A 72,089-nucleotide genomic window follows, 5' to 3' on the forward strand; every position below is an offset into this window, starting at 1 on the left:
CCTCTGCATGCTACGAGGATTTTAGATATCGAGCACTTTTGAACATTGTATTAAGACAATTGTGACAACATATTCATGACTCTGGAATGAATTCAGAACTTTTAGGGGTCAATATAATGATTGATGAGAAAACTATTAAAGAATCAAGGGACTAAGCTATCATTAAGGGATTTTTCTATGTAACACCTGCATGTATGTGAATGATGGATTCTCAATACTTTTGATATGATAAAGAGAGTATTTCTCTTTTTACATAATTCGCTCATTTTCCTCTCTTCAAAACATGTAAGAATATCTATTTCCTAGGAAAACAGGCTGTTATATATCTGATATGTGACAGAGAATTAGGACTAATTTAAGGAACTAGGCCACAGAGTATGAATATATTTACTAATTTTTTTGCTTCCATTGTAGAAAATGTCTTCTGTAAATAGTAAGGTAGTTTTCAGGTTAGAGAAAATATAATACTAAAAGTAAACTGCGTGCCTCCTGTGACTAATTAATGAAACTATCATTAGTACTGTCTATAAAGCTGCAAGTAAGAAACAGGGGGGTGATTTTTTTTTTAAAATGACAAGACTAATAAAAGGCAATTTGGTTCTGACTTTCTTGCTTCTGTACTATCTAAAATAAAGCAGATAAAGAAGACATTTCTATTTTCTCCTCTTCTCTGAGGATTAGATAGACTCTGGGTATCTTGGGGAGAGCGTGGATAAAAGATTATCAGAAAAAGAAATAACTCTCTTGGAAACCCTAAATAGATTCCAATGTTTCATGTTTATTTCTTTACTAATTATTTTTATTACAGCTCACTATTAATTCATTGTGAATATTTAAAAGCTCATAAACAAGAAGGATACCTTCTGTTTGTATTCTTTAGAAGCTTCCTGTCTGCTTAGAGAAAGGAACTTTTTGTCTGGGAGTCTGTAAGGCTGGGTCAATATTTTAATCAAGAAGTGGATAGCAGCCACGCTGACTGCAAAGAAAAGGCTGATACAAGGTATTTTACAACGAATGGTTTCTAGCTGAAATTGAAAGGGTATGCAAAATTATTTCTACCTCCATAATTACTGAACATTAAGAGGGAGGGCAGAAATTTCTCTAGTAATATACAAAATAGTAACTAAATTGCTTGTATGTGTATTAGGCTGCCATGATGAAAAAAGTCTATATTGGGCGTTTAGAAATATTTTTTATGATATTGTGACATCCATACTAACATAATTAAAAATCAATTATTTTGTGTAAATAGTTTAATACAAATAAAAGCAGATATAAGTATGAAGATGTTATAAATCTTATCTAACTACTGAAATGTGGTGAAAGAAAATCATTACAGATATGTAATTAAGAAGTAATTGAATTTATTTCAACTAGATTTATTTCAAATTGGTAAGTAATTTACTTTTGAAGTCAGGTATGGATTTTAAAGTAAAAAAAGTTGAATTATGTTATTTGTATTAAAGGAAAATATTCATGAGAATTCCATTGACTGATGCTGTTGACAGATCAGCTGTACTGGCAAGGTTAATATATAACACTTAGATATTAACTATATGACTCAGTTATATGATTCATTCCTCTGATCAGAAACCTTTCAATTAGGAATAATCCCAAGTAAAGGAGTACAGGGTAATAGACAAAGTTGGAGTAGAATAATTAGGCCTAAGTATGAGTAGTAGGACTTAATAGTTTGACTCTCATTAACTGCTACTGAATCATAACCTTGACCAGGATTTGGCAGAGAGAGTGAACATCTCCCTCAGCGTGATGAATCAATGCATAGATAACAGTTTGGTATTTACAACAATGTTTTGTGAGTACTGGTCACATTCTAATTTTAGTGTTTAAATAGTATTTATAGGAATCATCCACTTATTAGCCACAGGGATCCTAGTTACAAACAAATGGGATTCCCGAGCTACACAATGGTTATTAATATGGATTGTCGCTATAGAATAGATATCAAGTTGATTCTCTGTGCTGTATTTTTACTAATATTTGTCACAGTAATTTCAAAGAGTTTTATTACAAACAAAATGTTGTAATGAGCACCCCTGTAGAGACAGTTGTCAATATTGCCTGTTACCATCACCTGCTAAAGAAATTCAGATACATAATTCAGAATTTGCTCTCCCATTGAAAAGCTCTTTAATAAGCTGGCATACTATCGTATGCTCTAAGACAAGAAGTAGAATAAACATTTAATAATTTCTCCCATGCTTTATCTGACTCAATATCTAAATTTAATAAAATGTAACTTTACACCTAATTACTCAAGCCATATGTATTTTTCCTTTTAAATCATTTATTATTTAATATGTTTCACATTTATCCACCTATTTCCACCTCTACAACGAGTTTTTTTGGTTTGAGCCACTATCAGCTGTCACCTTGATAAGTCCATATCACCTTTACTACTTGTCATCCTCTTCCTCCCAACCGCAGCATTCAGAATGACATTTAAAGTGGATACTAGATTATGTCACTTTGCTGTTAAAACTTTCCAAATGACACATTTGTCATCATACATTGAGTAGAGTTCAAATTCAATGTTGGCCTTTGAAGGTACACGAATTGGCTGAATAACTGATGTTTCCCTTGAACTTCAGCTGAATTTGGACTCATGGAATTTCTTCTTGTTCTTCAAAAATTACAAATTTTCTTAGATTGACTAAGATTCTATATTTGCCTATTCATATACAGCAACTTTATTCTGCACCCATTAGTTGGAATTGATTTTCCTAAAATATTATTTTACCAGCAGCAGGAAAAAACTATTAACACACATAAAACCGTATGATTATCATTATAGCAGCCCTTGTTTTTCTAAAGTTTTGCTTTTCATGGTGTCAGCTAACCAAGTCAATTACAGTAAAAAATTAAATCAAAAATTGCAGAAATAATCAATACTTTTTATTTATTTAAATTTTTAAAAATGCTTATTACCATGTAATAATAGCACACATTATGGTACACCATGTGATATTTCAACGCATGCTTTCAGCATGTCCTGATGGAAAAATGTTAACTAACATTTCTATTTTCTTTACATTTGGAAACTTTGGTTTCTTTCCTTCTAATTTTTATGATATATGTAATAGTGTACTGTGAACTGTATTCACCTCTCTGCATGACTTATTCCACTTCCAGCTTGGTCCCCAGATCCATCCATGCTGCTGCAAATGACAGGGCTTCATTCTTTTTAGCCACTGAATGATGTTTCACTTTGCATATATACAACAGTGTACGCATCCATTCACCCATCAGTGGATACCCAGTCGGTTACTCATCAATGATGGACAACTTGGTTGATTCCATAACATGGCTGTTGTGAATAATACTGCAATAAACATGAGGGTGCAGATATTTCTTGGAAAGGCTGATTTTATTTCTCATGAAAATATATAATCAGAAGTGAGATAATTGGATCACATGGTAGAATTCTTCTTAGCTTTTTGAGGAACTTCTATACTTTTCTCCATGATAATCTTACTATATTTTTGCATTCCCATCAACAGTGTGTAATTTTTTCTGCCATCTTCATTCTCAGTAGTGTTTGTTATTATTTGCTGTATTGAAAATAGCCATTCTGATTAGATAATATCTCATGACAAGTTTGATTTTTCATTTTCCTAATGGCTCATGATATTGAGTGTTTTTCATATATATATATTTACTGTCCAATTATATTTCTTATTTTGATAAATTTCTAGTCAGACTATCTATTTTAAAAATCATAGTTTTTTATGTTAAATTTTTTGTTTCTTCTAAATTCCAGACACTAGTCTTTTGTCAGATAAGTGGTTTGCAAATATTTTCTCCCATTCTGTGAATTGTCACTTATTTTATTGATTATTTGCTTTTCTGTACAGAAACTTCTTAGGTTGATATAATCTCATTGGTTTTGGCTATTCTGACTTGTGCTTTTAATGTCTTAAACAAGCAATCATTGCACTTACTAATGCCTTGAAATGTTTACCCCGTTTTCTTTATGTAGTTTCATCTCTTTTGTGTTGGCTTTTGTTTAGGGTGAAAGGAAGGGACTGTCTGGATGTCAATTTCTTTCCCATGGCTGGGGGAGTTTCTAGCTATTACTTCACTTAAAGGAATTTCTATGCTTTTCGTTCTTTGTTCATTTTCTTTACAACTTCTAACAGTTGATTTGTTTGTTTAATGGTGTTCTAAAGTTCTCAGATTTTGTCTCCATCTTATTGCTTCTTCTTTCCCCTCTCCTTCTTTGTCTTCTTTCATTTTGTCTGACTGGTGTGTTTCAAAAGACCTGCCTTCAACTTCAGTGTTGAGGCTTTCATCTATCTTTTTCCTTGTTCATTGACTCCTTTATTTCTAAGATTTCTGTTTGAAGACTTCTATCTTATTGCATTTTCCATTCACACCATGAGTTGCTTTCTGAGATTTCTTGAACTATCTTGTCTGTATTTTCTTCCATCTCATTGAATTTGTTATAATCATTCTTGTGAATTTTTTTATTCAGCATTTTTTATTTGTCAGTTGCTTTTGTCTGAGTTTTACTGCTTAAGAGTTATTGTGTCCATTTGAAGCATCACAATGCTTGGCTTTTTCATGCTTATTGTGTCACATCTGGCAGATCTGTTTTCTCTATCACTATTAAAGAGGGACTTCCATGGCTAAAAAATATTTATTCCTGAAGATATGCCAATGTATGTCAGCATTTGTCTACTTGGCATTGGTGCCAACCAGATGCTGTAGTGCAATCTCCCCATAGCTTTTACAAATATAATTTATGAAAGCAGAAGGATTGTGCAAAGATTTGTTCTTAGTTCCACTGGTGGTTGCAGGGTCAGGGCCAAGAATACTAACCTGCGGTACTGTGTTTGCACAACTCTGATGTTGGTGCATGCTGCCCTGGGTTGCAGGAGAAAAGGGCGTAGGGGAGGCAGGTGTGTTCTAATGTTGACAGTGTCAGCACTCCAATTTGCTAGATCCTGCGGGATGCAGCCCCTACCAAGCTGGACTACCTGTGTATTATTAGCAGGGCCCTGCATGAACTAGCGTGGTGGGACACAGATGAACTGTTGGGTGTAGCTGGGTTACGTTGAGTGCATGTGCACCATGAAACCACCCTCTTTCACCTACAGACCCATTCTTTCATATGGAGCTTGTGTGGCTGGGGAAGAGTGGGGGCAGACACTGCTACCCTTGTTTTCCCCTTTACCAACTGGATCCTGTTAGGCTTTGCCAGCGAGGTGTGGTATAGGGAGACTGGAAGTTCGAAGGAAGGGTCTTTTGATTGCTGTCAGCGTGTCTTTGGCAATAGTTTTTTTGCTCAGCAGCTGCAGCAGCAGCAATTGCAGTAGAAGCTATAGAATCCAGGCTACAGTTTCCCCTGAACCATCCCCATCAGAGACAGTTTCATTAGTGTCGTGAGTCCCAACTGCTTTGAGTCTCCACTTTGCATTGCTGAGGTTTTAGTGATATCCATGCAGCTCTTCTTGATTTCCCCAGGCCGTCTCTGTAATACTCTAAACTTCCATAGATCCAATCTTGTCTTCACATCCCCAGCATTGAGTTGGTATCTGCTTCCTGTGGTTACTCTTTGCTGTACCTCAACCTTCCTTTGCTCTTTTTCAGTTCTCTGACTTGCTCCTATAAAATTTTATCCATTAGCATACATTTTGTGGCTTCCATCTCCTGCCTGGATTCTGACTAACAGAGTACGACTGAGTCATTGGATAATTAAAATGTCTAAGGAAAAGACAAGGCTATATTTCAGCTCCCAAAGAAGCCCTCAGAGTTATTGAAGGAAAAAGCTAAGTAGCCTTCTGATGTTAGTCTCAAAGGCACAGATTTCAGCTCTTTATGGTGATCTCATTCTCACCACACATCCATATAACTTGGAATTGTCTGGTCAGCCTCTTCCTTGCAGAAGGAATGAGTGATATATATCATAGCAAGAATGCAGTGCAGAAAGAAAAGTGAAGAAAGCATTGTAGGATTGGCAAATGGATCAGTAGTGGTGGCTGGTTTTAACAATATTTCAAAAAGAGTAATTCAGCAATGTAGTTTTTCTTTCCCTTCTTACGTGATTGACAGAAATGTGGAATTATCCAACTAAAATATTAGGAAATATGAATTTCTATATCAATAAAATTATTTAGGTAGACCAGATTTTTTAAAAAGAATTTAAATTGTGTATTTAAGGAATTTAAATTGTGTAATATGGGTTTGGCATGTTAGTATTCTTTTTTGACTGTTAATTCTTTCTCACCTCAAATGTGAGAATTACACACATGATCTTAAAATTTCTTGCTATTCAAATATAGATGTAAATATAGATATTTATATTTTTGTTTTGATAAACTGAATCCAAAACTTAATAAACACAAACATTGAAATTAAAGTTGTTAGTATCTATTGTTATTAACATAGATTATTGTTATGTCTATTGTTATTAACATAGATTGAAGAAATATTTATCTGATGATGTGATAGTTTTCATTTTCTGTTAGTTTGGACAGGTACATGACAAACAGTGACATCTAAGAAGTTGACACTAAAATGCCAGCAGCCCAATCAGAATGCTATTCTCTTGCATCACTGACTTTCAAGGAAAAAAACCTATTTTTTTTCTTAAAGAGTCAATCAAGAACTATAAATTGTCAGATTGTTGTGTGATATCCTGAGAATTTGGGGCACGAAAATTCAGGACCTGGTTTTAGACATCATTTTACCAACTTTCTTCTGCGAGTTAGCTTTTGGTATCTGCAGTAGACAGCAAGTGTGGCTGAGCCGTGGTGACAAAGAAGGCTCCTGTGGAAATATGTAGCAGCTTTCCATTGAGGATGCAAATTCTACTGTTTTTGCCAGATTTTGTGCTAGAAAAAAATGTGAATGCAATCCTTATCTATTGCACAGCAAGCATAGCAGAGAACATTGTTTATTGTACTTGTGATAATCCTGGGCCTCTCCCCAAATCAACCTTTCTAACATGACACACAGACTTGGGTGAAGACCAGCACTTCCTATACAAGAGGTGTTGACAGCCGACCATGACTCCTGACATGCTCATTCATGCCAGGTGCAGCTAAAGCCTCGTTGTTGCTGTCCCCTTGTCTGCCTTACCTTCTGCCTCTACTCTGAACAGTCGCTGATTTCAGCAAGCCTCAGTTTTTCAGTAGTCTTGGCATGGAAACACAAATATTCTGTTCTCTGGCTCCTCACTCCGACTATTGGCAGACAGAGGATGAACAGGCTGCAGAATCAACCCCATTAGTGTCAACCTAATCCTCTGTAATGGGATTCACACTGGCCAAGACTAGGCACAAGTCCCTGTCCACATCCGCATGTATACTGTGTCTTAGCCTAGCACAAAATTGAACAGTTAATAGAAGGGATGATAGCATTGCTTTTACTGCCACCTTTTGAAGAAAACCAGAACAATGCCTTTGGGAGTTTGATGTTGCAAGTCAGATGACTGGGAAAATACATATTATTGCAATGAAAGGATATTACTGTGGTATATTTACTAATCTATTCCTATCTGTGCCTTTTTAAAGAACAATGCTGGGGCCAGTGATTAGCATGGCAAGTAAGACACTGCATGGGATACCTGCATCCCTTCTTGGAGTGCCTGGAATTGAGCCCCTGCTCCACTTCTAATTCTAGCTTCCTGCTATTGTGTGCCTTAGAAGGCAGCAGGTGATGTATTAAGTAGTTGACTGCCTGAGTTTGAGTCTCGGTTTCCTTCCCAATTACTGCTTCACTGTGAGAGGTAGCAGGTGATGGCTCAGGTACATAGGTCCCCACAACCCATATGGAAGACTCAGATTAGGTTCTAGGCTCCTGACTTTAGTCTGGCCTCGTCAAAGCATTTGGGGAAATTCGGAATGTGAACCAGTAGATGGAAGATCTCAGCCTCTCTGTTAGTCTGTCTCTGTCTCTCTTTCTGTGTGTCTCTCTGTGTTTCAAAAAAACTAAAAACAAAAAAATTAAAAATATCAATGCTGTGAAAACTAATGGTATCATGTATAGATGGTCCCTATTTACAATTTGATTATTCAACTTTCTAATGCTGCGAGCTTGAAACATGTTTAGTGGAAACCTACTTCAGATTTTGAATTTGATCTTTTCCCAGGCTAGGGCTATGCAGTTCTCTATCTGGCCAGTGGCAATAGCCATAGCTCCTAGATCGCTCCATGATCAGAAGGGAGATAGCTGACACCCTGCACTTTGCTGTGTTGCTGATCTAGGAGGCTTGCTATGCTACATGTACTAATTGCATTTTTCTACTAATAATATTTTCAACTCTTGAATTTGTTGAGATTGACTCCATTGTAAGATGTAAGATGAGAGATATCTGTATGGATATTCAAGAGCGCGAGCAAGCGAGTAAGTGAGCGAGAGACAGAGAGAGAGAGCTGGAGAAAGAGGATGAGAACAATGAGTCAATGAGCACTAATACACTTTTTCACCAGGAGAGGGACAAGGAGGAGGGGAAGGACAGAAACAATTTGAGTTGATGTTTGCTGAGGGTGGAGGATTGGAGTTTGCCATAGGACTTCTAATTATGGAAAGTTCTTTGATTCTTTCATTAGGTGAAAAGTGATGATTTCAGAAGACTAAATTCTGCTTCAAAAGAAGACGATCTTGGTGATCCTCTGTAGCCCCTTACTATGGAATTAAAATCACCTTAAGTAACTCATCTTTTCTACGTTTCTGTTTCAGGTCACCTTGGACCTCAGAATATGCAAAAAACCTCTGCTTTTGGAAATAACACATAATAGCAAAAGGAATAAATCATTTTGTATGTTGTTTACCATGACAATGACCTTGCACTCCCACAAAATCACTGCAATGAACCGTAGAGGGAGGCACATCAGAATATGAACAACTTGCCTCTGGGTCCCTCAGTGAAGACAACACAGTTTCTGACAGTGCTAAGCCCTGGGAATTTCTAAGTTGTCTTCATGGGGTTGTGAGGCTTTCAGATACCCTCCGGTCTACCCTGGAACCCTTCTGCTTCGGCTGTTTCTCGAGGCAGCACCTGTGCATGCACCTGTAGGCCTAAAAATAGTAAGAGCCAATAACTTAAGGAAATCAAAAACAAAACCCTGTTGTGTTCACAGTCTGTGTTTCCATTTGCTCCTTGTAAGGACACCTACTTAACATATTTTCCCAGAGTTTACAGTCAGCTGCAGCAGTGAGTTCTTATTTCTTTCTTTGCGATGTTATTCTTTAGCATTTTAAAGTTTTAATGAGCTGAGCCACATTTGCATAATTTGGCGGAATTATATAGGATTCATTTGGAGGCTTCGTAGAGTAAAGGTTTTTAATTGGAGGATACAGAAACTAGTGGACAAACCACAGTTGCTGGAATCAAAAGTAATTTATATCCTCAGTTGTAGACATTTTGGGCTACAGAAGGAAGATAACACAGACTATGCCTTAAATAATCTCTACTTACCACCCAAACCCTCCCCATCCATACTGACATCAGGCAGAATAAAAGAACGTGTGATTTTGGTGAGGCAAAGGCTTAGGCTTGAGCTGTAAGGAGAGTCCTCAAATTCCGTGTTGGCATTTGTCCCTGGAGTTTAGGGTCATTGACATAAATTCTGGCCCTACCCAATTGATATCATTGGTAGGATAGGCGTGGGGGCAAGGAAATGAGGAAAGTTTTAATTTCTAACGGAGATGCTCACTTCTAATGAAGATACATGAATACAGAAGGTCTGAACTTTAGTAAAACCTTAGTAAAGCTTTAGTAAAAACTTTTATTTCCAATTTCAGCAGACATTTCTTCTTATAAAATGTCACATTGTTCATCTAGAATTTTGTTTTTGTGATGAGAACTATGCCTAATAATTACATGCTTATGAACAAAAGCATATTACATCTTCTTCTGCCTTCTCTGAAACTCAAACCCAAACATGAGCTGTGGTGAAATGAATAAATAGTAATATTCACTTCAGCAAGGAAGAAAAAACTGCCTAAACTTAATACTGAGAGGGGTATTCAAGAAAGCCTGTTAGAAAAGTAGATTTAAAAGGCAAGTTCAAGGTTGGGTGTTTGATAGGGCAGTTAAATGCTGACTGAGACGATTGCATGTCCCATCAGAGTTCCTGGGTTTGATTCTCAACTCTGCTTCCAGTTCTAACTAGGTACCCTGTGAGGCAGTGGCGATGTATTAAGTGATAGGATTCCTGCTACCTGTATTGGAGACCTGGATTGAGTTCCTGTGTTGTGGCTTTGTCCTCGCCTAGCCTCGCCTCCACCATGGCAGGTGTTTGGGTAGGGAACTAGCAGATGGAAACTCTATTCATTTTGCTTTGCATCTTTCTCTCTCAAATAAACAAAATAAAAAATAAAATTTATTTTGCTACAAAAGGTTTTGAAGTCTATGCATAGTTTTTCTTAATATGTCTTTTCCGTAGGCTTGTTAAATTCCACTCAGAGTCTTGATTCCCTCTCAGGGCTTCATCTACCCCTCTTTGTATTTCCCTCCCGTACTCCCTGTGTTTACACCCAGAACCACAAAACAACATCGAGGTCCTCCAGGTCAAGCTCTCAGAGACATTCCAGAGGCACAGTTGATTTTAGACACAGTGAAAGCATTGTTATTCTGCGGGAAGACACTGAACTACATATAACCTCTGCCCTTTCTCTCGGGCAGCTTCAGGACTTGCTATGACATCACAATCGCCGAGATGAGAAGCACTGTGCTAAGCATAATGGAATCTGAAAGAGCGTTATGCAATGCTCCATAGCTGTCTTGTGCCTCCTTTGCAGAGGGATTGTCCTGATTGACCTGCAATCACGGACAATTCATGTCATAGGGTATTCTGAATTCTTTTTGTGTATATCGTTCAATCACAATGAAAGAACATTTCTTATTTTGTTGAACCTAGCATTTTAGAGATCCATGTTGATTGAGTCATAGTTGATGAATTGCTCAGTATCGCTATAATGCGCACATGCAACAGAATATGTTGTCCATTCACTTTTTGGACATTTGGGTTGTTTCCAGTTTGTGACTATTGCAAACAAAGTAGCTATGGCGATTTGCCCAACTTTTTTTTTTACATCATACCTTCTTTTTTTTAAAGATTTTATTTATTTATTTGACAGGTAGAGTTCAAAAAGTGAGAGAGAGAGAGACAGAGAGAAAGGCCTTTCTTCCCTTGATTCACTCCTCAAATGGCCACAACTGCTGGAGCTATGCCAATCCGAAGCCAGGAGCCAGGTGCTTCTCCTGGTCTCCCATGTGGGTGCAGGTGCCCAAGGACTTGGGCCATCCTCCACTGCCCTCCCAGGCCACAGCAGAGAGCTGGATTGGAAGTGGAATAGCTGGGACCAGAACTGGTGCCCATATGGGTTGCTGGCACCACATGCAGATTAACCGAATGCACCATGGTGCCAGTCCTGCCCAACTCTTTTTATGTAGATCTGTCTTCATCTAATTTGAGTAAACACATAAGAGGTGGAATTACTGGGGCCTAGAGTAGGTGTCACAAGAACAAATTTTCTGAAGTAGCACTATTTTATCATTTTTAACTTCAACAGATAGTCATTAAATTAATTAATTAATTAGTAAAGACAAACTTTTTATTTTTGATGAAGCTTAATTTATCTTTTTATGGTTTTTAATATTAACGTATTCTAAAGGGAATCATTGCCTATTCAAAGATCATAAAGATATTCTCATATGTATTTCAACAAAAGTTTATTCCTTCAGCTTTCATGTTTAGGTCTATGATAAAAAATTTATTTTTGTGTAGTTTATCTTATTTCACATCCATTCCATAGTTAGAAAATCATTTGTTGATTCCTTTGCCCATTGGACTGCAGTGAAACTTCCATGAAAATCAAATTTCTGTGAATTCTGTTTCTAAACTGTCTATTTGGGACTATTGAATTATGTTTCCTTATACCTATACTATGCCATGATATAACAGCTTTTTAGAATTTCTTAATATCAGGCAGTGACAATTGTCCCAATATATTGTTTTCTAAAAATAATTTTGTTTATGGTATGTCTCTATATTTCTAAATGCATTTTGAATCAGCTTCTAAATTGTTATCAAAAGCTTATTGTGTTTTTGATTGGGATTTTGAGCAAGATAAAACAAACCTCCCTGAGAACAAAGAGAACAGCATTTATTTGGGGCTCATTAGGATTGCAAACTGGGAGGCAGAAATTCAAGTAGCCTATACTGCTTTGAAATTTTGCAAAAGGATGGCTGATTTTATAGCCTAAACTTCAAGGGAGGGTGTTAATTGCACCTCCTTTTTGTCAGGAATTATGATCTGTGCAGTAAAGGTCAAACTGTCTTGTACGAAAGGGATTGGATAGAAAGCAAGGGGGATATTTCACAAACTGTCCCACATGTTTGTGAATCTTGTTTCAAGATTAATAGTTTGGTCCAGCTCACAAGCTCTGCATGCACACTAGTGAGCCTATGCAAAACAGCCCACTTTGAGTTCAGTTGCAGGTGTGTCTGAGGCCTGTTTTAGCAATAGTCTCTCCTACTCTCCTACCTGCTGCCTTGACGCTTTGAGCGCCCAGACTCAATGCTGCTCCACTTCATTTTTCTTCTTTGAGAATACATCAAATCATGCACATGTGGGGAACATTACATGCGAAGAGCATTAAATCTTTTAGTCAATGAATATGAGACATGTCTCCACTCTTAATCTCTCTTAGCCATGTACTTTTTATTTTTATTTGACAGGTTGAGTTATAGACAGTGAAAAAGAGAGAGAGAAAGGTCTTCCTTCCGTTAGTTCACTCCCCAAATGGCCACTACGGCTGGCGCTGCACCGATCCGAAGCCAGGAGCCAGGTGCTTTCTCCTGGTCTCCCATGCGGGTGCAGGGCCCAAGCACTTGGGCCATCCTCCACTGCCCTCCGGGCCACAGCAATGAGCTGGACAGGAAGAGGAGCAACTGGGACTAGAACCCGGCACCGATATGGGATGCCAGCACTGTAGACAGAGGATTAACCAAGTGAGCCACGGCACCGGCCCCAGCCATGTACTTTTTACTGTGGGGACCAGCTTTCCTTTCATGAACGTTATTACTTAGTGGTTTATGTGAGCTGTGACCTTTTATGTTCCAGTTTACCCCAAGAAACAGAACAACGTCTGAAGACAGTAGTCTCCTGTATTTGGACTTGTGTTTTCTTTGTGTATTTTCCAGGAGGGTCTGTCTGAGCCAGTTGTCTCCTCATGGCTGGAAGTGAAAACACTGCTGTAATCCTTCTATAAGAGAAAACATCGTATGTTACCCTCTGTTTAGAGCTTGCTGTGAGTCTCCATTTCAATTACAATAAAATGTCTTGAGTGTCCTACAGAGTTCACCTGCTGTCCCCCCACAACCACTCATTCCCGATCTCACCAATGCTTGCATCGCTCCAACCATAATGACACCTTTGTTCCTCCCAGTTTCTAGATAAAACCCAGTGTGTCCTTTGCTCTGGTACTCCCTCTGTAATAATCTTACCCAGACTCCTACTTGGCTGATTCCCCTCCTCCTTAATCTTTGCACAAATCTCTGCTCTGTGGAGTCCACCCCGATCTCCCTATTTAACACTGAAAACTAGCCTTTCCACTAACTAGAAATAACATCCCTTTACTTTTTTCCAATAACATTTTTTCATCTGCTAACACAGTTGCAACTTGCTTTTCTGCTAAGTTTGTTGGCTGTTGCTCCTGTTTCTAGGTGCAGCATCTCTGTCAGTCCCCTACTATGCCCCATTGACCTTGTACAGTACCTGCTCTCTCGCAGGTGTCGCTGCTACACCTCCCTGCTGTAGGGCTCTCTTCTGGAACAACAGACGGCTGCTCTGTGTGCGGCAGGCTGAATAGGTGGTGAAAGTAACACCCACGAATCAGTTCTCCTCCAAGACTCACATGAATTAGTCTGTAAATTTCCCAGCTCCTTCAATCCTGTGGTGAATAATTCTCAAGTCTGTGTTTTGAGCTCATTTCCACAGTTTCCATGCAAGACTGTGTGGTGATTTCCCACCATGGAAGATTTCTTAATAGTTCATCATTGCTTTGCTGTCTTTCTATCCCTGGATCAATTACCTGGTACCGCACCTTGCAAATAATAACTCCTAAATAATCTGCATGCAAATCCTTCATTCAAGATCTGCTTCTGTGGCAACGCAAATTAAGATATCATGTTTCATGAAGGCAGAGAGCCATTATTTTTACATTTAGAGTTACTTTTAATTGCTTTTTCTCAATTGCCAGCAACAGTGTTCTGTGTAGAGTTGGTGTGTAAATATTTGCTGAATGAGTGAATGAACTCAGTGAATACTTCCCAGATGTATTCTCCAGCAATGATACAAAAGTGCCCGAGTTTTCATCTTCCATGTAAGACTTCCCAGTTGCTAATTTTATAGGTGGAAAAGTTCATGTCACTGTTATTTTCATTTAAAATTTTATAATGTTTTCATTTTCAAAAAGTTCCTGTGGCTAATTACATGTTTTATGATTTTTATTGTCCTTTGCAATGTTTGCTTTGGGACTGTGATGTTTTTAAAATAATTAATTTTTGCAAATATGTTTCACACATTTTTTATTTCTCAATGTATTTTGTGCCTATGAAGTTTAGACTCGTGTGGTTATATCAGTTTTTTTGTGACTCTTCTCATTCAGAATAGTAACCCATGTATTCTTCTTGTGTGAAATGTATTTTTAAATTGATGTTTATTTTTTTCCCTCAGAATCTATTTTCATTTGCAATGAGTTTTTTCCTTTGCTATGGACGATCAAGATGACCTCAGCGCTTGGATTTCCTTAGCACTTGAATATACTGAGCTGTACTTTGAAGAATGAATAAGGGTTAACTGTGTAAAGAAGGAAGGAAGGAATTCTTCAGCAAAGACTCCCATGGTGGGAAACAATATTAGTGAGAAACAAGGAGTTCTAGACCAGTACCTGGGCTAGTCTAACCCCGAGTTGAAAAAGTGTGTTGGGAACTCTGTACTTAGTTCTAGACCTGATTTCTACCCCGTGTGTGCTGCTTAAACAAAGGAATGGTGCTTGTGGCAGAGGTAAGTGCTCCCCTACTTTGCTATCCTCTCTTTCAATCATGTTAAGACTCTGTGGTTGATTCTATATAGAGGATGCTGAGAGCAAATGGCATGGATTGTGTCAGAGTTGATACAATCAAAAGCACATAACTATTCCAGTCTTATTTTTTTCTTTCTTGGACAAGTCAAAGGCCCTGTGCTCTAGATATTATTTAAAGAGGAAGAACGAGCCAGTGCTGTGGCTCACTTGGTTAATCCTCCGCCTGCAGAGCCAGCAACCCATATGGGCACTGGGTTCTAATCCCTGTTGCTCCTCTTCCAGTCCGTCTCTCTGCTGTGGCCCAAGTGCTTGGGTGCCTGCACACGCATGGGAGACCAGGAAGAAGAACCTGGCTCCTGGCTTCGAATCGGCATATCTCCAGCTGTAGCGGCCATTTTGGGGTGGTGAACCAATGGAAGGAAGACCTTTCCCTCTGTCTCTCTCTCTCACTGTCTAACTCTATCTGTCAAAAAAAAAAAAAAAAAAAGGGGAGAACGTTTGTTATTGTGGGAATGTATATAGGCAGAGTCCCGAGACAATCTTTGTGGGACATGTCTGGCACTGAAAAATAAAGATTTGCTGGGTTTGAATTTTTAGATATGAGAGATAACTTTAAGCAGTGCAACTTGCCCTTCTTGACTAAAACCATATCTAAAGCCACACAACTAAACCAGAACTCACTATTATTAATCCATTTATCTATTGTTTTATCAAAATTTCTAATCAAATAACTGGCAAACTCTTCCTTCATTTCATTAAAATGGACTGATAATTAAATCAATGAGTATATTTGGGGTACTTAAAATTTAGCAACCTGTAAGTTAGAGTTTGATATTATTGCTTTTATTGTTGCTAGTACCATGAGCGCAACTTCTTGAAATTCTTTGAGCTAAACCTTATTTTTATTGAATTAGCTGTGAATATGTTTAATCTATCTGCTAAATTTAACATTAAATTAAGATTACTTCCATTTCCCCTCTGCCACGTTAGTTCAAGCTTGACATAGTCTACTCTAATAGCCTTATAACTAGTGCACCTTCCATTGTAAGATTTGTTTTCACATTATACAAGTAATCATATTCTTCCCAGGCTTAAATTATTGCATACATTCATATTACGTATTAGGGCTCAATTTTTTTAACTTTTATTTAATGAATATAAATTTCCAAAGTATAGCTTATGGATTACAATGGCTTCCCCCCCATAACTTCCCTCCCACCCGCAACACTCCCATTTCCCACTCCCTCTCCCCTTCCATTCACATCAAGATTCATTTTCGTTTCTCTTTATATACAGAAGATCAGTTTAGCATATATTAAGTGAAGATTTCAACAGTTTGCACCCACATAGAAACACAAAGTGAAAAATGCTATTTGAGTACTAGTTATAGCATTAAATCACGATGTACAGCACATTAAGGACAGAGATCCTACATGAGGATTAAGTGCACAGTGACTCCTGTTGTTGACTTAACAAACTGACACTCTTGTTTATGGCATCAGTAATCACCCTAGGCTCTTGTCATGAGTTGCCAAGGCTATGGAAGCCCCCTGAGTTCACTGACTCTGATAATATTTAGACAGGGTCGTAGTCAAAGTAGAAGTTCTTTCCTCCCTTCAGAGAAAGGTACCTCCTTCTTTGATGACCTATTCTTTCCACTGGGATCTCACTCACGGAGATCTTTCATTTTTTTTTTTTTTCCCAGAGTGTTTTGGCTTTCCATGCCTGAAATAATCTCATGCGCTTTTCAGCCAGATCCGCATGCCTTAAGGGCTGATTCTGAGGCCAGAGTGCTGTTTAGGATATCTGCCATTCTATGGGTCTGCTGTGTATCTCGCTTCCCATGTTGGATCATTCTCTCCCTTTTTTTTATTCTATCAGCTAGTATTTGCAGACACTAGTCTTGTTTATGCGATCCCTTTGGCTCTTAGTCCTATCATTATGATCATATCATATTGATCACTGGGACTGGTGAGATGGCATTGGTACATAGGCCTAATTTTGAATCTCAAATTCTGTGACATTTAAGCCCAACTTACACTTAAGCTTGATCTTATACCATCCTCTTATGGACTTTTTCTTCAGTTCCTAATATACTGCTGTCCTAAAACACACCTTGTGTCTTCATAAGCTGTGTTTTGCCAGGCTGATAGCTTTAGTTACTAAATCAAATATTCTAAATTGTGAATTCCAACCAAATGTCATCTTTTCTTAAAATCTTTCATGATTTTCCTTCCAAGTTAAAAGAAACACTTTTTCCTTCCCAGTAATTGAAAGCACATTGTCTCCTTGTTGTATTATTCTAAATATACTATTAATACTATAATATGCTACATATATAATATAGGAGCTTATTGTTTAATTTTTATCCTCACCTAAGACAGTATTCTGGGATTGGCACTTAGTTTAAGGTTTAAGAAGCTAGTTAAAACATCTGTTAGACGTGGTAGTGTAGGAAGGACTGATCCCCAGGTCTGGAGACTGCCTCTGCCTTCCAGATAATGTTCACACTGGGAGGCAATGATGATGTCTCAAATTGTGGGGTTGCTGCTCCCCACATGGAAAACTGGGATTGAATTCTTGGGTCTTGGGTTCAGTCTGCGCAGTCCTGGCCATTGCAGGTACGTGGGGGAGTAAGTTAATGGATGAGGGCTTTTTATATTTCTGTCTGTCTTCTCAACTTTGCCCTTGAAATAGATTAATAGTATATAGTGTCCAGAATCACCTGGGTGGAACAATATAGGTTTCTTACATACATATGGGAGAAATCCAAGAAAAGATGTGAGAAAGTTTACATGGTGAGTTATTACAAAAAAGTCTGCTTTGTTTACAGAGCATAATTGTTTAATTATTTACTTGGATTCTATTTTTAATCCAACTCATTGAATTGAGTCCAATTCATTTGATAAGTTATTAAATAAAATATTTAAGTTATCTACCTTTACTCTCTCACAAGGTGACATTTATTGAATTACTGTCTGAACAGAAAATCATGGCTGATTTTTATTTCCTATGTAGAAAATCTAGATTAAAAATGTATTTGCGAAGGCAACTTGAAATAACATGTTAGATAGAAATGACTAGAGACATGAAAGATAAACATTGCTATACTTGCAGAAGAAGGAGGTATAGAAAAGCCTCCGAAGCAGCTACAATTAAAAATGTTACTAAGAATCCATGAAAGAACAAGAGCTTAAATGAGCCTTTTAAGAGGTAGAGAATATGATAAATTGTGGTACTCTACATAATCATAATTAGCAAAATGGAGAATAATTAAAAAAACACAAATGAGAGCACACATAGTGATAAATGAGTTTGGACTTGATAAAAAACTGTGCTATTAACAGATTTATTTTGCTGTTGAGGAAAAGAGGAAGCAAAGAAAGAAATATTTGGTGAATAGAAAAGGTGGGTGGCCTTGGCCTATTAGACTTAATGAAGTTGTGGTTTAAAAGCGAGGCATCCGCAGGGAAGAGAATCTACAAGTAGGCAAATGTCTCTGAGCCCACAGGGAGGAAGCTCCTGTTTCAAGGCTGCCACTCAAGGAAGTACTTGGAAGATTCAGGTCACTTAAGAAAAACCTTTTTCTGGTCATGTTTTCCTTTACCAGGAGTGGTTATGAATTACACAGCAGGGGTTATGTGGGTCTGGGCTGATTAAAAACACTCAGACTTGATCACATATGGTCTGTAATACATAAGGTTAACCACAGAAATATTTCTAGAATATTCCTAAAGAAGTAGTGTTCCTTCATGTTAATAACCACTAAAAACATCCCTGTAGTAGTTTGCAGTAGTATGAAGTATTAGAATTTATTGTCTTAGTATTTTAAAAAAAATAATGGGAGAGCTGACTATTGGCCTAGGAAACATAGCCTAAACCCATATCCCAGGATTTGTGTTGAGTGCCACATATAATGGACCTCTGAAATAATAGAGCTCTCAAGCCTGTGCCTGAAGCCCTCCAGGACCGTTTATCTGTGTAATCTGTGTAGTAACGGGTGTACTACGTTGTCTTATTCAGTTCTTCCTCTCCAAATTAAGTTAGAGTCATAGACTTCACTGACTGAAAGTTGCAGTTATGGGACCACAACAGCAGACAGCAACTCATGACTTCCAGACACCGCTTCTCTCTACTGCCTGTGGCTATTAGTGGCTGCTCTTTGACAAGAGCTGTTTGGTGTTTTAAAAATACTAATCATAAAATATACACAGGTTCCAGAGGCACAAAATTCCTTATTTGTATGCCACTCACAAGTATTTAAGTTGATTTCTGTTTATTACCAAATTTCATCAATCTCCTTTAAGACCAAGCCATACTTCTATTTTAATTTCACAAACAGACCTAGTAAAATATCTGATACCATTTGTGTGCCTATTGTGAATGGGTACATCTATATAGATTCACAGTCATTATTAATAGATGTTGAGAGTCTCCCATGAGGCAAACGCTTCTAAGCATTAGATATAGAAAATTGAATATAATAGATGCGGTTTTGTCCAGTTTTCAGGGTCTCAAGTCCAAGGCTGGCCCCTGAGTAGCAGGGACCAGTACAGACACTCCCCAACAAGGCGAACAGGAAGGGTAAGGTCTACGGGTGATGAACACACCACAAGCACCCATGGGTTCTGTCAAAGCAGGAACCACTTTATTGAGGAAGTGTACAGGCTTATTAAGCTTACGAAGGACATGCACAGTAGGGGAGCCAATCAGAGAAAAGGTCACACAGGCACGGGTGGACCACGCACAGGGGCACCTTAAGTGAGGTATAGGGATCACGCACTGTCCACGTGTCTGGAAATAAATAGGACCTAACCCTGCAGGTGGTCTGAGCTTGCGTGGTTTAATCGCAGCGGCCGCAGGCACGCCCCCCAATCATCTGCCAGGCACCATGTTGTTAGGGACTATTTTAGGCAATGCCCAACATCCAGTGATCCTATCTAGTTTACCAAGATAGAAAATAAACAGAGACGAACACAAAATAATCATGCTTTGAGCATGAAATATGATCATGTGCTTGGGATTAAGTTGACAGAAAAGGCCTAAATGAGATGGCATTGAAGAGTGTATCTTAATTTTGAGGAGGCAGCCATTCAAACATCCTAGGATGTGTCCCTGAGGTTGGATGACACTGATCTATGTGAAGAAGAGGAAGGAGAGCAGCAGAGCCAGAATGTATTGAACAAGGGGCAGCATAGTGGTGATATTGACAGGAGTTGGCAGGGGTTAGATATTGAGGTGTGCTGTATGAGTATGCACATTTATTTTTAGTGTAATGGAAGGCCTTGGGTTGGTTTTACATAGAGGAACATTACAATTTGATTTACATTTTGGAACGGTCCCTCTGATTGCTCTGTTGAGACTGTATTGGAAGGGGCATGAGTGGAAGCAGAGAAATCAATTAGAAGTCACTTGGAATAAGCTCGATGAAAGATGATGGCTTGCGTGAGAACAGCGAGGATGGTGAGAGGCTAGGTTCATCAGAACTGTTGGAGAAGCAAGTGGGATGAAGGGCAAACAGTTTTTTTGACAAGTTAATTATAAGATACCTATTAGAAACCCATGTAGATGAACTAAATAGACAGTTGTATAAGTGGATTTGCAGCTCAAAGAAGGCTCCAAGAATGAATGTATACATTTGGATTCAAAGGCTAATCAATGCATTTAAAGTTAGGAGCTAACTCAGATGAAGGAATGAATGGGTCCTAGTATATGGCTAGGAAGTATGAGCAATCTGGTAGAAGAGTCCAAGCCAGAAAAGGAGACTGAGAAGGAGTAGCCAATAAGGAAAGAGAGCTAGGATAAAGGTACATTGATATCTTGAGAAAATTACATAAAGGAAAAAATAAGACAAAACCTCAAAGTCATTAAGAGAAAAAAATAATGTACAGTATTATCAAATCTTATTGAAAGCTTGAATAATGTAAGCACAGTAAAGTGAGCCTAGGGCCAATAGAGTGGAAAATACACTAGTGATTATAGGAGAATGTGTAGATATTCATATTTCATATCAGTAGCAATGAATGAAAAGAAAAATTGATTGCTATTACAGAAAACAGGAAGTCATTGTTAAGTTTCATATAACATTTGTAGGGTATTTCTGTTTCCAGCACCTGCTTATTTTGTATTATGGTCATATTTTTATCTATCTATCAATTTGATATATACAGACACACACACAAGCACATAGGTTTGAATTTTATGGGCCAAGACAGAAAAAAATATATGCAATATATATTACAGAGAGAGAGAGAGAGAGAGAGAGAGATTCCATCATCTGCTGGCTCACTCCTCATATACTGAAAATCCATTAGTGGGGCTGGAGCTGGAATGCAGGAATTCAACCTGGGTCTTCCACATGGGTATCAGGCTCCAGTGAGTTGAGCCATCATCTTCCGCCTTGCAGGATGTGCATTAGTAGGAAACTGAATTTGTGAGCTGAGCCTGATCTCAAACCCCAGCCCTCTGATAGGTGATGCAGTCATGCCAAACTGTGTCTTGAGAATGAGGCAAGTTTCCAAGGTGGTGGAATAGGGAAAAGAGGTGCTGATTTTTGTCAGGGGAAGATAGCAAAACAAAGTGAAGGAAGTGCATTCCAGGGGAGAGTTGGAGAGAAGTTTGCAGTGGAATCCTATAGAAAGAGGAGAGATGCTGTGGAGCAGCATGGACAGTACAGACACATTACAGCAAGTGGTGACACCACTTGAGACTCTGGTAGCTAAGTCCTGGAGGAGATGCCAGCTTCTGAAAGCAAAGTGAGAGCAGAGTGTGGTGGCCTGAGTTGCTGGTGATATTGCCGGAGAGAGAACTTTGTACCCACACTGATTTTGAGTCAGGCCTGAAGCCCTAACAGGGGGCAGGGTACCCACCTAACCCCATGAAAGAAAAGCACTTCTCTTTCTTCCCATCTTCCTACAAGCACACCAGATGACCAGCAGACAGAAAGAGCCATCTTAATGCCAGTGGAGGCTGCAGTGGTTCTTCTGAATCTAGAAAATTTTTCAGAGGCATAAAACTGCATTCCTTACAGATTTTGAGTCTGACCTAGAGTGTTGGCAGGGGGCTGGATACCCACTTAAGATGATGAGGCACCTCCATTTCTCCCCTCCCCTCATCACAGGCTGTAGGGCTCAAACTAACCTGGTGGAGCACCACCAGCAAGCTAGCTCTGCAACACCTCTGCTCTCACCATGGGTGGAGAGCTCCAGTAGGGTTGAGAGTGGATTCCCTGCACCTTGTAACTGTAATTGTAACTGTAACTGTGGGAGCCTTGTGTGCTGTGACTTAGAATGTTGTGTCTGCATGATTGGGCATGGGGTGTAGCTGGGTTTCTAGGCAATCACAGTCTCGTTGTTTCAGAGGCTCACAGATCAGTGGGTCTTTCCAGAAGGTTCCAGGCACACACTAAGGACTACACATATCCTATGTGGGTTTCATGTGCCTACATGGGTGGGGGTTGTAGACACTGTAGGTAACCTCAGATATTTATCACCAGCAAATGTCATCATACCCTCTCCTCTGCTGACAAAAGAGAAGATCTGCTACCATGTCCATCTTGGATGTCACCCTGGACTCTTGTCCCACACTTGAGCACTGACCACAGACCCCTGGCCCCACACAGCACATGTCTCTGAATATACATTCAAGAACAGATGCTCCATTAAGCAACAGAGGAATAATTAAAAGCCATCAGAGAAAAAAGCCAGTAAGTGTTTCCACAAATGCCCAAAAATAAACACAGAAATATAATAGAAACAAGAACAAGGAAGACAATATACTACCCAAAAGGAAAATAATGATTTATATGAGAATATTAGATATTAGAATATAATTAGAAATTAATTAGAATTAAATATTAAAATTTATATTAGAATGTGAAGATGAAGAGATTGGTGAAATGCTTGAAAATGAACTAAAAATGATCACAAGATTATTCAGGAGCACAGATAACAAATTCATGAAATAAAGAAATCCATACATGATATGGATGAAAATTTTACCAAGAGATACAGATATTGAAGAGAAATCAAACTGAAATATTAGAAATGAAGAATTCAATATGTCAAATAGAAAATACAGTGGAAATCCTCAACAACAGATTTACTGAGGCAGAAGAAAGAATATCTGAGCTAGAGAGAAATTTTTGAAAATAGAAGAAAAAAAAAGGGAATTAAGAAAATTAAAAACAGTGTTTGTGATTTAAAGGATACTATCAAACAATCAAACATACGTATTTTAGGGTTTCCTGAAGAAGTGCTAAAAGAGAATGGATTAGATGCCCACTCAGAGAAATAATAGAGGGAAATTTTCTTAATTAGGAGAAAGGACATCCAAGTACAGGAAGTACATAGAACTCCTAATAGATATGAGCAAAAAAGACCATCGGTGTGAAACATTATAGTCAAATTTTCAGCAGCAAAACAAGTAGGAAAATTCTAAAATGTACATGAAGGAAACAGCAGACTATCTTCAGAGGATTCCTAGTTAGACTGATTTCTGATTTCTCATGAGAAACACTATAGGCTAGGAGAGAATGGAGAGACATAGTCCAAGCTCTAAAGGAAAGTGTCAATCCAGAATATTGTACCCAGCCAAGCTTCCATTTGCTAATAAGAGTGAAATAAAAACCTTCCATAACAAACAGAAATTGAAAGAATTTTGCCAAACCTGTCCAACCTTACAAATGATTCTTAAATGATTGCCGCACACAGAAACAGAGAATGACAGTTGTCAACATGAAAGAATTTGAAGGCAGAAAATCTCTTAGTAAAAGTGTAAAGAAATACAAAGTAAACAATAAGAATACGTATGGGAAAACAGTAGAACCAAATCATTACTTATGAATAATAACTTTGAATGTAAATTGCATAAAATCTTCAATTAAAGGATACAGACTGGTTAAGTGGATTAAAAACAAAACCGATCTATTTGCTGAATACAAGAAACAGACCTCATCAAAAAAGGTACATACAGATTGAAAGTGAAAGGGAGGAAAGAGGTATTCCATACAAATTGAAAACAAAAATGGACAGATGTCGCTATCCTAATATCAGACAAAATAGACTTTAACACAAAAACTGTTAAAAGAAAAAGGAAAGCATTATATAGCAGTTAAGGGATCAATTCAATTATGTGACTGTCATAAATTTATATATAAACAATACCAGAGCTCCTGGCTATTTAAAACAAATGTTAATTGATCTAAAGGTAAACATAGCCTCCAATACAATAATACTGGGGTACTTCAAAACTCTACTGTCGCTCCCCCTCTTCATGGAGGAACGACACTAAACCCTGCCTAGGCTTCATATCCGAGTCACGGCACCATTATGTCGCTCCCCCTCTTCGCGGAGGAACGACACAGGACCCTGCGCTGTTCTTTGGTCTGCTCGGCCCTCCCCGGGTTTGCTGCTGGTTCTTCCCGGGTTGGCTACCATCCCTTCCACCTCCGTGGAAGGGCGGTTCCCCCTGCCACTTTCCCCACTTCCGCAGGGGAGCGGCACACCGCCGGCCGGCTCTCTCCGGGGCTGCACAGGTGTTCCTTCAGATAGATGTTCCTGGTGCATGTTGTCTCTCTCCTCCTTTATTGTCCTCTTCCACCAATTCCAACTCTGCCACCCACACGCCAAGTACGCTGCTCTCCTGCAATCAGGAGCAGGTCCTGCTGTTTATTGGTTGAACTGGAGGTAGCTGTGTAGAAGCTGTTTCCTCATCTCCCAGCGCCATATTGTGGGAGAGCAGATGCATAGAATAAGTCTTAATTCCAGTAACAGTATAGTCCGAGTTGCTCCCCACACTCTACTTTCTTCAATGGACAGATCAACTGGACAGAAAATCAACAAAGAAACAACATAGCTAATCTAAAATATGGTCCAAATGGACTAAATTTGTATGTGCAGTACCTTTTATCCCACATTTACAGAATACATATTCTTTCCATCAATGCATAGAGTTACATTTCAGATAAACCATGTGCTAGGCCATAAGCAAGTAAAACAAAATTCAAAATTGAAACCTTTCCATGTATTTTTTTCTGACTACAATGGAATGAATCTTGAAAGTAATAATTTAAGGAACTTTAGAACAAAAGCAAACACATGGGTACTGAAAATATGCTCCTGAATGAAGAAGAAATGGGAAGGGAAATTTAAAAATTCCTAGAAACAAATGGAGGTGACAACACAATTTATCAAAACTTATGGGATACAACAAAAGCAATGTTAAGAGGGAAGTTTATAACAATTATTGCCTATATAGAAAGATTGGAAAGGTGTCAGATAATTAGACTATCAAGGCATCTCATGGCCCTAAGAAAGCAATTACAAACCAAACCCAAACTTGGTAAAAAGAAAGAAATAATTGAAATTAGGGAAGAAATAAAATTTAGACAAAATACAAAAAATCAGTGAAATGAAGAGCTTCTTTTTTTTGCAAAAATAAACAAAATTGATACACCATTGGCCCAACTACAAAAAAGGAAGAAGAGTCAAATCAATAAAATCAGATGATAAATGAGTTATAATGAAGAATACTACATTAATAAAAGAATCAGAAATTACTAGAAATAACTATATGCCAAGAAATTGGAATATCTAGAAGAAATGGATATTTTTCTGGACATATATGATTTACAAGAATTGAGTCATGAAGACATAGAAAACTTAAATAGACAAATAAACAGGATGAAGATTGAATCAGTAAAAAAGACCCTCCCAACAAAGAAAAGCTCAGGACTGGATTGCTTCACTGCTGATTTCTAACAAAGCTTTAAAGAAAAACTAATTCCAATACTTCTCAAATTATTAAAAACAATTGATAGGAAATTCTCCCAAACTCCTTCTATGAGGCCGGCATCACCTTGATTCCACAATCAGAAAATGATTCAACAGAGAAAGAGAACTATAAAATAATATCCCTGAAGAACATAGATGCAGAAATTCTCAACAAAGTACTAGCTAACTAAATACAACAATAGATCAGAAAGAACATTCGCCAGGGTTAAGAAAGCTTTATTGTGGTATACAGAAATGGTTCAACATACGCAAACCAATAAAAGTTATGCACCACATTATCAAAAAGAAGAATAAAAACCATATAATTATCTCAATAGATGTGGAGAAAGTGTCTCCTTTCATGAGAACTTTAAGCAAATTAAGTATAGAAGGAACATTCCTCCACAAAATAAAAGCAGTATACTATAAACCCACTCATCAGCCTCCTTATTGAATGGGGGAAAAGTTGGAAGCATTTACATTAAGATCCAGAACCAGACAAGTATGCCTACTTTCAACACAGCTATTCACTATACTCCTGGAAGTTTTAGCCAGAGCCATTAGGCAAGAAAAAGAAAGCAAATGGATACAAATTGGTGAGGAGAAATTCAAATTATTCCTATTACTGATGACAGGATTTTATGTTTGGAGGAACCAAAAGAATCCAGGAACACAATATTGAAACACATGAGAGAGTTTGGAAAGTCTCAAAATGTCAAATTAACACATAAAAATCAATAAATCAACATCAATTGTTTACACAAAATATTATGGCTGAGAATGAATATATAAGATCATCCCCAATCCCAATAGATATGAAAAAAAAAATAAAAAACTTGGAATCAATTCAACGAATGATGTAAAAGCTTTCTACAATGAAAATTATAAAATATTAAATAAATTGAAGAAGACACAAAAAATGCTAAAACATTCCATGTTTATGGATTGAAAGAATTAATATAAATATCCATACTACAGTCAAACCAAAGAAAAGAAGAGGAAATTAGAAATCTAAAAAATATTGTGGGGAATCTACAGGATACTATTAAAAAAATAAAAACAACATTTGGGTTCTAAGAGTTCCTGAAGGCATGGAAAGGGAGAAAGGATTAGAAGGCCTTTTTAGTAAGATACTAGCAGAAAATGCAGGGATGGTTCAATGTGCGCAAAACAATCAATGTGATACACCATATTAACAGACTGCACAAGAAAAACCATATGATTATCTCAATAGATGCAGAGAAAGCATTTGATAAAATACAACACCCTTTCATGATGAAAGCTCTAAGCAAACTGGGTATGGAAGGAACATTCCTCAATACAATCAAAGCAATTTATGAACAACCCACGGCCAGCATCCTATTGAATGGGGAAAAGTTGGAAGCATTTCCACTGAGATCTGGTACCAGGAAGGGATGCCCACTCTCACCACTGCTATTTAACATAGTTCTGGAAGTTTTAGCCAGAGCTATTAGGCAAGAAAAAGAAATTAAAGGGATACAAATTGGGAAAGAAGAACTCAAACTATCCCTCTTTGCAGATGATATGATTCTTTATTTAGGGGACCCAAAGAACTCTACTCAGAGACTATTGGAACTCATAGAAGAGTTTGGCAAAGTAGCAGGATATAAAATCAATGCACAAAAATCAACAGCCTTTGTATACACAGGCAATGCCATGGCTGAGGAAGAACTTCAAAGATCAATCCCATTCACAATAGCTACAAATATCATATGTTCTCCCTGATCAGCGACAACTAATTGAGCACCAAAGGGGAAACTTGTTGAAATGAAATGGACACTATGAGAAACAGTGACTTGATCATCTCTTGTCCTGACGGTTGATGTACAATGTAATACTTTATCCATTTTAGTATTTTTTTTGTTCTAGTACCATTGGTTGAACTCTGTAATTAACACACAATTATTCTTAGGTGTTTAAATTTTAACTGAAATGTGATCCCTGTTAGGAATTTGGAAAACATTATGCTGAGTGAAATAAGCCAATCCCAAAGGTACAAATATATGCTCTCCTTGATAGGTGACAACTAACTGAGCACCAAAAAGGAAACCTGTTAAAGTGAAATGAACACTATGAGAAACGGTGACTTGATCAGCCCTCACCCTGACTGTTGAGCAACTTGACATGTTATCCCTCTTAGTATTTTGTTTGTTTGTTCTACTTAATACTTTTGGTTGAATACTGTAATCAATACACAATTCTTCTTAAGTGCTGAAACTTAACTGAAAAGTGATCACTGTTAAATATAAAAATGGGAATAAGAAAGGAAAGAGATGTGCAATTCGGGACATGCTCACGCTGACTTACCTCAAACGGTAGAGTTAGAAATATACCAGGGGATTCCAATTCAATCCCATCAAGGTGGCATGTACCAATGCCATCTCACTAGTCCCAGTGATCAATTTCTGTTCACAATTGATCATAATGATAGGACTAAGAACCAAAGGGATCACATAAACAAGAATAGTGTCTGCAAATACTAGCTGATAGAATCAAAAAGGGAGAGAACGATCCAACATGGGAAGCGAGATACACAGCAGACCCATAGAATGGCAGATATCCTAAACAGCACTCTGGCCTCAGAATCAGCCCTTAAGGCATGCGGATCTGGCTGAAAAGCCCATGAGAGTACTTCAGGCATGGAAAGCCAAGACACTCTGGCAAAAAAAGAAAAAAAATGACCTAAATGAAAGATCTTCGCGAGTGAGATTCCAGTGGAAAGAACAGGTTATCAAAGAAGGAGGTACCTTTCTCTGAAGGGAGGAGAGAACTTCCACTATGACTACAACCTTGTCCAAATATGATCAGAATCAGTGAACTCAAAAGGCTTCCATAGCCTTGGCAACTCATGAAAAGATCCTATAGTGGTACTGATGTCATTAACAAGAGTGTCAGTTTGTTAAGTCAACAATAGGAGTCACTGTGCATTTATTCCTCATGTAGGATCTCTGTCCTCAATGTGCTGTACATTGTGATTTAATGCTATAACTAGTACTGAAACCGTATTTTTCACTTTGTGTTTCTATGTGGGTGCAAACTGTTGAAATCTTTACTTAATATATGCTAAACTGATCTTCTGTATATAAAGAGAATTAAAAATGAATCTTGATGTGAATGGAAGGGGAGAGGGAGCAGGAAAGGGGAGGGTTGCGGGTGGGAGGGACGTTATGGGGGGAAAGCCATTGTAATACATAAGCTGTACTTTGGAAATTTATATTCATTAAATAAAAGTTAAAAAAAATAAAGATACCAGTAATATCTTAAAAAAAGTCCATACATTTGAAAGCAATATACAGACTCAATGCAATTCTTATCAAGATAGCAATGGCATTCTTCTCAGATCTAGAAAAAACAATGCTAAAATTCATATTGGAACACAAGATATCCCAATTAGGTAAAGCAATCTTAAATAACAAAAATAAAGTCATAGACATCAAAATAATCCACAGTTACACACCAATTAATTTTTGAAAAAATACCTGAAATCAATCCCTAGAACAAGGACAGTATCTTCAACAAATGGTACTGGGAAAATGGATCTACCCATGCAGAAATATGAAACAAGACCCATACCTTACACCTTATACAACAATCAATTCAAAATCTATTAAGGATCTAAATCTATGACCTGATACCATCAAATTACAGGAGGAAAACTTTGGGTAAACTCTGTAAGACATTGTCTGAAACAAAGACATATTGGGAAAGACTCTAGAAACATAAGAAAGAAAAGAAAAATAGACAAATTAGATTACATCAAGTAATAAGCTTCTCTACAATAAAGGAAACACTCAACAAAGTAAAGAAGCTACCTACAAAATAGGAGAAAATATTTGGAAAGTTTTTAACCAATAAAGGATTAATACTTAGGATATATACAGAGCTCACAACACTCAACAAAAATAAATCAGTTAATCCAGTTAAATAATAGGTAAACAATATGAACAAGCAATTCTCAAAGAAAGAACTACAAATGTCCAAGAACACATGAGAAAATGCTCAGGATAACTAGTCATCAAGGAAGTGCAAATAAAAACCACAATGAGGTATCACAACTCCCCAGTTACAATGGCTATCATCCAAAAATTAAAAAAAAATTGATAATGAGGATATGGAGAAAAAGGCACCCTAATTCACTGTTGGTGGGAATGTAAACAAGTCTGGCCATTATGGAAGGCAGTAGCGATTTCTCAGAGTGCTGAAAATAGATCTGTCATATGATGCAACCATACTCCTCCAGAGAATTTACAAAATGAAATTAAACCAGCATATGAAAGAGTCATTTGTACCCCCATGATTATTGCAGCTTAATAATAGCTTAAATATGGAATCAATACAGATATCCATCAACTGATGACTGGATAAGAAAATATGGTATATTATATACATGATGGAAAACTACTCAGCCATAAAAAAGAATGCAGTCCTGGTTTTGCAATAAAATGGATGCAACTGGAAACCATTATGCTTAGTGAAATAAGCCAGTTTAAAAATGACAAATATATGTTTTCCTTTATATGTGGCAGTTAATAGAGAATACCCAAAAATGTATAGAAATGAAATGCTCATTTTGGGGCAGGATTGTCACTTCAGCCCTATTTATACTCCTGCGGAACTGTGGTCTTCCTCTTTTTAACTTGTTTAACATTATTATGAGATAAGTTAAGTCTGGATTATAAAGTAGATTAAAATTATATCCTTGCAAAACTGATGAATATGAGGGAGGGAGGGAGCTTGGGGGAGCAAGGTTGTGAGGGAATTGTCTTCTTTGAACTGTACCTGTAGAAGGCATAATATCTATTCTTATTTGTATTAATAACAAAGGAAAGTAGGCCAAACATCTTCTGACCAGGTACTTTTAAAAACATAATTTTGAGCTTGAGCATAGCAACATTAAAAATACAATTTAGAATTGCCAGCTGAGGATTAACCTTGAAAAAAGTAACCTAAAATAAATGAATCCATGATTCAATACATTTTTACAATATGCACTGTGAATGTGGTTGGCCTAATTTACCTTTTTCCTACAGAGTGGTAATTTTGTAGCATGAAGTTAATAGTCAAAATTGTGCTAATTTTATATTATTTAATTAGTGTCAATAATCAATAATTTCACATAGATAACATCTAGTCTACCATCTCATTTTATAAGGAGGGGAAATTTGGCAGCAAATGGTTCAAAGACACATAGAAGTGTTATAGCTGGTAAGGAAGTTTTAGAAAAATAAGGCTCACAAGCTTTATCAGTTTTATTTGCTAGCCAATTATTGTGTAGCGTAAATGGATTTTGTTGATTCACATCTGTGAAACTTTTAAATCTCCAAATATTTATTTTAAAAACATGGTTTAGGTTTGCTGTTAAGAGAACTGTATATTTCTGTTACACATAAAAAAGTTTCCCTCTTCTTTAAGTATTTTTAATGTATATTCAGAAATGCATTTTTAAGTAAATTGATTTTATGAAGTAGAAAAAATATCTAATACTTGCCCTTTGAAATACTATTTCAATTGCCTAGTTCTGCTTTAGAGAAAAGCTATTGGCTGCACATGGTTGTCATGCTACATAGTATATATACATTCAATTTTAATAGACAGCAATAGAATAATTTCCTTTCTTTTTATAGTTTGAGAACATATAATCCTAGGTCATTTGAAGGAAATCTCTTAACATCACTCACTTTGTTGGTGGCTACATTTGGTTCATTTAAAATTAATTTTAATTTTGAGATAAATTGCACCAATTTTTATCTTGAGACTAAATGTTATAAAGGATGAAATAGATTTAGAACATTTAGCATCTTCTAAGTTCCAAACCATTCATCTTTCAGAAAATGGTAAAATATAACAAAAGGTCATATCTGGATTTGTTTTTGCTCAGCAATTTAACATGTATGTAATCTTAGCACATTACTTTACCCCTTGGGCATGATTTTCATAATAAAATTTCATTTTTAACTACTTCACAGTTCTTTTAAGCTTATATTACACTATTTTTCTACTGTATAAAATAATGTACTATTTCTTAAAACTTGTAGATAAGGTTATATTCAAATAATGAACAATCTACTTATAAATAAAATAAGATATCTTAGGAGAAACAAAATCTCTTTACATAATAGTCACTGAATGGTTGCTAAACATATTGGGAGATTCATATTCCCATCAAATTGTACTCACTCCGGTGTGTACCCTTTGTTTAAAAACTGAAAGTTGAAGGAAATTACCACTGTCTTCCTGTGTCCGCATATCAAGAAGCTGGAATCAGGAGCCAAGGCAAGAATTGAACATTGGTATTCCGATATGAGATATGGGCAAGTTAACCAGTGTCTACTAGGTTAACACAGTGTCTGTGATTTGGTTTCCATTTTTCAGGTGGCTAATGATAATTAATTGTTCTTTCATATATTTGCTGACCATTTCTATTCTTTCGAGAACTGTTTATTCAGGTCCTTGGCCCATTTCTTTATTGGATTGGTTGTTTTATTGTTACTGCTGCTGCTGCATTTTTTGAGTTTCTAATATATTCTAGATATTAATCCTTTGGTAAGTATCTTGCAAATATTTTCTCTTGTTCCGTCAGTGGTCTCTTCACTCCATTATTTCCTCTGCTATGTAGAAGCTTCTGAGTTTGATATGATCTCGTTTGTCTAGTTCTCCTTTTGTTGTCTGTGCTTTTGGAGGTCATCTACACCAATATCTTTGAGTATTTCCATATGTTTTCTTCTAGAAATGCCATAGTTTCAGGTCTTACAAATAGATCTTTTATCCATCTTGAGTTGATTTTTGTATATGGTGAGAGATTGGGATTTAATTTCATTCTTGTGCACATATACATCTAGTTTTGTCATTTATTGAAAATAATATTGTTTCTTCAATGTTTGTTCTTGACACCTCCATGAAAAATCAGTTGGCTCTATGGCCATGGATCAGTTTCCGGGCTCCTTATTCTGTTCCATTGTTTCATGAGCTGGTTTTTATGTCAATACCATTCTGCTTTAATTATTATATCTTTGTAGTATGATTTAAAATCAGGTATTGTGATGCCTCCAGTTTTATGTTTTGTTCAGGATCATTTTGACATTCTAGGTCTTTTGAGATTCCATGTGAATTTTAGGATAGTTTTTTTCTAATCCTGTTGAGAATGACACTGGCATTTTGATATGTAATGCACTGAATCTGTGGATTACTTTAGTTCGTATAGACATTTTATAAATATTAATTATTTCAATACATGAGCAAGGAATATCTTTTCACTTTTTATGTTCTTGAAGATTTCTTTCATCAATATTTTATAATTTTCATTCTAGAGATGTTTTACTTGTTTGGTTGAATTTATTCATATAAGTATTTAATTCTTTTGTAGCTATTTTGAATGAGATTTTTTTCCTGATTTCTCTTTCAATGGGGCCATTGGTGGTGCACAAAAATGTGACTTTTTGTATATTGATTTGGTAGCCTATGACTTTATGGAATTGGTTTATCTATTCTAATAGTTTTTAGTGGGCTAAAATTTAGAATTTTCCATTTATAACAACATATGATCCACAAACATTGATATTTTGACTTTCTCCTGCCTAATTTTGATGTCCTTTTCCTCCCTTCCTCCCTCCCTTCCTTGCCTCCTTCTTTCCTTCCTTCCTTCCCTCCTTTTCTCTCTCCTCCCTATTTGTACTCACTAATTTCTAATACTACATTGAGTAAGAATGATGAAAATGGACATCCTCATCTTCTTCTAGATTTGAGAGGATATGCCTTCAGCCTTTCCACATTCAGTTTGAAATTTCCTGTTGGTTTACCTTATACAGCCTTTATAATTTTGAGGTATGTTCTTTGATACATAATTGTTGCATCTTATGAAATGCTTTCTCTGCATATATTGATGTAGGATTTTAGTTCATTCTGTTGATGTGGTTTATGATGTGTATTCATTTGAGAATGGTGAACCACTCTTGCTTCTCAGGTAAATTCCAGTTAATCGTGATATATGGCAGGATTCAGTTTGCTATTTTTTTGAGAATTTCTACATTCATGTTCAAGAATATTGGCACCTAATTTTCTTTCTGTGTTCTGTTTTTTTTTTTTTTTTTTGTAGGGAAGTAATGGCCTCGTAAAAGAATTTGGCAGAGTTCCATCCTTCTCAATATTTTGGAATAATTTGAAAAGTATTGGACCTACTTCCTTTTTAAATGTTTTGTAGAATCCAATAGTAAAGTCATCAGATCCAGGATTTTTCTTTTGAGGGAAACTTTTAATTACTGCTGCAAGCTAATTGTTTATTATGTGTTTGTTTAAATTTTCTACATAGTCTTGATTTAATATTGGTACATTACATTTCTCCAGGAGTTTATCTTTTTCTTTGAACTTTTCTGATTTATTAGCAAATAGTTATTCATAGTAGTTTATTATCTTTTCTATTTCAGTGTCATCAATTGTAATATTTCCTTTTTCATTTCTCATTTTTGTTTGAAATTTTTCTCTCTGTTTCCTTGTTATTCTGGCTAAAGATTGTTCTATTTTGTTGGTCTTCTACAAAAACAGCTTTTCTTCTTGCTGATATTTTGTTTTCTTTTTCAATTTTATTTATTTATTCTCTGAACGTTACTATTGCTGGTCTTCTCTTAATTTTGGCTTCATTCCTTCTTGTTTTCCTAAGCCCTTGAGATTTATCATTAGACTGTTATTTTGAGATTGTTCTATGAATTAAAGGTGATTACCTAACACAAGTTCATAAGTATTTACTGCTATTATTTGTTTACTAGAAAGTAGTTTGTTTTTATAAAAAAGTTTGGTATTTCATTTATATTTACATGAAATACAATGAGAGGGTGAGATACTGAAAGAGAGAGAGACATGGAGAGAGAGAGAGAGAGAGAGAGAGAGAGAGTTAGAGAGAGAACTTTTTTTCTCTGGTTCATGTTCCAAACACCTTCAGCAGTTGTGGCTGGGTGAGGAAGAAGCCAGGAGCCCAACATCCCTTATGGTCTTACCTGGGTGACAGGGCCCCAGGTATTGGAGCCATCACCACTGCCTCCCAGGCTGCACATCAGCAGGAAGTTTCATCAGAAACTGAATGAGGCTTGAACCCAGATACTCTGATATGGAATGCAGGTGTCCCTAGCAACTGTGCCGCAATACCAGGCACTGTTTGGTTGTTTTTCATTTTAGCAATATGTATAAAAGGAAGTAGATGCTGAATAAGGAAATGCCATGTCTTCATTAATCCTTCTCCAACAGTTATCAACCCATGGACAATCTTGTTTTATCTGTATTCCTTTCTACATCTACATTACGATAGAACTAATAGGCTAATCCACCGCCTGCGACACCAGCACCCCGGGTTCTAGTCCTGAACGGGACGCCGGATTCTGTCCCAGTTGCTCCTCTTCCAGTCCAGCTCTCTGTTGTGGCCTGGGAATGCAATGGAGGATGGCCCAAGTGCTTGGGGCCCTGCACCCGCATGGGAGACCAGGAGAAGCACCTGGCTCCTGGCTTCGGGTCAGCAACGGTGCGCTGGTCACAGTGCGCAGGCAGCAGTGGCCATTGTGGGGTGAACCAATGGAAAAGGAAGACCTTTCTCTTTGTCTCTCTCTCTCTCATTGTCCACTCTGCCCGTGAAAAAAAAAAAAAAGAACATGCTTGAATCACTTTATTAACATGAAACACATAAACAGAGAAATCTACAGATTATAGTGTGTAGTTGAGTAAATTTTGACATTATGAAGCATTTGTATATACAGTACCCAATAAAGATTTTAAATATTATCAGCACTCTAGAAGCTCCCTCTGTCCCAAAAGCCATTCCTATCCTGATTTCCAACTTGAAACATGCATTTCATCTGTGACTAAACCTATATAATGGAATTTTAAAGCTTGTTTATTTTCATGTGCCAATTATTTCATGCACCATATATTTATGAACTTATACATGTTGCTTCATTTGATAATTTGTTCATCCAATTGCAGCTGCATATTCCATTGTGTGAATATATCACAATTTATGTATATTCTGTTATTTATGGACATTTGTCCAGTGTGGGGAGCAGCCCGGACTGGACTGAGTTACTGGAATTAAGACTTATTCTATGCATCTGCTCTCCCACAATATGGCGCTGGGAGAGAAGTAAACAGCTTCTGCACAGCTGCCTCCAGTTCAACCAATAAACTGTAGGACTTGCTCCTGATTGGAGGAGAGCAGCGTACTCGGCGTGTGGGCAGCCGAGTTAGGATTAGCGGAGCAGGACTATAAAGGAGGAGAGAGACGGCATGCACCAGGAACATCTAAGGGGAACATCTATCTGAAGGAACACCTGTGCAGCCCGCGAGAGAGCCGGCCGGCAGTGTGCCGCTCCCCCGCGGAAGTGGGGAAGGTGGCTAGGGGGAACTGCCCTTCCACGGAGGTGGAAGGGACGGTAGCCAACCCGGGAAGAACCAGCAGCAAACCCGGGGAGGGCCGAGCAGACGAAAGAACAGCGCAGGGTCCTGTGTCGTTCCTCCATGAAGAGGGGGAGCGACAGTCCAGTTTTCAGTTTTTGACTTTTAATTATGGTGCTACTCTGAACTTTCTTTTTTAATTTTATCTTTAAACTTCTTGATTAACATGTAATGATTATAAAATGTTATGGACTATGTGGTGTGTAATATTTCAACATATTTACACATTTAAACCTCTGGGCATTATTGTATAATTTATGTTTCAGATTAGTATATAAATAAGATGGAATTATTGAGTGTTCAGGTATATGTGTTGTCAACTCAATAAATAATGATTGTTTTAGTAAGTGGTTGTATCAACAATGCATGAAGGAATACTGTATATGTACTCAAAATAGTGTTCTAGATCCTAATTTTCTCATCCCCAATTTGATAAAATATTTTTGAAAATGGTTTGATTCTATTATAAATTTAATTTTCATTTGTGCTTATTTTTCATTGGTAATTTCTGCTTTAGTCCAAAGTTTGGATTTCCATAACAACAATTCTGAGACTGGATCTTTAAATGAGGACACCAATAAAGACCTTCTATTTCTTGATATTTCAGCTGAGTGTTATTTTGTCTCTCTAGAAATTATCCTCATTTCATTTCATCATAATTGTATCGGCTTTGACACAAAACAAAGCACTCTCCTAAAGTCTAACACATAGATGTACAATAAGTGTGGTTCTCTTCTCTTCCATTACTGTAATCTTTTACAATTTCCTTTGGCCTTTTCATTATGGCTAACTTCCAGTCTTTCACCAAAAGGGCCTCCAAGGCCACATCTAGACAAAAAGTAGAAATCCATTTCCAATCAAGCCTCCCAACTTCGATGGCAATTCAACATCATATCTCTATGAAGCAAGTGTGTTTAAATGGAATTTTCACAAAGGTCTCAACCCACTTATTCTTTATGTGAGTTGGAGAACAATTCAACGGCAGTGCAGATCTGAGCAAAATCTTCCTACATCAACAAATGGTGTTGAAAGCTTTGAAATATACGAGTACTATCAAAAATAAAATCAACCTTTGGAAAGTTTGAATTCCTCATTTTCACTGTAACGAAGAATTAAGTTACTTATTAATGGTTTTCGATCAAATAACCAAAATTATTTGCATTGCACACACAAACATAGTGCTTAGCTAGTTGTCATTTATGAACATGGATTTTTGTGTTCATGATACCTCTCTAGGTTTGATATTTATTATAGTTAGCTGCTAGAAGTCCAGAAAATTCTGTAGAAACAGAATGGGCAGATGGATTTTTCTGTATGACTTTACTAATAAATATATTCACACTGGGCAATATAAGGCTAAAGTGATTCCAGGAGATAATCTCATTAGGTGGCCCAGAAGTGATAGAGGAACATAACATTGAACCTTAAACCAGTATAAAGCCTGGTATACAAATTGATAATGCATAAGGAGGTGCTATTGTCATTAAAGCATTTTGATGTTCTTCTCAAGTAATTTATTGATTTATGCATCATATTCTACTTTAATTTATTGAAAAGCAAGGAATAACAGAATTTGATCCTGTTGTATGTGTTGATGCCCAGTAAGCTCTAATTATTTTTGGAGATACTCTTAGAGGAGAAAAGGAAATTAAAAATAAAATAAGTTCTATTAGTGAATATATTCTTCAGTTGATCATGTATAATTTGTATTTATTACATAAAATTTAAGAAAACACACAAAAGTATAAACTTTCTATAGATGTGAACATGATATTAATTTAATTAGGTGTTAATAAGCAATAAATCAGGTACTGTGAATTTAAGGGCTTAACTTATTTTTTTAAATTACTCAGTAATCAATTATTTATTTTTGTTTTATTATTTTATTTATTTGACAGGTAGTTACAAACAGTGAGAGGGAGAGACAGAGAGAGAGGTCTTCCATCCGCTGGTTCACTCCACAAATGGCGGCTACGGCCGGACCTGGGCCGATCAGAAGCCAGGAGCCAGGGGCCTCCGCAAGGTCTCCCAAGCGGGTGCAGGGCCCCAAGGACCTGGGCCATCCTGCACTGTCTTCCCAGGCCATAGCAGAGAGCTGGATTGGAAGTGGAGCAGCCAGGACTAGAACAGGCACCCATATGAGATGCAGGCACTGCAGGCGGAGGATTAACGTCCTGTGCCATAGCGCCGGTCCCAAGGGCTTAACTTATTTTTAAAAATCCTCCAATTTACTCTGTGGCTTACACATTCCTCTTTTTTGTGTCTATTGTTAGGGTGGTTCTTTAAACCATTTTGTTAGTACTTATTGAATCCTTATTCTGTTTATATGGAATTATCACCTGAACAACCCTGAAATATATAATACTTACCTCAATAGCTGGGTACAGAAAATTTATAACAGTGGTTAAATCATTATATTATTTCATAAGCAGAATCCAACTTTCTGATTCTAAGGCCTGGCTTGCCATTCCATGTGGTTAGTTTTGTGGGAACCCTACCACATGTCTCTGATAGTAAATTCTAACAGCTGTATGTCTGAATGCTTGTCTTTTCTTTCTCAGAAGATACATTGTGTTTCCCAACCTCTGGTATGGTTATGTGTGTCTATGTGGTTGAATTTCAGTGAATTGGAAGTACACAGATTGATTTGAGATTTTGTCCAAAAATATCATCCATGAAAGAATTTCCCATACTTATTCCCTTCTGTCAGTTGCATCGTTTTTCCATCACCAGTCGTCATAGTCATGATTTGGGTAGCAATCCTTGTCTTTGAATCATTGCATGGGGTAGAGCTTCCTTGCCAACATGGAAACACCTTATAAACAAGAATTGACCTCTTCTGTATAGAAATCATGGCTTAAAGACTATCTTATAATTAATTTTCTCTAATTAAAATAATATTGAGTAATTGACTAGTTACTAAAATATGTAAGAGAAAACATTATTTCTGTCCTTTAAGAAGACTATAGTTTGAGCATAAAATAAACACAAATAAATAATGATAAAATGTGAAAAGTCCTATGATAGTTTGAAAAATGCAGATAAGCTAGCAACTTTATTAGGAAGGAAGGGTTTGTGGTACAGAGGAGATGTATTTGGAGTGCTGCCTGGAGAAAGAACTAGGTGGAAGATGCTACTTAGACAAAATGTCCAAATATAGACTAATTTAAGTCATCAAAACTGGGAAAGTGGCACTAGGAAATAATAGCTAGGTTTGGATTAGATGGTGATATTTATGCTGCACTAAACTTTTAGAAAGCATTCTAAAAGAAATAGGTAGAAGTTTTGAACGGAGTAATAGAGTTAGTTAGCTCTGTTTTGAAAAATATCGCACTAATGAAGAAGAGAGAGTGGAGACTGAGAATATGATTAGGGAGTTAAAAAAATGTCTGAGTGCTGGCGCTGTGGAGTAGAGGGTAAAGCCGCTGCCTGCAGTGCTGGTATTTTTGATGCTGGTTTGAGGTCTGGCTGCTTCACTTCCAATCTGGCCCTCTGCTATGGCCTGGGAAAGCAGTAGAAGATGGCCCAAGTCCTTGGATCCCTGCACCCACGTGGGAAACCTGGCTCCTGGCTTCCGATTGGCTCAGCTCCGTCAGTTGAGGCCAATTGGAGAGTGAACCAGCGGATGGAAGAACTCTCTCTCTGCCTCTCCTTCTCTCTCTGTGTAACTCTGACTTTCAAATAAATAAATAAATAAATCTATTTTTAAAAATATCTGGCAATAAATGATAGGACAGCATGAACAATGGATAGAAGAAGAAACTCAAGAGATCTGTAGAAGTAGATGAAAAAGTACTCAGCAAGGAACAGAATGTTGAGGTTTTGAGGAGTATGTCAGGATTCAGGTTCTCCAGGCTAGGCAGATGGGCATATCTTGAGGTTGTTTACTGAGAAATGGTAGTTGACAATAAGATCAATAAAAATTAAAAGGATACTGTTTTATCAGGTATTTAAACTGTGTGGTGTCAAGCCATTTATATGTATTAACCTACTGAAACTTAACTTTTACTTTGTGAAATTCACACCATTCTTTCTGCACTTTGTAGGAAGTTTTTGAAGTGCACAGAATTTAAAGCTGGCTTATGGTGATATTGAGGTAGTAGATGGAGAGCCAACATGGGAAGAGTCTAACTCCAGAAGAAAACTCTTAATCATGACATTTTAATGTCCCAAAAGTAGAGAAAAGATGGGAAAAACAATTTTTAGAAATGTCTGCATCATTCAACGGATAATGTGAAGACAGGGTAAATTTCGCTGTGTGTTTCATAAAGGAAGTGACTCAAACATAGCTGTGGTACCTGATGATGTAGATGGAGTAGATGAGAGTTCAGAGTAAGAAAATATATAATGCTGAAAGGAGATGATTGAGGATGGTAAATTAGTGAGTATAAACATTCATGAATATGGCAAGCAAAAAATCAGCAAAAGTGATAAATGTCAGCACATCAAAAGATTAAAAGTTATATCAAAAAGGGAAGATTTTGGTGGCATGGACAAGTGGGAAGAGAGAGTTTACAAAGGAGGGAATGATAAAAATATCAGATGTAACAGAGAATTCAAGTAACATGAAACTAGAAAGAATTTAGTGCCAACCATTTCTAGATGAATTTTAATAAGTAAACTCAGAATATAAAATGCTGAAAACTCATTTGGGAGGAATTGGTAAAATGGAGGCAACAAATATCCTTTAACACTTTTGAGGAGGTAGAAGTCGCCATGTAGTGAGTTATCAGGAAGGATAGAACCTGTGTCTGTTTATAAGTTGCACTTTCTTAGTTTTAAAATAAATCTCTTAATGATGTAACTCCATAATTTTGATGCTAATCTAATGCATCAGTTGCTTATACACTCTATTTTGTCATACACTTCTCAGAATTAATTCTCTCAGTTGTTTTACACAAATCTTAGATCTTCCTCTATGGAGTTTTACATTCATCTTCTGTGAGAGAACAACTGGCTATTATCCTTAATAATTTCCCATGTCTGGGAACACTGTTGATTTCTACCTATTTAAATCAACTTCCAAAGTTAAGAACCTCTAAGATTAAACTTTAACCTCTGAGTTAAATATTATGAAGTTTTAATTTAAAAGCAGAGATATTAAGAAATTAAGGCAACTTGAAAAAATGAGAAAAGCAGGTAAATGGAAATGTAGTCTTGATGAATTAAAAACCTGTTATTAAAATCACATACGGTTATTATTGGATATAAAGATTGTATGGATTAATTAGTGCATTAAAATCAAACTAATAAAAATATCTCTTCCTTAAAAGTGTTGTATTCTGCTTGCTTGGTTTAATGTATGATTAGACTGCTCAAGTACAATTACATGAACATGGAAGTCAAAGGGGTTTATATAATTGAGCTCTATATTAAAGAAAACTTTGGAAATTGAGTTTTGGTTTATATTTTGATATGAAGAAGTAAAGAGGAGAAGAAATCGTACTCATGAAATTGCTAGTCTCACTTTCCTCATTATTGATGCATTCTCTTATAGATTTATTTATGGTAATTTGGATACAGAAATATGAATGGAAATATCGTTTTGTGTTCAATAAAATTGTCCAGCAATAGTGAAGACAGAAAGTCCAAAGGACATAGTTAGCACTCCCTTTGGCCAGCATATAGAAGTGGAAAACATACTGATCAACTGGCTTTGGACTATGTAAGTCCGTCCAACATTACTGCATTCCCAATGCATAAATTGAAAAGGAAAATAAAGTAACTTCCACGGTTAATTATCTGTAGTGGTGGAAGGAGAGAGGTGTGGGTGAAGATAGGGGTACAAAGATCAGAGTGATGCTCACTTGCTTTATTTTCAAGCCAGAGAGCCTAGGGGTCTTAGGTACAACATTTGTGCGACTTCACTAACTCTTGAGCTGTATTTGAAACTTCAGAAATAATGAAGAGAAAGTAAATAAAAAATCCCGGGAAAAAATAAAGTATACAAAATACCTCTGCAAGATTTAAGAGATAATGAGGAAAGCCTGGACCAGGGGTGGAAATTTTGATGAAAATGGACACCTGAAGTGAAAATATGTCTTAGGAAACTACAAAAAAATTATGGAAATTATATTAAAAGACAATTTCACTTGGGGTGCAAAAAAATTGAAATTGACACATAGCTTTTTCACTATAATATTCATGGAAAATGTATATGATAAAAAACAAGGCACGGATTTCACTACTTTTGGAGCAAGATAAATATACCTCTATTTTTCTTTTAACTTTTAAAATAGACTAGTATATTGCTGGCAGGAGGTTATATATAAAGCAGGTTTATTGTGGAAGGGGGAATTGCTCAGGAAATGACCAGATCCTGTCTTGGGTAATATTAGTATCAAAAGAGAAATGAGAGGATCCAAGATGGCTGAATATGGAAAAGACACACTGATTTTGACCACAGAAGATACCAGAAGAACAGAGGAGCTACTGCATTCCCAGGGGAGAGAAATTTTCAGTGGAAAGTGTACAGAAGAGAAGACTCCATGGAGCAGCAAAGACTGTGCACAAACACGCAGCAGCTGGAAGGACACTATCAGCAACCCCATGACTGGTGATGGGAAAGAAATCGTCTTACCAGAGAGAGAGAGGTAAGCGGAGCCTGCGTCAGCCCATGCACCACTGGTGATCTTGTCTGACGGGGAACCCTGTGGTCCTCACCAACTCGGAATCCACCCTGGAGAGAAGGTGGGGGACAGGGCTCCCATTTAGCTTTATGAAGGAGCGAATGTTTATTCCTTTTTCTGCTACCACCAAAGTACCATACATAACTCTATGAGGTGCAATAACAACTGCTGTCTTTTGATCAGGCAGCTGGTGCCAGGGAAGGGGCAGCTGGCCCTTCACTGGGGAGGCTCAGAAGGCAGAGAGAACATTCCAAGCATCCTGTGACTGTAGGAACCCTGCACCCTATGGCTGTCAGAATGATGTGATGCTGTCTTCTATGTAGGTTGGGAAACTGGGAAGGGTGTGTAATGTGGCTGGGCTTTGGACAATCACCTCATCTGATTCTAGAAACTCAGAACTCCCTGAGTGCTGGAGAGGGACCTTGTGGACGGCTTAGCACCCATGCTATGAAGCACACAGATCCTCTGTGAGGCTCATGTGCCTCAGTGGGTGGGTGCCTACTGGAGCTTACCCTGGGCAGCTGGTTCACCTTGGTTCAGCCACTCATGTGATCATACCCTACCCCTACTGTGATAGAGAAGACTTGACAACCCCAACTTGTGCATTACTCTGGACACTTGCCCCACCTACAAACACTGGCCAGAGCTCCCAGATCCCTCTCTCCCAAGCACACACCTCTGGATACCCACCAAAGGTGCAGGCATTCCACTAAGTCATAGTGGACAAAGCCTAAGAACACAGCTTTCAGAGGAGTTGACAAGTTCTTCCCCAGATGCATAAAAGTAAACACAGAAATATAAGAAAAATGAACATGGAAGACAATATGACTCCCCCAAAGGAACACAATAAAGCTTCAATATTAGCCTGTGAAGATGGGGAGATTGATGGAATGACTAAAAGGGAATTCAAAAGAATGATTGCATTTTACTCAAAAACACAGATAAGCAATTACATGAATTACAGAAATCTGCAACTGACATGGATGAAAAAATTTGCCGGGAATTAGAGATATTAAAAAAAAACAAACTGAAATATTAGAAATTAAGAATCAATATGTCAGATAAATATAGCTTTAATTAAAAAAAAAAACTGTGAATCAGCAGAAAGAATATCTGTTAGAATATAAGTCATTTGAAGTACCTCAGAATAGAGTTCAGGATCCAGGGGCTATCATTAAATGACCAAACATGCATGTTTAGGAGTTCCTGAATGAAAGGAAAACAAAATGCCTTAGAAAATTTATTCAGTGAAAAAGTAGCAGATAACTTCCCTAATTTGGGAGATGATAGGGACATCCAGGTGTAGGAATTGCAAAGAAACCCAATTTGACATATCAGAGAAACTCTTCAGAAGGACATATTATATCCAAACTTTCAAAAGAAAAGCATAAATAAAATATCCTAAAGTGTGCAAGAAAGAAATGTCAAATTACCTTTAAATGATCTCCAACTAGATTGAAAGCTAATTTCTCATTAGCATCCTTATAGGCTAGGAAAGAATGGAGAGATATAGTCACAGTCATTAAAGAAAAAAAATCTCAAACCAGAATATGCTACCCAGTAAAGCTTTCATTTTTAAATTATGGTAAATGAATGCTTTCCAAGGCTAAAAAAAATTGAAATAATTTGTCACCAGTAGCCAGCCATACAAATACTTAAAGATGAACTACACATAAAAAATAAAAGATAATGAATCAGCATCATGAAAGAATGTGATGGAGAAAATCTCCAAATAATAGCACAGGTAACTCCAAAGCAAACAATAGGAGCATTTATAGAAAAATGGCAGCAGCAATTAATATTTACCAATAATAATCTTTAATGCAAATGGACCAAATTCTCCAGTTAGAAGATACCTATATGGATCGAACAAGAAACACACTTTGACCTCAAGCATACCCACAGATTGCAAAGGAAAGAATGAGAAAAGTCTTTCAGTGTAAACAGAAATCAAAAACAAGCAGGAGTAGCTATCGTTAATATCAGACAAAATAGACTTTTAGAAACAAACTATTAAAAGAAACAGGAAGGGCATTGTGTAATGATTAAGGGATAAAGTCAAGAACCCTGCTAGGGCATACAGCCATTTTAAATAAATGCTAATAGATCTAAAGACAGACATATGCTCTGATACATAATAATGAGAGACTACAATACCCCACTTTCATCAATGGACAGATCAGCTAGTTAAAAAAAAAATCAACAAAGAAACCACAGAGCTAATCTACCTATTGAAAAATGGTTCTAGTTGATATCTACAAAACATTCCAGAACACAGCTGCAGAATATACATTGCTTTCATCAGTGCACCAAACATTTTTAGGATAGACTACATGCTAGGCCATGAAACTAGTATCAACAAATTCAAAAAATTTGAAGTTATGCATGTATCTTTTATCACAAATACATGAGGATGGAATTTGACAACATAAGAAACTCTAGAAAATATTAAAAATAATAGAGGTAGAACAGCATGCTCCTTGAATGAACAGTGGGTCACAGAGGAAATCAAAAGGAAAATAAAAAAAAAAATTCCTTGAAACAAATCAAGATGACAATACAACACACCAAAACTTATTGGATACAGCAAAATTAGTGTTAAGAGGAAAGTATTTAGTAGTAAGTGTCTACATAAAGATATTTGAAAGGTTTCAAATAATTGACCCAAAAATACATATCAAAGACCTACAAAAACAAGAACAAAATAAAATGAAAATTAGTAGGAGGAAAGAAATAGTAAAAAATAAAGAAGTAAATAAAATTGAAATAAAAAGCATACAAAAGATCAGTGAAGAATTGTTTTTCTCCAAAAACTAAAAAAAAATGGTAAAACATTGGCCCAACTAAAAAAAAGATTACATAAATCAATAAAATAAGATATGAAAAGGATATGTTGTGATACAACAGAAATATCAAAAAAATAAGAAACATTACAATCAGCTATATGCCAACAAATTGGAACACTTAGAAGAAATGGAGAGATTTTTGGACACTTAATATTTACCAAAATTGAGGCCTAAAGACATAGAAAACAGAAATAGATCAATAATCAGGATGGGTATTGAATCAATAATGAAGACCCTCCCAACAAAGAAAAGCCTAAGACTGCATGGCCTCATTGCTGGATTATATCCAACTTTTAAAGAAGAACTAATACCAATTCTTCTTAAGCTTTTCAAAACAATTGAAAAGGATAATTCTCCCTAGTTTCTTCTACTGAGGCTAGCATTACCTTAATTCCAAAACCAGAAAAAGAGACAACCAAGAAAGAGAACTCTAAACCAATATCACAAATTGACATAGATGCAAAAATTCTCAACAAAATATTCGCTAATTGAATTCAAGGACACATCAAAACTAACTGGAGAAGCTTATGCTAAATGAAATAAGCCAGTCTCATAAAGCATTATATGTTTTTTTTATTCATGGAACATGAATAAACTGTATAAACAAACACGTAACACTGTATAAAAAGTGTGGAAGTCATATCATTTGGTATTTATTTATAAGTATTGCTTCACTGAATCATACCATGTAAATAACATAAATCTTTCTTTTCCATGTTAAGATCATTGTCTTTCATCCTTTACTCTGACACATTACTATCTCTGTTTTTAAATTTTTAAATTTTTATTAACATAAAGAGAACAGATTTCATACATACAAAGTATGTTGTTTCATACATACAATGCACAAAATAAAAAAAAATCAGAATAAAGAGAAATAAGCAATATTAGTCATTTACATGAATTATAAGAAGTCAACTTCTCATTATTGACTACATATAAATTTCAGGATAAATTACAATTCACAGTGGGTTATAAAGAATTCATTTCTGAATTTATACTCCACAAACATGAATTTTTTTACAAGGAGATAAAAAACTGAGGATTTTGGCTTCTTTAATTATGATACACAGTAATTTCAGAATTCCTTAAATGTTTTATACTTAGTACCATATTAATCAAGATGTGTAAGAATATTCTGAGAGTCAAGATGTGTAACAACATTCTGAGAGTACCAATGTCTTCACAAGCTGTTAGCTCTGAAAAAACAAAAGATGTTACACATTAAGAAAAGAAAAACTGAATCAAAGAGTGAAGTGGAAGTTCACTGATAATCCAAAGCATAAAAGTAGAAAACACAACAGAATGGCAAAAATAAATACATAATAATCTAAAATGACTTATTGTTTAGTTGATGAGTAGGAAACAGACTGTCTTAAATATATGATATAGTAACAAAATTGTGTGTGATATAGAGTAATATTTATCAGTTTTTGAGTCTCTTCATTTCTATACCCAGAAAAACTAACTTCTTTTTGTGAAGTTCATTTTGTAAAAAGATATGGCTACTCCTCACTTGTGCATTCCATAATTCAGAAGTTCCCTGCTTGATAAAATTTTTTCATATCCTTAAACCAACACTCATTGTGTTCCATAGTCATTTGGGGACATATACCCATGCAACTACAAATTAAAAAAAAAATTTGAAAGTCAAAAAGAGAGGAAGTAAAAGACAGACACAGAGGGAAGCATCTGCTGATCTACTCCCTATTTGTATGTGTGTGTATGTATGTGTGTGAGCATATATTTATATTTATCTGTAGTATTTATTCAGGTGGGACAGGCCCTGACTGAAGCCAGCATCATGGGATTCAACCTTGATTTCCCTCGTGGTTGTCAAGGACTGAAGCATTTGGGCCATCACTAACTTCCCCTCAGGGCACACATCAGCAGGAAGCTGGAATCTAAAGCAGAGCCAGGCACCAAACCAGGCCCTCCCATATGGGGTGTAGGCATTCTAAGTTTCATCCTAACTGATGCACCTAATGTCCACCCGTAGAAGAACAAGTTTGAGTAGCATAGTAGCATTCTGCCTTTCATTTCAGTTCTCAGCCTGGAAACAACTACCCTTTTCATGTCAATTTAATGGCATGTTTTCTGCATTTTGATACTTTTTGTTTGAAATCACCCACAAGTGTAGTGCTAAATTTTCAATGCAATAGACTATGATGTGCTTAATAGAGAAAATATGTCTTTAATAAACTTAAGAGGATGAATGTTGATTCTCTAATATCATTCACAAAAATAAGAAAGTAAAATAAAATATTATAAATAAAAATATTTTCTTAAAATAAAAGTACTGTATTTGTTGAAAAGTATATATATGTATATGTACCAAAGTTATGACAAAATACAAGAAAATGATAACATGACATTCAGGCGAATAGATACTTTTTAAGAGAAGGGAGAATGAAACAGGAATATATAAGGACTATCAATTAAATTATAATGCTTTATTCCAAAGATGGATGTTAGGTACACAGATAATCTATTTAGCTATATATCTTGAATCATTTTGTATTTCACATGAAATATTTCATTGTTTAAAAACAGTAAATATTAAACCAAAGCTTAGTAAAAAAGTTACTGATTATTTCACCGAACATACAAACATAGACAGCTAAAATATATAAAAACACATTTATCAAAAGGAAATTAATATTTCTTTAAGACACTAAGATGTAGCTTTAAAATTAGGGGTTAGATCCAGTTCAAAATAAAGGAAAACAACTTTGAAAACTCAGCTCTGCTAACAGTAGATGAACGTCTATAGTAGCAAGGAATTGGTCATCTTAGGAAATTGTTCAGCCCAATCCATTAATGCTCAGTGGGCATTCAATCATCCCATGACTGTTAAGAAAACCCTGAAAGTATAAATTAGCTTGCTAGAGTATTATTTGTATGTCAAGATTCTCCTGATCTTTTTTAAATCTCCACATCTACATTTATAAAACTAGAATTCAAAAGCACATACCACATGGATGGGTGATGAAGATTAATTAGCAGAAAATGAATATACTTAACTTAAAAATGCCACATGAATTCTAAATAATGATATAAAATATTGTCATCTATAGGAGTTTATATTTATTATGATTTATAACATTTATAATTTCTATTATATATTTATTACTGGATATATATTACATATACATATAGTATATGTAAACATGATTTTTTACACTAATAGAGCCCATTTCCCTTTGGGTTTAAAAAATTATTACTCTCAGTAATAATAAATAAATAATAATTAATAATAATAATAAATAATAAAACAAGAAATAGCTCATGATTCAAGGTAAGAACAAAGAATTAATCTTACCCTTATATAGTTCAGATGGAATCCACCCATCTAGGACAATGCCAATAAATAAAAAAATAAAAGAGCAGGGGGTCAGTTGGGTACAGAAGGGTTTCTTTCTCCTCGTAAATTTCATTTTAAAACTGCACCTGACCGCTATTCTAGGAAGGATATGAGACGAAGTGGATCATAAACATGATTTGGAATGGGAAATCCTTTCCTTTTATGCTCAGATAAACTGGCTTTCTTTGACAAGTGACCTTTACTCTTGTGTTTTGGGAGACCTGCAGGAATCTGCAGACAGACATGGAGTAATGACAAGTGTTATTCAGCAAGCCATCCTTCCAATCCTTTCTTCCTTGGATGTTATAGCTGCTTATATAAATATAAACACAAGTCTTGGCCACTTCGGACCATCTAATACATGTGTTAATTCGTGTGACATTCATAGGTGCCAAGTGCAGAAAAAAAGAAACCATGATATTACACCATGATTCAGCAAATGAAGTCAGAGTTTTTATAAAAGCTAGCCTCACATGTGTTAAGTTCCCTGTTTGCTTCTGGCTATTAAAATGTTACAAAAACAGCAGGCTAAATAAGACAGCTTTCCAAAGAGCTGAGCTATAAATTTTTTGACATATTATTTGATGAAGGTAAATAGTGTCATTTTCTACTTTATTAACTTCATGTGATCTGCACTCTGATCTTAAAAAATTTATTATATTTGGAAAGGAGAGGAGATAGCTTGTTCAAAATCTCCTCTACCTATAATTTATTGAGCCTCCTACGATTGGCCTGCATTTAAAGCACTAATCTATTCCTGTTATCCATATTTGGTAATGGGATGTATTTAGTTTTTCTTCATCTAAAAATGTGACAAAACAAGACTAAGAGATGTCTTCTTGAAGGGCAATGGGATTTATGAATCATCAAACAGAAAATCAGTTTTACTCTTTTTTTTTGGTAACAATCCATGTCTACTTAAAATATTGCCACTATCCTAGTTCTGTCATAGTTCTTCTTATTTTAACTTCCAGCATTTTCAAGCAATGTGTGAATTTGACCTTGACATTATTAATCCTGGCTGTGTTTGCTGCAACTTTATCTTCATTTCCTCCCAAGGAGCCTGAGTAAGTAGACTGTGATTAACCAGGCAAGAGAACAATTTTCAGCTTATGCTTTCTTGAGTCTAAACAGCTGATTTACCTTGTATGTCCCTGGGAATTATTAAACAGGATGCCCATTAATATTAGTGAATATGTGCAGCACTTTTCCTTATTAAGGACACTGAATGTATATTTTCTACATGGAGGGAGAATTTCTCTAGTTCAGTGATCTTCATAATTTTGCTCTGTAGAGACATGCTTTTCAGGTGATGCTCCCATGGCCAGCATGCTGCCACAGTCTTAAATGGGAGATTGTTCAGCAGTGAATGCAAGCTCCCTCTTTCCCATTTATTTATGAACTCCCAACTAAATGCCTATGTGTATAATTATATTATAACAATAACCACACACAACTTTATTCAAATTTTTTCCAACGTAAATCACCTGAGAAAATCAATGTTTTAAATGTCTCCAGCAACAAATAAGGTGTGCCATGTTGCTCTCACACGCATAACATCCCAGCAGTGTCTTCAATGCAAGGTTCAGAACTCTACCTCTAATAATATCTGAAGTGTGGACCTCAGCATGACAATGAAAACTCAGGATCACAAAATGACCATCTCTGAATGTCTTTTATAGAATACAGCATCATGAATTTGATAATAGTTTGTCTTAGGAAGATGGAAAAGCAACCTCCATATCCTATCATTTTTGTGACACCATTCTAGAAATGAAAGATACAAACATATGTTATACTGTCGTCTATAATGCTAATACACAAAGACTTAACCACTCAAAGGAAAGTACATGGATCTTGCTAACTTGGAGGAATCTGAGGCTATCATGAGACTGCTTATTTAGAACAAATATGAAAAACAACCAAAACATAAATTTTCCCATTCACTGAATTTTAGTTAGTGAAGAAATGACCTGCCTGAAAATATATCTCAGGCAAAGAACATTTTTAAATATTTGCTGACATTACTAGGTGCTGTGGATTAGTTCTTTGACATTTTCCACTATGTCAGATAACAGTAAATTGAACAGGAAAAGCATTTAAAGCAAATCCTTTTGTTCTATCATGTACACAGTGGGGGAGCAAAGGGGTCCTTAACTTCAGGTTTCTAAGACTTCATGAACCCTTAATATCAGGATGCAAAATGATGGTTATATGAAAATTTGAGTGGAGAAAAGTGTCTATAACTTTCATTGGTTTCTCAAATGGAGTACATGATGTATTTAAAAAAAAAAACAACTAAAGACCAAATATCACTTTGGTTCTTCATTAATATTTTATAAGAGACAGAGAACTATAATTTTGGTCGACTGGGGGATGGAGAGGATGTGGCTTGGCACGTTGGAACACTTTGTAGTCATCCTGACTGAATTTACCACAAGAGTGTTTCCTCTTGAGTTGAAGGAAGTGGGGGCACAGCATACATCATCACGAAACTCCTGGAAGTGTCAAAACAAGTCGTTCTGCGGTGAATCATCTTCTGGGTATTGTTCTCCCATGCATCTCCCTCCGCAACTAGGCCAAGGGTAGGCAAACTATGTGCTGGTGCTGGCCAACACTGTTTTTAGAAGATCTGCTAAGAAAATGTACACATTTTTATTTTTTTGACAGGCAGAGTGGACAGTGAGAGAGAGAGACAGAGAGAAAGGTCTTCCTTTTGCCGTTGGTTCACCCTCCAGTGGCCGCCGCGGCCGGCACGCTGCGGCCGGCGCACCGCACTGATCCAATGGCAGGAGCCAGGTACTTCTCCTGGTCTCCCATGGGGTGCAGGGCCCAAGCACTTGGGCCATCCTCCACTGCACTCCCTGGCCACAGCAGAGAGCTGGCCTGGAAGAGGGGCAACCGGGACAGAATCCGGCGCCCCGACCGGGACTAGAACCCGGTGTGCCGGCGCCTCGGCTCAAATGTACACATTTTTAAAGAAGATGAGACACAAAGCATATAAAGCTTGTAAAAGTTATACCATCTAATACTTTATAGAAAAAGATTCACCATTGTTGACTCATGAAGCAGTTTATTAAGTTGTTCGGACAATATAGAATATTTATGGAGGGCTACCAAGCACTTGGCCCTGTTTCAGAGTTGGTGATATATCAGTGAATAAAAATGACCCCAATATTAACTTCATGAGTCACATATTTATTGAAAGGACATAAAATAAATTTAAGTGAATAAAAATTCTGTAAGATGTTAGAAAGTGGTAGAAAAATAGAGTATGAAATCTGGGAATGCTGGGGGCCAGGCGGAATGCCATGCTGAGTGGAGTGGCCAGCGTTGATTTCACTGAGAAAGTGCTCGTGGTGCAGACTTGAAAGAGATGAGGCAGGGAGGCTTGTGGGTATTTGGAGGAAAAGTGCAGCAATTAGACCATCAGTGAAAAGGCTGCGTAAAGAAAGACCGTGAACAACAATTAATTGACTCTGATATCGATAAGCCTTGTTTTAACACTCTCAGATATTTACCTAGGAGATCGTCAAATCAAATTTTGACATAGGCAAATTTACCTTTCTGCTATCAAAATGCACCCAAGCTTAAAAAGGCATCTGGATTTCTGACTTAAGATGATATTCACAAATGGACTGACCTTGTAAATCTGCTAAACTGCTCAATTCCTAAGGGAATGAGTATGATAAGGCATAGATGAGCATTTTAACCTGTCATTAATTCTAGCACTTAAGATAGTACAATATGAAATAGATAAATAAATATAACTGTAGTAGAATATATTCTTGCATATACTGTGTCTCAAGAAAATAATTGTCATTAAACCCAAAAAGATTTAATTGATTTTTCTTAAGTGTCATGCTTGACTGATTTACCAAGGGAGTTTTTCAATTGTCTGATATTGTAATCACTAGCAACATGTAACCATTTTAATTTAGTTATTAAAATTAAACAAAACTAAGCATTCAGCTTCTCAGGTGCAATAGCCATGTTTAAGTGTTAAATAACCACAGATGAGCAATGATTACTGTACTGGGCAGAGTACATGGTAGAGCACTGATTTCTATGGTTGCTGGAAGTTCTATTGGACAGGACTGCTTTTATAGAAACTCTGAACAGCATTACAATTAGTAGGACTTTGAGCCAAAGTTTTGGATTGTGAATGCATAAGTCACAGAAAATGTATTTCTCCTGGGGGAATACTATCTGGAAAAATTATTCAATTAACCATTTCATTATTCAATAATTCAAAAAATTATTCAACTAACCAGATCAAACATTCATATTACAAGCTGAGATTGCATGAATGATGTTAAATGAAAAAAAATTGTCAGGTCACCTAATTATAACTTTCTTGAAAGCCAATCTAGGCCGGGGCCGTGGCTCACTAGGCTAATCCTCCGCCTTGCGGCGCCGGCACACCGGGTTCTAGTCCTGGTTGGGGCGCCGGATTCTGTCCCGGTTGCCCCTCTTCCAGGCCAGCTCTCTGCTGTGGCCAGGGAGGGCAGTGGAGGATGGCCCAAGTGCTTGGGCCCTGCACCCCATGGGAGACCAGGAGAAGTACCTGGCTCCTGCCATCGGATTGGCGCGGTGCGCTGGCCTCAGCGCGCCGGCCGCGGCGGCCATTGGAGGGTGAACCAACGGCAAAGGAAGACCTTTCTCTCTGTCTCCCTCTCACACTGTCCACTCTGCCTGTCAAAAAAAAATTAAAAAAATAATAATAATAAAAAAGAAAGCCAATCTACTGTTACATTCCTATACAGAAAAACAGTAAATTTTTAAGTATTGTTATCAGAATAGAGATGTCGAGTCCCTTGTCTCTTCTGAATCTCCGCCCTCTGATTCTTAGGTAATTTCTAATTATTTACATGATATTTCTGCATTATTTAACTAGACATTATCTTTATTCAAAAAGTCTGGCTAGAACAATATAAAAACAAAGGTGGTCACTTCCACCCCTTGATGTCTGATGTTTGCTGTTTCAAAATAGCAGCATAATTTCCTTAATTTCAAGAATATAATTTTCTAGTTCCATAAATAAGGCCAGCAATAGAGCAGGAAGTCAGCTTGGCTTTGGTTTAAAGACATATAGACTTAAATGTTTGCCCCCTAGGGATTCAAAGGACACGTCAAAAAAGACAAACTTCAAAGCGCCACGGCTATGACTCTGATGGTCTTTGAAGAAACCTAGACATAGAATAATGGCTTCACTCTGGATATTCCAAAGTTCTTCAGCAACTGCAAAATTTCAGGTGAAAAAGATAAAGAGCAAGGTAAGTTTTTTATATATGAGGCAATTAAATGTCAAGGCTCTGAGATTTGTAGATTAGATTGTGCTGGGTGAAAAGTACTAGGTCTCACAAAATAGACTTGATCAACTCGAGTTATATGGATTTTATTTTATTTTTTTGGAAGTAGGGTTAATGAAGTACTCCTAACAAAGATGTACTGAAGAGCTCACACTTGCTGTTTTCCTTTCCAGATAAAAACAAATGACTAGTTTAAGGGTGAAAGGCAACAGAGTGAATTAATGCCTATGAAGAAACTTGAACACACGACTGCATTAATGTTTATCAACTGAGCCATAGCATGACGTGGTTCAGATTCATACCATTGCTTTGGGAACTGAGGAACTTGTCCACATGCTGCCTGGCAAATGTTCAGAGTCCTAATAATTTGAGGCAGAGCAAATATTTTCATAATAAGGCAAACATTTGGTAAACTGAAATGTCAATATTAGGATTATGGGTAACTTCTCATATGTTTATGTTCTTTTCCAAATTTCATACAATAGGTAGATATTATCAATTTTATAAACACAGAAAATTTTATAAACACAGAAGAGTGCACAATGGAAATGTTACAGCTAAAAGCCTGTCTTATTTTACAATGTAATTTTGTAAGCTCAATAGAAATTTCTGGAAGGATCACAGCTCTTGAACATTCTGCAACGTTCTACCATGATAGGGGAATGGATGCCGCTTTATCCCTGGGCATGCATTTCCGAATGTATCTGAAATGTTTACATTATTAACATGCTCAAGAGCTCCCAGATAGGCAGTCTCTGAAACATAATTTACCACATTTCCAGCAAAAGCATGAAATAAAAAGCAGAACAAAATGATCAAACAAAATATTTTAGGTAATGGATATTTCCTGCTCAGACCGCTCATCTCACTTTTTGCATGTTCTGTAAGGTGCAGGTAGGATTTAAATAACTCCCGGTACTGTCACTGAAATGTGCTACATTTATGCCTTGGATCCAAATGATGGGGAAGGAGGATAAATAGCCAGTCGGAAACAAGTGTGAAAAAAGTCAACAACCAACCAACCTTACACCCAGACAGCCTTACACTTTATGGATTTAAGAGGAAATTGTTACACAGTGCTTTTGTTGCACTGTAGACCATGGTGGGAGAAAATGCTGTCTTAATTCAGGTTGCATAATCATCTTCTGTTAAATGCTTAGAAGTCCTGCTTTCTTCCACAGCACAACAATTACACAGCAGAGCATAATTATTTTACAGTCAATTGAGTGCACCAAATGGGCATATTTATGAAACCTGATTTATATTTCATACTTGCAACGGTACATGGAGCGTGGCTTTACCTCCCACCAAAGCTGCAGCCAGTAAAACTGTCGGAGGGACTCTGCTCTGGCTCCAGAGTAAAATAATTGAAGTTTGAGAAATACGTTTGAATGTTAGTGCTGCACTTAGCTTTTTCCTATCAAGTGTACTGCAAAGAGTGAAGGCAAGGCAAGCAGTGTGGTATCTGTGGAGATACTCCATAAAAGTTTTATGGCTTTAGTTCATGCCCTGTTTCTTGCTGTGGTGAGCAAGTACATTTTTCATTAGCCTATCCCACAAAGCAATAAGACCGTCTACATTTAAGTAATGACCTTCTCCATATAAACTCGAACTTGTTTTCCTTGTACTTCAATAGCCAATAATTATTTATGAAGGTTAGCATAATTACCCAAGATAGAACAGGAGTTTGGTCAGATTATGACCTTCTAAGAACTTCTCTGAACGTGTTATTTTTAAGTGTTTGAAGAGACGAGCCCCTTCTGTGTCAGAGATTTCTTTTTCTCACACAGTTGTACAATTTGCAAAGTTTCATCTGTTCTCAGTGGTGGCTTTTTAGTGCCCTCAGAGCATTTGGCATGTAAAACATGTAAGTCAAAAATGAGTTTTCAATGCAAAAAAATTTTTTTTCTGGGCTAATATTCTGAGGCTATTTCTGAAGAAGCCACAGAATTACTTAATAGACGATTTTTTTAAATTGCTGATGAACTTTATGCCACATATGCTTTTCTTATTCATTGCTTCATTTTAGCTAGTTGTATAATAATACATAATCTTACCCAGAAGTGAAGGAAAGGAAGTACTTATTCAGAATTAAGGGAGAACCATGTGGTCTCTGGTCTGTGTGCAGCAGTACGTTCAGGGTCTTTCACAGCCACCTAGGGGGATCACAAACAAGAGTCCATCCTCTAATCTTGACTTCCAAATGAAAAAATAATTTTCACTCCTTGCATGATACCTGTGCCACAGTGGCTTATGTTGAGGGCTTCCAAGCACAGTAAACCAACACATTAAGGTAAACAGATGTTTTCTCTATTAACAGTATCAACAGCCTGGCTGCAGGCCAAATGAACTAGGCGTAATTGCAACTGGCCGCCCTGTTAATGGGAGAACTAACTAAGCAGTTTCTGCTGCTTACTTTCCGTCCTGAAGATGTGTCTTTCGTTGTCTGACTCACATGAGAATGGGAAGGACAGGGAGCATTTCTGAGATTTAATTAATTCTTCGTTTCCATTTTAGTCAATTATACATGAAAAGCTATAAAATGTACAGCATCTGAGAGACTAACATCTAATCTGACTACGATATGGAAAAGTTAGGAAAAAACAGAAATAAATGTTTTTAAACACTGGAATCAGCTGCAGCATATAATTTAATTTTTATTTAAAGAGCTCTATCTCCTGGGAGATCATGAAACTAGGTTGCTGACTGCCTGCTGAAAAATAAAATAATGAAAGGAACTTGATAATAATGAGTAGAATCTTACATATTACTTATTTTTAGTCATTGAATATCATTTTTCTTAATTCATTTTATGTTTCCTTCTGTAACGACTCTTGTATTATATAAATGTGATATTTATTTAACTCTGTGCCCTGTGATCTACATGAATTGAATTTGATTAAAACAAAGGAAGCTATATTTTTTTACAATATTGTTTTTAGTAATGTAAAATCCTCAAGTAAGATTTAGAAAAAAAATATTTCCTTAATTTATCTGCAGGTATTTATGGTAAATACTCACCTTTGCAGAATTTCCTTCTGTTCTTATTCATTAGTCAATTATTTGTGTATAAATCATTTTATTTCCATTACCAAATTATCTACATAGTCGATATTGATACCCAACAGGACCTATCCTTACACTAGGCCTAGCAATTAAAGTGATGTTGACTTACACTATAGCTTCTTCTTGTGACCAACTCTAACATTTGTGTTCTTGTCCCAGGCTGGAGACAGAGTAAACTCTAGTGATAAATAGAAATTGTGTCATAAACCATGTAGGCTCAAACTGATTTTAAGTAGACTTGGTTTTACAGCATCACATTGTTTCCTAATAATGGATTTCTTGAACTGGATCTACCAGCATGGAGGTGCAGCATAATGGACACACTGACAAAGCATGTTGCCCAGTAGGGAGAAAGCTTAGGGTGAGTAGACTTCAAATCCTGATGCAAATCCTGAATCAAGCACTTGCTAGTTTTCCATTGATTGGACAAATATGTAATCAATCTCCTATAAACAATCATTCATGTGTTTATTACATACCAGGTACCATCTTCAATGCTTGATTCACCACAGTGAAAAGGACCTCTAGGAAACTTGACCTCATGGGGATCTAGTTTTGGAGAGAAAACGGACATAAAATGTCAATCAAACATCAAAGATGCATCAGTGCTCATGCTGAAGAGAGGCAGGGAAGAGCGATGTGACAGAAAGTGCTCGGCCTTGGGCTTTGTAGCTCATTTAATAATGGCAGATTAGACAGTGCCACTCTGAAGAGCAGGCATTTAAACTGAGACCTGAGAGGTCATGGAGGCAGACATTTTAGGAGAGCAGGAGGAAAAGTAATTGAATTTGGAGAGTGGAGTCTACCAGCCTCAAGACAAGAGAGAGATGTGCACAATGGATAATTGGAAGAAAGAAAGAAGTGTGTCATCTTTTAGGCAAGATTTATGAACCTCCCGTATGCCTCAGATCAGGCTCAACAAATTAATTTTAATATATGTACCCCACATATTTACTTTGGGAATAATGATATTTAATGTTCAGTGAGCAGTTACTAAACCAGGTACAATTTGAAGTCCTTGCTCTGAATTATTCATTTCTATATTATCATAAGTTACTGTTAGAACCATCTTCTGGGCTGGTACCATGGCTCACTTGGCTAATCCTCCGTCTGCGGCCCCAGCACCCCAGGTTCTAGTCCCAGTTGGGGCGCTGGATTCTGTCCTGGTTGCTCCTCTTCCAGCCCAGCTCTCTGCTGTGGCCCGGGAGGGCAGCGAAGGATGGCCCAAGTGCTTGGGCCCTGCACCTGCATGGGAGACCAGGAGGAAGCACCTGGCTCCTGGCTTCGGATTAGCACAGCATCCCAGCCTCAACGCGCCGGCCGTAGCTGTCACTTGGGGGGTGAACCAACAGAAAAAGGAAGACCTCTCTCTATCTCTCTCTCTCTCTCTCACTGTCTAACTCTGCCTGTCAAAAAAAAAAAAAAAAAAAAAAAAAGAACCATCTTCTGTTTTTAGATGGGGAAATTAAGATTTTTGGTAAATCACAAAGTTAATAAGTGAATGACTAGCATATCTGTATATGTATATGCATATGTATATGTATATGTATATGTATATGTATATCTATCTATCTAGCCTAGTGACCTGCAACACAGAGCTGGCCAGGATACACAGCCCATTCTGGGATCACTTTAGAGTGAGATTTTTGGGTAGTTTCCTGTTGTGTGGAATTGGCACACCAAAGACCTAGGTTGTGAGTTTTGATTTGATTGTGTTTTTTTTTTTTTTTTAATTATTTATTTGAAAGACAGAGTTACAGAGAGAGGTAGAGACAGAGAGAGAGGGGTCTTTCCTCCGCTGGTTCACTCCACAGATGGCCCCAATGGCCAGAGCTGAGCCCAGTCCTAAGTCAGAAGCCAGGAGCTTCCTCCAGCTCTCCACATGGGTGCAGGGGCCTAAGCAGTTGGACCATCTTCCACTTCTATCCCGGACCATAGAAGAGAGCTGGATCGGAAGAAGAGCCACCAGGACTAAAACCAGTGCCCATATGGGATGCCAGCGCTGCAGGCCAGGTCTTTAACCTGCTGTGCCACAGCTCTGGCTCCCTTGATTTGATTGTTAATCGGTAATGCCTTTGGGTCAGTCACTTCCTCTTTTAAGCACAGTTTCTTCACTGAGAGAGAGAGGAAGTGAACAAAAAGGATCTATGAGGTCCTTTTGCTTGAAATGTCATGAGAGCAACAGTCTGGATTTGGGGAATAGGAAAAGGACTGTAGGGAATAGGAAAAGCAAGGATACCAAAGAAAGAATTTAATTTTGCCCAGGGCTAGTTCTGAGTCTCTTGCATGTTAAATCACGGAGTTCTTCAACTGGATTAGTGAGTACGTAGAATTATTGATTAGGCCACTAGTGATTATCCAGTAAATTATGCATGACTGAGTGTAAGTAGACAAACTGGATACTTTTGGTTTGTCTCCCACAAGACAAACTAACATTGATAGCTCTTTTTCTGGAATCTTGTGGGGCTACTCAAGGGTTTACAAATAGGCAACAATGTTTATTTTAAAATTTTTATCTAAAAAGATAACAGACTGCAAAGTGAGTTCTTACACTTTTAAACAGTGGGAGTTTAAATAAAATAGCTGAGTCCTTCTATTTGTCTCTATATTTTCTTTATAATACGGTAATGGCTGCTAAATATTTGTTTTTGTAGTACTTGATAACAGTAAAAGAATACATATAAATTTTTAGGCATGCAGTTCTAGAGCCAACTACATTAGTTTAAATCCAAGGGGTAAAATACACTAGTTCTGTGACTTTAGGCAACACTTATCTCCACATTTGTAACATGTGGCTGTTACCTTGCTCTGATGCAGAGGACTGTGGTGAGAATCAATGGAGATGATGGCTCTCCCGTGTTTAGTCACCTCAATGCGTCTCAGCTACTCAATCTTTCTTTTCATTCTTTGATTGCATTTCAACCTCTGCAGCCACAGAGTCAGTGGGAGACCCGGCATACTGGCTTATTTAACTCTGATTTGTCTCCTGTGTATTTTCCTTTAAACTGGAGAGTGGAAAGCCAAACACTACGTTTCATAGATCCCAATGCAGAATCTCCTGTAAGATTTGCTCCCACCAAATGAACGCACAGATATGAGACCAAGAAAGCAAAGACCAACAGTGAGACACAAGCTGGTACTTACTGCAAGTCAGCACATGACGTGAGGTCTTCTGTTTCTGCAGATATGATGAGAGGATTCTGACACCTGAACTTCTATCTTTAAATTTTATAAAGAATTATGCATTTATTTAATTGAAAGGCATGATGACAGAGAGAGATGGTGGGAGGGAGTGGAAGAGAGAGATAGAGATAGAGATGAGATAGAGATAGAGACAGAGACAGAGAACTGGATAAGAGAGAGTGAGAGAGAGAGAGAGAGAGAGAGATCCTTCATCTGCCGATTCACTCCTCAAATGGCCATAGCCACAAAGGCTGGGGCAGTTCAAGGCCAGGGCTAGTCCAGGCTAAAGCTAGGAGCCCAGATCCTCATCCAGGTCTGTAGGATAAGTCTTGTTATATCATTTTGCCTTTTAGGTATCAAATTTAGTTTCCTTGACTCCCTTAAAATTCTGAGTTGGTTGTAGGCTGTAGTAAGTGCTCTTCTGCTTAAAACAGCTATGGTCAACTCTGTCGTCTACAACTAAAAATCCTGAAGGTGGAGATTTTTGAAAATTGACAAAACCTCATATAGGTCTCTTAATATAAAATAGTTTCAATCATACATACATGTAGTAAAAATAATTATTAAGCATTATACATTGGAATAGAATGCTGCAAATATATTGGAAAATTAAACTGATTTCAGTCCCACAAATGGAAGTTAAAATCTTTTGGGGCGGACATATTCTTAACAAGTATATGGAAGCAAGTAAGTATACACTAAAAAAGTAATTGTGTTATGAGGAAGATGGGGGGTGATATATATAGATAGATAAATATAGATAGATAGATTAGATAGATAGATAGATAGATAAAATGGAAACCTAGTTTGATCAGAAGTGTTTGTCTGCAGGAGGAAAAGAAGCCAGTTAGTCAAAGTGTGGGAAGTGAATATCTCCAGGTTAACATCATGTCGTTACATTAAGAGCTTCTGATGAATTTAATCGCTATCAGGTAAGTAACAATTAGTTTAAAAAGGAAAGACCTACAATTTGACAGTAATTGATGGATATTAAGTAATGAAATGCAATTTGGATGACAGGACAAAAGAAGCAAAATGACTTATTTTTGGCAACTGGCTACCTACTTAAGTGTTGTTTCAAATACTGCAAAAAGCTACTTTATTTTCTTAAAGAAAAAGGGATGGTAGTTATGTGTCAGCCAACTTGAGTCAGCACCATTTTTTGGCTAGAAATTTTGGGACCTAACTATGGTGGTAGAATTCCTATGATCTCATGTGAACAGAAAAATGATGTGCAAAGCTAGTAGTTATAAATAACCACACTGACAAGCCGAAGAATGTAAAGCGATCAAATGTTTGTAAACCATCATTAAGACACTGTCAGGAATACTGTGATTACTGCATTTTCTGTTGTTGTTCTTCTAGAGCACCACTAATTTACTAATTTTAAAGATTAATTTTGTCTTTATTGTATTCATTTACTTTTTCAAGGGCTCATGGTTCTAAATGTCGGAGGTGATTTGCTGAAGAGTCAACAGTTAGCTCCTGCAGTTTTAATGAAAGAGACCTGTGATTAACACCGTGGGGAACAAGCTGTATCTTCTTTGAGGGCTTTGAGGGCTACTGCTTACACAGATCAAATGGTGTGAAATGTGTGTGATGATCACAATCCCAGCATCTTGAAGATACCTCTTCCAGAATCAGGCATCTTTTCTTACCTTTGCTTGTCCATTTGCATGAGAAATGCACTCCCTTTCCAATCTTGATTTCTTTGTCCAGCTAAACCTGGCAGAGGATATTTTGAATGGGCTCCATGCCACCATGGCAGATGGACCAGGGGCAGGCTAGTTCAGGAGCCAGAATGTATGTTGTATTTGACTAGGAAGGGCACATTGACACCAGTGTGTGAGTGGAAAGAGCACTTGGTGTACAGGCTCCTTCCCTGTGGCTGAGGAGAGGTGACCTGCCCCTCTAGCTGAGCAGTGCATTGACTTTGTAATTCATTGCTAAAACATGTATGCCTAATCTCAGCAGATCTATTTTTCTAGGAAATTAAGGCTAGAAGCTGGGGCGTGTTTGGGGCAGTGGAAGATATAAAGCTTTGTCTCCAACTTGTATTTTGCTAAAAATATTGCGTAGTTATTTCTTCCAAAGAAAAGTCATCATCATTCAAAATTTTACATTGATCACTTACTCTATTCATGCTACTTGCAAGACAGTAAGTCTTATAAGCAGTGTTTCAAACCTCTGCACGTAAGTAAAAGTGTACTATCTAATAGCAATTTTATATCTCTTTCATCTTTATATAACCTATTAGTGTGTTCTCAGCTCTTCCCTTCCATTTCTTCAACAGCTTTGATTCTCTCTAAAGACTGCTGTAGTTACGTTTTATAAAGAAGTAATGTGTTGAGAAACATTTTTTTTTTAATCATTGTACACCTCAGTTCCGTCTAACTCCTCCTGCTCTATGCTACCTGCCATTGATGTTACTATTACTCCATGTAAAAACTATCAGGTCATCTTAAGTATCAACATACCTTCTATTTCTGTATACAAACATTCTTTAAAATCTGCCAATTCTATCATCAATTTACCTTTTAATCAAATCTCTTCTTTCCACACACATTTTTGTTACTTTAATCTGCAGTCTCATCATTTCTCACCTATTCCAAGAAAATACTCTTAAGTATTTATCCTAATTTTTTGACATTAGGCAATCCAGGTCATAAATTTTGACACAATCATTTCATGTTGGTTTATCTTAAAGAATTTATTGAACAATTTTTATCTTTAAAGAATTTAGGAAGGCATAAAAAGATGGAACATGCATAGCTATAAATATGTAGTTATTATCTATAAAAATGATTCCCATACTAATAATTATCAGTTCCATTATTAATGTGTTTCTGATTGCTCCCATTCTATGCTAACATTCATTATTCAGATGTCACATCAAGCCATGTAATGAACAAAACTCACTGCATTCCTTCACTTCAAATGTATTTAAGATTTTCTCCCATTTCTGCTAAATAAAATGTAAAAATTTTAGCATGTACTAGAAGACATAGTAGAGTTTTTGTGTCTGAAAAATGTCATTTACAACTCTGTGTGTCCATTTATTCCAAAAAATTTATGGATGACCTTTTGCATACCTGGAAGTTAACTGAAAGCTGAATATAGAAAAGTCAACCACTCATTCCCTGTTAGAACTAATAAATCTTGATTTACTTAACCACCCTGAGGTCTAATTTTTTTCATTTATAGATGAAAATCATAGTAACTATGCTTCGAGGCTTGTTTGAAAAAAAAAAGTAACATGATTAAGAGCAGATGTGGTTGTTATTTTTAAAAGGAATTTCCAGCAATAATTAAGAGTAATCAATTAAAGATAGAAGCAGAAGTTAAAACTCATAATACTGAGGGAATGCTCTGGATGCAAGGGGGAAAAAAAAACCTGCGCATTCATCCATGGTTGTAAAAACAATCTTATTCTTTAGACACACACGATTATCAATTTTTGTTTGTGCTTATTCCCTTGCATTTAAAGGCAAGGACTCTGGCAGGTGTTTAGCATAGTAGTTAAGATGCTATTTGGGATACTCACAGCCCATATCAGAGTACCCAGATTCAACTTCCAGTTCTGCTTTGATTCTTGTTTCCTGCTCATGCAAACCTTGGGAGGCAGCAGGTGATGGCTCAAGTAGTTAGGTCATTGCCACGCACTTGGGATACCCGGGCTGAGTTCCCAGCTTCTGCCTTTGGCCTGGCCCAGCCCTGTCCATTGCAAGATGTGAAAGTAAGCCAATGAATGGGCACTGTCTTTCTTTTATCTTTTTAGTGAGTAAAGGCAAGTAAAATGATCATATATTAGCATTTGTTTTCCACTTAGCTACTGTGTTTTCATTATTCTATCAATGGTTTTAGTCAATATTTCAACACCAGTAAATTAACATATTTTCTTATTTTTTTATAAAACTAAAATATATTGGCCAATGTTGTGATGTAATGGGTAAAGCTACTGTCTGAGAAGCTGGCACCCAACATGGGTGCTGATCCATGTCCTGGCTGCTTCACTGCCAATCCAGCTCCCTGCTAATGGCCTGCGAAAAGCAGCAGATGGACAATTGTCTGGGTCCCTGTCACCCATGTGAGAGACCTAGAAGAAGCTCCTGGCTCCTGGTTCCATGCTGGCCCAACTTTGGCCATTGCAGTGGAGTGCACCCAGTAGATGGAAGATCTCTCTCTCTCTGTCTCTCCCTCTCTTTCCCTCTGTAGCTATGACTTTAAAAATAAATAAATAATTATTTAAAAAAAAATTTTTTTTTAAACTTTTATTTAATGCATATAAATTTCCAAAGTACGACTTATGGATTACAATGGCTTCCCCCCCATACCATCCCTCCCACCCACAACCCTCCCCTTTCCCACTCCCTCTCCCCTTCCATTCACATCAAGATTCATTTTCAATTATCTTAATATACAGAAGATCAGTTTAGTATACATTAAGTATGGATTTCAACAGTTTGCTCCCACACAGAAACATAAAGTGAAAAATAATAGATGATTTTTTTTAAATGATGATGAAATCAGAGCAGACCTATTGTCATGTTTAATCCCAGTGAGAGTCAAGTTGGGAATTGATAATTTCTTTCTTTCTTTTTTTTTTTTTACAGAGGATCAGTTTAGTATGCATTAAGTAAGGATTTCAACAGTTTGCACCCCCATAGAAACACAAAGTGAAATATATTGTTTGAGTACTCGTTATAGCATTAAATCTCAATGTACAGCACATTAAGGATAGAGATCCTACATGAGGAGTAAGTGCACAGTGACTCCTGTTGTTGACTTTACCAATTGACACTCCTGTCTATGGCATCAGTAATCTCCCCATGCTCCAGTCATGAGTTTCCAAGGCTATGGAAGCCCTCTGAGTTCTCCGACTCTTATCTTGTTTAGACAAGGTCATAGTCAAAGTGGAGGTTCTCTCCTCCCTTCAGAGAAAGGTACTTCCTTCTTTGATGACCTGTTCTTTCCACTGGGATCTCACTCGCAGAGATCTTTTGCCAGAGTGTCTTGGCTTTCCATGCCTGAAATACTCTCATGGGCTTTTCAGCCAGATCCGAATGCCTTTAGGGCTGATTCTGAGGCCAGAGTGCTATTTAGGACATCTGCCATTCTATGAGTCTGCTGAGTATCTCACTTCCCATGTTGGATCACTCTCGCCTTTATTTACTCCATCGGTTAGCGTTAGCAGGTACTAGACTTGTCTATGTGCTCCCTTTGACTCCCAGTCCCTCCACCATGACCAACTGTGAACTGAAACTGATCACCTGGAACAGTGAGATGGCATTGGTACATGCCACCTCGATGGGATTGAATTGGAATCCCCTGGTATGCTTCCAACTCCACCACTTGGGGCAAGTCAGCCTGAGCATGTCCCAAATTATACATCTCTTCTCTCTCCCATTCCCACCACCATGTTCAACAGGGATGACATTTCAGATAATTTTCAACACTTAAGAATAACTGTGCATCAATTACAGATCTAAACCAGTCATATTAAGTAGAACAGATAAAAAAAACTACTAAGAGGGATAATGTATTTAGTTGTTCATTAACAGTCAGGGCTATGCTGATCAAGCCACCATTTCCCATAGTGTCCACCTCACTCCAACAGGTTTCCCTCTTGGTGTTCAGTCAGTCGTCACCGATCAGGGAGAACATATGCTATTTGTCCCTTTGGGACTGGCTTATTTCACTCAGCATGATGTGTTCCAGATTCCTCCATTTTGTTGCAAATGACTGGATTTCGTTGTTTCTTACTGTGGTATAGTATTCTAAAGAGTACATATCCCATAATTTCTTTATCCAGTCTATCGTTGATGGGCATTTAGGTTGGTTCCAGGTCTTAGCTATTGTGAATTGAGCTGCAATAAACATTAGGGTGCAGACCGCTTTTTTGTTTGCCAATTTAAATTCCTTTGGGTAAATTCCAAGGAGTGGGATGGCTGGGTCGAATGGTAGGGTTATCTTCAGGTTTCTGAGGAATCTCCAGACTGACTTCCATAGTGGCTTGACCAGTTTTCATTCCCACCAACAGTGGGTTAGTGTCCCTTTTTCCCCACATCCTCGCCAGCATCTGTTGTTGGTAGATTTCTGCATGTGAGCCATTCTAACCTGGGTGAGGTGAAACCTCATTGTGGTTTTGATTTGCATTTCCCTGATTGCTAATGACCTTGAACATTTTTTCATGTGCCTGTTGGCCATTTGGATTTCCTCTTTTGAAAAATGTCTATTGAGGTCCTTGGCCCATCTCTTAAGTGGGTTGTTGGTTTTGTTTTTGTGGAGTTTCTTGATCTCTTTGTAGATTCTGGTTATTAACCCTTTGTCTGTTGCATAGTTTGCAAATATTTTTTCCCATTCTGTCGGTTGTCTTTTCACTCTCCTGACTGTTTCTTTTGCAGTACAGAAACTTCTCAATTTGATGCAATCCCAATAGTTGATTTTGGCTTTGACTGCCTGTGCCTCCCGGGTCTTTTAAGAAACAAAATATAACTGTAATGTTTTATTTGTAAAAATCAATGCATCATTCTTTACCAACTTAATGGAAGACATTGGCCTAAGCATACAGCCTTTTGAAAGTCGGAAGGGTTAGTTTTGAGAGATATTTACGTTGCATGCAGCTGTGAAGGAGATTAAGAAAGGAGAATGAAAGGGAAGAACAGGGTCAACAGGAGATAGGGAGAGGTAGGAAAGAGGAGTTCAGTTAGAGAAACAGAAGCAATATTCCTTTCACTTACATTGCACAGTATGAAAATCACCCTTCATGGTTTTCTTTTTAATTACTGCATATCATTTCAATATTTTATTTCACATTCTTGCACTATGAGCATATTATTCTGACACACATTGGCAGAGAACGGGACACCAAGAAGTTAATTATTTACAAACTAGGGATCAGTAAATTACAAGAAGTAGACTAGAAGCTTATATGTCCACCACTTAGGAATAACACTTTACTGGGGATAGTCATCATCAGAAATGGTGGTTATCGCCATGATGTTATAACATAGTGACAGTTTACATGTATTCCTGTGATTTCCTAATTATATTGTTAATAGGGTGGTGCTTAATGTGGTCACTATTGCTTTCCTGGCTTCCATCACCATTCCTGGACATATAGTTGTCCAAACTACACTGGGATTCAATCTAAGTTCCTTGCCATGGCAAACAGTGCTAATATAAGCTTACTCAGGCTCAAACTGTGACCCGGATTTTCTCTTCCACCTTTTTCCCCTCTGAAACTGTAATTATGTTTGCTCGCTTGCTCTTTCTAGGAACTGCACCCCTGCCTCTTTGTTTTTGGGTTTCTGATGCCTGAGCCTCCAGTTCTCATCCGTTAGAAATCCGCCTGGCTTACTGCATGATGTAATTCAAGTCTCTGTTTAGGTTTCCTGGAGTGAGAAAGGCCCTCCCTGATCACTCTATTAAGGTAGCTATCTGTTTAGTAGTCTTATATTGTTCTTCATAGACTTTAAAATATTTTATCCAATATATGTTTTGGGGTCACAAACTATATATCAGATGCTTATTTAGATCTTGAGATACAACATACAAAAATATGCAAAACTCTAGTGCAGTCCTAGAATACCAAGATGTGGAAGGCATTTTTCTTAGTGGTTAAGTTGCCGCTTGAGCTACTCCTCCTATCAGAGTGCCTACCTTGGACTCTTGACTCATCCCTGGATTCCAGTTAGGTCTGAATCCAGCTGAAACTCTTCTGATTCCAACTTCCTGCTGTTGTTCACCCTGAAAGGCAGCAAGTAATGGCTTAAGTATTTGGATTCTTCACATCTATGTGGAAGATCCAGAGTGGGTTCTGGGCTCCTGACATCAGTCTGTCCCAGTCCTGGCTGTTGCAAGCATTTGGGGAGTGAAACTGTGCATAGGAAATCAGTCTCCTCTCTCTCTTTCTCTTCCCCTCCCCATTCCTCCTTTTCCCCCCTCCCTCCCTTTCTCCCTCTCCCTCTTCCACATAAAGTGAAAATAAACACATAACGACTAAAAAAAAAAGTATAAAGACAGTATTTAATATTAATGCTCGCGAGCCTGGAAAAATAAATGAAGAGTAATTAGAAATGCTGCATGGCCAGAGAAGATGACATTTAAAACTAATATTTGAGGGAGCTGGTGTTGTGGTGCAGCAGGTTAAGCTGTTGCCTTGTGATGGCAACATCCCATATGGGTGCTGATTCCAGTTCTAGCTTCTCCACTTCTGATCTGGTTCCTTGCTGATGTGCTTGGGAAAGTAGGAGAGGATGGCCCAAGGACCTGCGCCCATGTGGAAGACTAAGAAGAAACTCCCGGCTCCTGGCCTTGGACCGGCCCAGCTCTGGCCATTTCGGCCATTTGAGGAGTGAACCAGCAGAAGGAAGATCGCTGGAAGTCTCTCCCTCCCACCCCTCTGTAACTCTGCCTTTCAAATAAGTAAATATTAAAAAAAAAGCCCTGACATTTGAGATAAGACCTGGGAAATATAAGAGAACAATCATGAGAGAGGGACTCTCTGGGAGGAGAAAATGACAAATGTAAAACCTCGGAGTTGAGAGTCCTATAAACTTGGCACGGAATTATAGAAGAGGCTGTTATGATTGCTGAGAGAATATGACTAGACAAAATAAGAAAAAATACTTGAATCCTCTAGGGCTTTGGGGTTCACTAGAGTAAACTATGTTACTCTGAGCTGTGAGATGGTAAAACGGTGACTAGAGAAGCACTATGACTGAAGCTGTTCTACCCAAGTCTCTTACATGAGACCGTTCAGAACAGAATGAAGAGGGACGTGCCAGTAGCGTAAGGGCCTGTTGAGTGGCTTGTGCAGTAATCCAGCAGGAGGTAACGTTGGCAACAGTGGAAATGATAGGGAGCAGTGACATTCTTGATGCATTTGGAAGGAAGAACCAATACACAAGCTCAAGGAGAGAAAGTGGGGCTTGACAAAAGATATATGACCAGAAGACAACTCCAAGAAAGCAGAAGTAATGAGCTACCATTTACTAAGATGAGTAGGATTCTGATGAGAGCAGATGGTACCAGAGGTGTGGTTGGAGTGCATTTGGAGTGGTCTAACCTCCACTGACACCATCACGCTTTCTACTTCTGTGAGAACAATTTAGCTTCTACATTTGATTAGAAACAGGCGATTTGCATGTAGGACTTATTCCATTTAACAAAACTGTATCCAGTTTCATTCATGTTTCTGCAAGTGACAGGATTTCATTTCTTTTTATGGCTCAACAATATTTCATTTTGTATATATACATCATTTTCTTTATTCATTCATCCATTGATGGGCACCTTGGCTGACAATATTGATTGGTTTTTGTGATTATTTCTGCAATGGACATAGGAATGCAAGTATTTACTTTTACTATTACATTCGGCTGTATACTCAGTAGTGGGATAGCCGTATCATAAGGTAGTCATAACTTTAATGTTCTGAGGTATTTCCAGATTATTTTCCAAACAACTATAGTGATGTACATCACCACCAATAGTACATGGGAGTTTCACTTTTGGGGTGCACATGTGGTAAAGCAAATGAGATGCACTTGGGACATTCGGATCCTTTATTGGAGGGCCTGGGTGCAAACCCTGATTCCACTTTTTACTCCACCTCCCTGCTAATGTGAACCCTGGGTGGCAGCACCTGATGACTTGAGTAGTTGTGTCCTCCTTGTCACCCATGTGGAAGCCCTGGATCGAGTTCCCTTCTTCAGCTGTTTAGGCATTTAGGGAGTGTACCAGTATATAAGATATCTCTCTCACTCTTTCTCTCAAATAAGTAAAATAAATAAATTAATAAAATAGTGTGTTCCTTTCACCAACTTTGCTAACATTTGCTACTTTTCTTTTGCGTTTTGGATTATAGCCGTTATAATTAGGGTGAAATCATATTTCATTGTGGCTTTAATTTTCTTTGACCTGATGAGTAGTGATGGTGAACAATTTTTCTTGTTTTTGTTGAATGTTGGTAAATCTTATTTTGAGAAATATGCATTCAAAATATTTGGACACTTTTAAATTTTATCATTAAATGTTTTTTATTTATGCATTTGAACAACACAGAGAATACAGACTGAGAGATATCTTTCATCTGCTGAATGACTCTGCAAAAGTCCACAGGAGCCCTGGCTCAAGGCAGGAACCTGGAACTCTATCCAGCTCTACCAAGTGGGTGACAAGTACTTGAGTCATCACAAGCTGCCTCCTAGGGTGCACATTATCAAGAAGTTGAAAGAGCAGTGGATCTGGGACATGAACTCAGGCACTCACATGAGAAATGGGCATCCCAAGTGGCAAGTTAACAGCTCTGCCAAACATCTGTCCCTGGATCATTTTTTGAGGTGGAGATTTTAAGTGCCTTGTTGGATGAATAGCTAAAAAATATTTTCTCCCATTCTGCAGGTTGTCTCTTCATTCTTTTGATTTTTTTCCCCTTGTTATACAGAGATTTCCTATATAATATAATTGCATTTCTCTTTTAGCTTTTGTAACCTGTGATTTGGAGCCAAAAATCCATTATCTACACCAATACTCGAAATGTTTCCCCAGGTTTTCTTTTAGTAATTTCATACTTTCAGGTCTTATAGTTTGGTGTTTTCTCCATTTAGAATTGATGTTTGTATATGGGGGCATATAGGCATCTGTTTTATTCTTCTGCATATGCCTATCCAAAAGAAAATTCTGCATATGAATGCAAGAGGCTGTGCCTTCTCTGCTTCATCTTGTTGGTATGGTTGTTAACATGAGTTGGCTGTAGATCAATGGATTTATTTATAGATTCTCTATTTGGTCCTATTGACCTCTGTGTTTAGTGCAGTACCAAGCTGTTTTTTTTTTTTTTTTTTTTTTTTGACAGGCAGAGTGGACAGTGAGAGAGACAGAGAGGAAGGTCTTCCTTTGCCGTTGGTTCACCCTCCAATGGCTGCCGCGGCTGGCGCGCTGCGGCCAGCGCACCGCGCTGATCCAATGGCAGGAGCCAGGTACTTATCCTGGTCTCCCATGGGGTGCAGGGCCCAAGCACTTGGGCCATCCTCCACTGCACTCCCTGGCCACAGCAGAGAGCTGGCCTTGGAAGAGGGGCAACCAGGACAGAATCCGGCATCCCGACCGGGACTAGAACCCAGTGTGCCGGCGCCGCAAGGTGGAGGATTAGCCTAGTGAGCTAGGGCGCCGGCCCAGTACCAAGCTGTTTGGTCATTGTATCCATGTAGCATGTTCTGAAGTCAGCTATTATGATGCTTCCAGCCTGGTTCTCCTTGCTCAAGATTATTTTGAATATTTGGGATCATTTCTGGTTCCATGTGAATAACAGCATTTTTCTTATTTCTGTGAAGAATATCATTGATATTTTGATAAGGACTGCATTGAATATGTAAATCACTGTAGGTAATATGGACAT

Source organism: Oryctolagus cuniculus, chromosome 8, assembly GCF_051225735.1.
Source record: "Oryctolagus cuniculus isolate XC-2025 breed Fujian yellow rabbit chromosome 8, ASM5122573v1, whole genome shotgun sequence".
Classification (NCBI taxonomy): Eukaryota; Metazoa; Chordata; class Mammalia; order Lagomorpha; family Leporidae; genus Oryctolagus; species Oryctolagus cuniculus.